The sequence below is a fragment of the Primulina huaijiensis genome, chromosome 18, assembly GCF_012295235.1.
Source record: "Primulina huaijiensis isolate GDHJ02 chromosome 18, ASM1229523v2, whole genome shotgun sequence".
Lineage (NCBI taxonomy): Eukaryota > Viridiplantae > Streptophyta > Magnoliopsida > Lamiales > Gesneriaceae > Primulina > Primulina huaijiensis.
The window spans coordinates 7999826-8071914 of NC_133323.1; the positions used below are offsets into that span (position 1 = coordinate 7999826).

Sequence of the window (72089 nt, forward strand, 5' to 3'; positions counted from 1 at the left end):
ATTACTGTCATCACCCAAAATTTCTCAGTAGTATATGCATCAAATGATCCTACCTTCGCCAGGATTGGCTTAGATACGACATCAGTCAAGAGTTGATATTCCAGTTTTAGCTCTTTCTTCTTCCCAGAAGTTTTGATGGTTTCACCGGTCACAAAGAATTGAAGTTTCATGTTGTCAACTGCTTCTTGAGGAACCAGGGAGAAGTCAGTTAACCTCTTAATCGGTAGTTGAAAGAACGCTAAAAAGTAATTATGTCTAATAAACAGGTTGTCATTACCTAGTGGCAATAGAATTTGCCCAGTATCGGAGATGATTCCTCGACCATAGAAATTCTTGAGCTCTTCGACATAGATATCAATAGACGAGCTGTGAAAAGTCTTGAGTCCAGATGACTCAACAGCCTTGAAGATCTTTTTTATGTCCGCATCTTCCATAGAATAAATGGAATCAAAATCGACTACAAGAGCGTTCATGATGAATGAAGGAGTTGCAGGAGCAGCGATTCTGAGATAAGAACTTTAGAAGAGATTAGATGTTTGTGAAGTGAGAATTTGAAAGCAAGAAATACTTTGAGTAAGAGAATGCAGAGATAAACTGATGAATTTGGGGATTTTGAAATATATCAGGTGTGATTTGATTTGATAACCATTAGAACACGTGTCACGATATTAATGAAATTTGAAAATTTGAATAAATATTAAGTGCAAGACAAAATCATTAGGCCGTTTAATGGCGCAATAAAGAAAATCAAATAATTTGTAAAAACGCTATTAAATGAGGAAGTTAGTTATTCTAAATGAATTTTAAGGATCAATTTAACAAGTCCAACTGATTTCGACATTCAAAGAGTAACTGACTGACAACTATCAGTAAGGTACTATGAATTAGTGACGTACTATGAATCAGTATTTCCTCTGAATACATGCATTATGATAAATCAATAAGTCCTAAGATATTTATGAAAAAAGAAAACTTATTCTTGGAGAATCAGTTTTTCCTCTGAGCACAACAACTTCTCACAGCTAGGTATTTAGCTTCTGCAGTTGAGGTGGCAATAGTAGTTTGCTTCTTACTGAACTATGAGATCAGTCTATCTATGAGAAACTGACAAGATCCACTTGTGATTTTCCTGTCAAGCTTACATTCTGCATAATCTGCATCAGAATATCCAACTAGATTGAAAGATGAGTCATTTGCATACCACAATCCCACAGTTTGCGTCCCTCTAAGATATTTAAGAATTATTTGGCAGTAAAGTAATGAGATTGTTTTGGATTAGACTGAAAACATGCACACATACAAACTTCAAATAAAATATCTGGTCTACTGGCAGTTAAGTAGAATAATGAACTTATCAAACCTCGATACATTTTTACATCTACTGATATTCCCCTTCATCTTTATCAAGCTTGACCGACGAACTCATGGGTTTGTTGCAGTTGAACATGACTCTATTCCAAATTTTTTGAGTAGTTCTTTGGTGTACTTTGTATGACTGACAAAGATTCCAGTATTCAACTACTTGACTTAAAGTCTTAGAAAGAAGTTCAGTTAACCCATTACGCTTATTTTGAAATTTTCTTGCATTAGTTTGGCAAACCTCTTGCACATATCGCAGTTAGTTGATCCAAAAATAATAGCATCAACATATATTTGTACTAATAGTGTATGATCTCCTTTGATAAATTTAAACAGAGTTTTATAAATAATGCCTGTAACGAAGTTATGATTAACTAGAAATTCAGTCAATGTTTCATACCAAGCTCTTGGAGCTTGTTTTAAACAATACAAAACCTTGTTTAATCGATAGACATGATCACGTAATAAATGATTGATAAAACATGATGCTTGTTCAACATAGACTTCTTCTTGCAATAGTCCATTCAAAAATACACTCTTCACATCTATTTGATATACATTGAAATTATTGTAAGAGACATAGACAAGAAACATCTTGATTGTTTCCAGTCTGGCTATTGGTGCATACGTTTCATCATAATCAATTCCTTCTTCTTGTCTAAATTTTTGAGCCACTAGTCTTGATTTATTTCTTACTATTCTTACTACGATTCCATCTTCATTCCGCTTGTTCCTGTAAACCCATCTTGTACTTATAACTTATTGATGAGAAAGTCTTGGAACTAAGTTCCAGACAAGATTTCTAGTAAACTGATTGAACTCCTCTTGCATAGCATCAATCCTGCTACTGTCATTTAAAACTTCATCAATATTTTTGGGTTCGATATTAGAGATAAAGGCATCATGTATAAATTAATTAATCATCTGACATCTTGTTCTTATGGGAGCAAATGAGTTACCTATTACCAAGTCGGGGGGTGATTCTTGTTCCACCTTTAGTATGGTTCATTCGAAGTGTCTTGTGGAACTAAATCAATTGGGTTGACATCCGTTTGGTTGACATCAGTTTGGATTTCATTATCTCTTTGTGTGTCAATTAATCGACGAGTCAGTTCAGTTTTTGACACACATACTTTAATCAATAATAGTTTTTCAGAATTTTGAAAAAAAAAAACTTTACTAATACATTAGAAGTTAGTTATTTTATGAAATTTAACTTTGATTAATAGGATAGATAATATTTTTTTCCTTAAAAAAACAAAAAAGAAAAATCTAGCAAACATTTAACACCCCATTTTCATACGAAAATAAATGGTTAGTTTTTTGTGGTCCAATTTTTATCATCCACACTTCACTTTTAATTTACTAATGATAATGATTTTTTCATAAAATCTATTGTATACAATATAAAACGAAGTAGAATTTAAATAAATAATGCAATTGTTACCCACTTCATATGCTCAATGGATCAACGATTGAATTAACACCAGTGATTAAACATATCTTACGATCAATTAATCATTTTATTATTAATATTGAACCATTGATTACTTAAAAATTGATTTAACTAGTTATAAAAATGACTACGGTAAGAAAAAAAATTACTAGAAATTTATATTTTGGATTATCAACACTATTATCATGTCAAAAGTTACGGCTTGTGGCTTATGGTGAAACTTTTGACTCTTATATTACGACGGGTGGACATGAGGGAAGCTTGGATCCGATAGATAATATTGTCAGGCACATGAGTCTGAAGATGAGTGTACATTGCGGTTGATGTTGTCTCAAATCATACAGTCCAATTTTAACCTCCATTGCTGCTGATTATATCTCAACAATAGATATCAATAATATTCATTAAGATCTTATGTCTCCACACAGCTTCTTTTGCTAGCTTACACAACCAACCATATCTTACAAAAGCATCGACAATTGGACACAACTTACTACGGTCATTTGGTACTTCTCTCCGTGAACACAATTAATCTGACAATTATCTTAATAAAAAATCTAATTAATAAATCCAAGACAACTTTATGAAATAAAAACTATAATTGAATCAATTATTTTAACCATTAAAGTAATTATAATCACATGAATATATGTCCTACATTTATATTATTGCATTTTATTTTATTTATTAAATACGAGATCCTAAGGGTAGAATTTTTTTGGTCTTTAATGCATACTATATTTTTCTAAAATCTCTTGTTGGAAAATTTGATGCTTAATGAATGAAAATTAAGCAAATTAATCAAAAATTTGATGCTTAATGAATGAAAATTAAGCAAATTAATCAATGTGTTTGATTGGAAAAATTCGAAACGAAAAAACGATACTTAATGAACGAATATTAAGTTCGGCGGTTCTGAATAAAACTCGAAAGAGTTTATCATATGTTGAAAGAAACTCAAACGAGTAGTCAGAACATGTAGGGGACAAAAATAGGAAAAAAAAAAAATTCGTGAACAGTGACTGGCGTGCGGCTGCGCGCCCGAGCCTGCCGAGGGCAGGAGCTGGCGCGCGGCTGCGCGAGTTCTGCGCGCAGGCGCGCGCGAGCGCCTGCCGAGGGCAGCAGCAGGCGCGCGCGCGCGCTCCTGCCGAGAGCTCTCGGCAGGTGCTGCCGAGCGCTGCCGAGAGCGCTCGGCAGCGGGCGCCAGCGCGCGCGCGGGGGCGCCTGCACGCGCCCCTTCGTGCTGTTTTCGTGTCCCTTCGATTTTTCTTGTATTTTTTCATTTCCTTGGCATTGTTTGATGATTGTGGTCAGTTACAATGGCCAAGGGACACCCTTATGAATGAAAGCTCATGTCTTTTCACATGAAAATCATTAAATACATGATTATTCAAAATCAAAACATACATTACATCTTTTTGCATCTCCTTCTTCTTTCTTCTAAAAGAGAGAGTTTCCTTCATTTCCTTGTGAAAGAACTTGAATATTTGAGTGCTCATTATTCAAGAGTTGTAGTTGTATCTTGGGAGAAGATTGCCACAAAACTCAAGCACATTGTGAGGGCAAATTCTTCTTAAGGAGAAAGTGTTCAACACTTGCCTCTACAAAGCCATTTCTTTGTTTTCTTCTTGTTTTTCTCTCACATTTTAATACCCCAGTCAAACAATCTTAAGAAGAATTTGGTTTTTGATCATTTGCAAGAAGAATTTTCAATGGCTTCATCATCTACAACACATCATCCAACCATTGCACAAGGAGAGAAACCAGAAAAATTTTCTGGTACGGATTTCAAAAGATGGCAACAAAAGATGCTTTTCTATCTCACAACCTTGAGTTTGTCAAGGTTCTTGAAGGAGGATCCTCCCACCGTTGCTGAAAACGAGACTGACTCCAACATGAGGGCCGCTTTGGATGCATGGAACCAAAGTGATTTTCTTTGCAAAAACTACATCCTCAATGGACTTGACAATGCATTGTACAATGTGTATTGTCAAGTCAAGACCGCCAAGGAACTTTGGGACATGCTTGATAAGAAATACAGAGCGGAGGATGCGGGCTTGAAGAAGTTCATAGTCGGGAGATTTTTGGACTTCAAGATGGTGGATTCAAAGTCCGTAATGAGTCAAGTGCAAGAATTACAACTTATCTTGCACAAGATTCATGCGGAAGGAATGAGTCTAAGCGAGTCCTTCCAAGTTGCTGCGTTGATCGAGAAACTCCCTCCGTTGTGGAAGGATTTCAAGAATTACTTGAAGCACAAAAGAAAGGAGATGGGATTGGAGGATCTCATTGTGAGATTGAGGATAGAAGAGGACAACAAGAGCAACGAGGCCAAGGCAAGTAAGATGGCAGCAAGGGTGAACATTGTTGAATCGAGATTCCAAGGGAAGAAGAGGAAGTTTGAGAAGCAACCACAACAAGGCCAACAACCACCAAACAAGAAGAAGTTCAAGGCACTTGTTATAACTGCGGAAAACCAAATCACATGGCTAAGGATTGTAGGAAGCCAAAGAAGGGAAATCCTCAAGCCAACGTTGTTCAAGAAAGGTTGGTACCATTTGATTTTTCTCAACTTGATTTGTCTGCAGTTATTTTGGAAGCAAATTTGGTTGAAAACTCCAATGAGTGGTGGGTTGATACCGGAGCAACTCGACACATTTGCTCCAACAAGGGGATGTTCTCCACATACACTCCATCGACCGGGAGAAAACTATACATGGGGAACTCCGCTACGTCTGAGGTGGTGGGCACCGGAAATGTGGTATTGAAGATGACATCGGGTTTGGAAGTAACCCTTGTTGATGCACTTCATGTACCAGACATAAGAAAGAACCTCGTGTCGGGGTCTCTGTTGGTCAAACATGGGTTTAGACTAGTATTTGAGTCTAACAAGGTTGTATTGACTAAGAGTGGTCATTTTATTGGAAAAGGATATCTCGATGAGAACCTTTTCAAGTTGAATGTAATGGCTATACGCCAAAATGTTGTTGAAAGTAATAAAGGAAAAAGTTCTATTTACTTGCTTGAGTGTTCTCATTTATGGCATGTTCGTTTAGGACACGTAAATTTTAATACCTTGCAACGTTTAATGAAACTTGAATTATTGCCTAAACACAACGTCGATCCAACACAAAAATGCGAAATATGTGTTGAAGCAAAAATGACCAAAGCGCCTTACCACTCGATTGAAAGATGTACAACTCCTCTAGAACTAATACACACCGATCTTGGTGATTTAAAGTTTGTACAAACTAGAGGAGGGAAAAGATACTACGTGACATTCATTGATGATAATACAAGGTACTGTTACGTATATCTTTTGAGGTCGAAAGATGAAGCTCTTGAAGCATTCAAATGTTATAAGACCGAAGTTGAGAATCAACTAGGCAAACAAATAAAGAGGGTTCGAAGCGATAGAGGGGGTGAATACGGAGCACCGTTTGATGAATTCTGCACATCTGTGGGTATAATTCATGAAACTACTGCACCTTATTCACCACAATCGAATGGCATTGCCGAAAGAAAGAATCGAACTCTAAAAGATATGATGAATGCTATGTTAATAAGTTCAGGACTACCCCAAAACTTGTGGGGGGAAGCAATACTATCGGCTAATTACATCCTGAACAAGATACCCCACAAGAAAAATGACAAGTCACCTTACGAATTGTGGAAAGGTCACAAACCTTCCTACAAGTACCTTAAAGTGTGGGGGTGTCTAGCTAAGGTTGAAATACCAAAGCCTAAACAAGAGCGAATTGGACCAAAGACGGTCGACTGCATATTCATCGGGTATGCACATAATAGTAGTGCCTATAGGTTTATAGTGCACAAATCTGAAAATGCAGAAATGAATACGGGCATGACAATTGAGTCAAGAAATGCAGTATTTTTTGAAAATATATTTCCTTGTAAAGAAAGGAAAGAAAATGGTTCTAGCAAGCGAAAACTTGAGATGGAGCATGCAGGTCAAGTACCTACACATGAACCAACTCTAAATGAAAATGCTACACCATTGGAAAGTTCTTCAAAGGAGCAAGAACCAAGAAGAAGCAAAAGGGCTAGAATCTCAAAGTCCTTTGGTCCAGACTTCCATACTTTTATGTTGGAGAATGAACCAAAAGACATACAAGATGCTCTGGCTAGCCCTGAAGCTCCCTATTGAAAAGAAGCCATCAACTCTGAAATGGATTCCATATTGCAAAACCATACTTGGGAACTAGTGGATCTTCCACCAGGTACCAAGCCATTGGGATGCAAATGGATATTGAAAAAGAAAATGAGAGTTGATGGAAGTATTGAAAAATACAAAGCCAGACTTGTGGCCAAAAGCTATAGACAAAGAGAAGGTCATGATTTCTTTGACACGTATTCACCAGTTTCAAGAATAACATCCATTCGTGTGCTCATTGCTATTGCAGCTTTGCATAACCTTGAGATACATCAAATGGATGTCAAAACAGCATTCTTAAATGGTGAACTTGAAGAAGAAATATTTATGGAGCAACCTGAAGGCTTCATTGTTAAAGGACAAGAAAGAAAAGTTTGTCGTTTAATTAAGTCACTATACGGACTTAAACAAGCGCCCAAGCAGTGGCACGAAAAATTTGACAAAGTAGTATTGTCAAATGGATTTAAGATTAATGAGTGTGACAAATGTGTTTACATTAAAGGCACTCGAGAATCTTATGTGATGGTATGTCTATATGTGGATGACATGCTAATAATGGGGAATAACCAAGAGTTGATTAAGGGTACAAAGAAAATGTTAACAAAACATTTTGATATGAAAGATATGGGTATTGCTGATGTAATTCTAGGGATTAAAATCTTTAGAACTCCAGAAGCAATAGTCCTATCTCAGTCTCATTATGTAGAAACAGTGTTGAAGAAGTTTAACGCTTATGACTCTACCCCAGTAAAAACACCTTTGGACGTGAATGTCCATTTGGCAAAGAATCGTGGAGAACCAGTTTCCCAATTGGAATACTCCAGAATTATTGGAAGCCTTATGTACATCACTAATTGTACTAGACCGGACATCGCTTGTGCGGTTAACAAGTTAAGTCGGTTTACAAGTAATCCTAGTGATGCACATTGGAAGGCGTTGACAAGGGTGCTTAGATATTTAAAGCACACTTTAGAATATGGACTAAATTATTCAAAATATCCTGCAGTACTTGAAGGATATTGTGATGCAAATTGGATTTCTGACACCAATGACTCCAAATCCACCAGTGGCTATGTATTTAGCATTGGTGGAGGAGCAGTCTCATGGAGGTCAACGAAACAAACTTGCATTGCTAGATCTACTATGGAATCGGAGTTCATAGCGTTAGATAAAGCTGCAGAAGAAGCTGAGTGGCTTCGCAACTTTCTAGAGGACATTCCGTGTTGGACAAGTCCAGTGCCAGCAATCATGATACATTGCGACAGTCAGTCGGCAATTGCAAGGGCACAAAACAGTATGTACAATGGAAAGTCTCGACACATTCGTCGAAGACATAATACTGTGCGACAGTTGATCTCTAATGGAGTTATATCTGTTGATTATATTAAATCAAAGGATAACTTAGCGGATCCGCTTACAAAAGCATTAAATAGAGATCAAATGTACTGTCTGTCAAGAGGAATGGGTTTAAAACCTACCAAATAAAGTTTTCATAGTGGCAACCCAACCTTGTTGATTGGAGATCCCAAGATCTTGGTTCAATGGGACAACTAAATTATGAGAACTTGAGAAATCACTCCTCATTCCTATGACGATGAGTGAAGTTGCCTACAAAGGTAGTGAGGTTAAGTATTGTACTTTTAATGATTCCGTAGCTTGCAAAAGCGGGGTAAGTAGGATACCCTTTTACAAGGAGATCACCTCTGTACGTGTGAGGACGGGCCGCCTCGATGAAACACGTATGAAGCCAAGATGTGTTCCATGGCCAAAACGGACACAACCGATAAAACAAATGGAAATGGAAGAAAGGTTATCATGTGGGTATAGTTGTCTGGGTTTATATGAACCGCCAAGAAGTTCAAGACATCACGTTCACTTCGTGGCCTAGTAAATCCGATTGTATTCCACTAAGGAAGGTTCAAAGCCAAAAGCCACCTCTCCTGATGTGATAATTTTTCGTATATACTCTCTCTTATGCATCACGAGCATTCATGCATTAATTTCATTCATGTGGGGGATTGTTGGAAAATTTGATGCTTAATGAATGAAANAAAAAAAAAAAAAATTCGTGAACAGTGACTGGCGCGCGGCTGCGCGCGGGCACGCGCGAGCGCCTGCCGAGGGCAGCAGCAGGCGCGCCTGCCGAGCGCTGCCGAGAGCGCTCGGCAGCGCGCGCGCTCCTGCCGAGAGCTCTCGGCAGGTGCTGCCGAGCGCTGCCGAGAGCTCTCGGCAGCGGGCGCCAGCGCGCGCGCGGGGGCGCCTGCACGCGCCCCTTCGTGCTGTTTTCGTGTCCCTTCGATTTTTCTTGTATTTTTTCATTTCCTTGGCATTGTTTGATGATTGTGGTCAGTTACAATGGCCAATGAACACCCTTATGAATGAAAGCTCATGTCTTTCACATGAAAATCATTAAATACATGATTATTCAAAATCAAAACATACATTACATCTTTTTGCATCTCCTTCTTCCTTCTTCTAAAAGAGAGAGTTTCCTTCATTTCTTTGTGAAAGAACTTGAATATTTGAGTGCTCATTATTCAAGAGTTGTAGTTGTATCTTGGGAGAAGATTGCCATAAAACTCAAGCACATTGTGAGGGCAAATTCTTCTTAAGGAGAAAGTGTTCAACACTTGCCTCTACAAAGCCATTTCTTTGTTTTCTTCTTGTTTTTCTCTCACATTTTAATACCCCAATCAAACATCTCTCTCTTTATAATTATTTTATTTTTACGAAGATAGAAAAAATATAATAAAAAGGTAAATATTTATAAATAACATTTGATTGGGGAAAAATATTTTAATATAATATATTTTATATTTCGATTTTTTTAAAACCGAAATGACTAAACTCTCCCTGAGCTGCCGGCCATTAACCCCGAGCTAAACCCATACCCGCCACACTTCGAATAAAATATGTACTCGCAAGCACCTCCACTTTCCTCCGCCTCGCCGTCGGTTTCGCCGCTTCATCTGGCGGTGGCGGCCTTGTTCGGAGCCTCCGTCATGGCTATCTCTGCGTTCTACATCCACAAGCGCAGCGTTGATCAAGTCCTCGATCGACTCATCAACCTCCGCCGCTGCCACCCCAACTCCCAACCCCTCTCTGATGAAGAAGAATTCGAATCTCCCGATTTCAATGACAATGGTAACAGCTTAAATGATTGTCAACACGACGAGAACGTGTCGAGTTCATTTCATCACGAGGAGGATAATCATAGTCGAGAGTGTAAAGTTTCATCTTCGGTGCCAAATGTGAGTGTTTCGAAGGACGAGTGGATTAATGAGGTATCTGGTGCGTATACGCGACCTGCGGTTTCAAAATCATTGGATAAGATTGGTTCGATTCTTTCCGATTTCCCGCCACCACGGACAGAGCAAAGAGATAGTATGTTACTTTTTCTTTAATACTCAACTTTCAACACCATTTTGCGACCATTCTGGATATTATATCTCACAATGAAGTAAATATTGAAATTAATTGATTTATCCTTTAAACATGTGTCCTTCATCCAGTCAAGTTATGGAAATGCTATTGGTTTCAAGATTAAATTTTTTGATGTATTTCGTTATAATTGAGTAGTCTTTATTTTTCGGTTACTTACTGTTGTTGCTTAAGATTTCTGCTCCTTGTAGTCTTGATGTGTTCTTGTGCTTTGTAGGACGAATCATGTGTTTTAACTGATCTTCCTCTGTGTAGGAGAGGAGCTATATGTCAGTCATTGTGGTCCAATTTTGCGGGTTGGATCGGTTGGTAGGCTGGTGACCCCAAGATCAACCGGTGGTTATGCATTTGAAAGTACTGGAGATTCTGATGATGAAAGAACTGAACTTTCAGAAAGAGAGGATCCTGATCTATCTTATGAAAATGTAAAAGTTGGTCCCAGGTTATATTAAGTTTTGACGATTAATTTCATGTGTTTCAATTTTTCGTTTTTTCTATTACTTTTCTACGGACTTTTTGAAGTATTACAAGATAACACAAATACACAATACATAATGAAATTGTTGTGTGATAGTGGGGTTAAACCTGGTGTTTATTTCTTACTTAGCGAAACTTTGGTGGCATTCCACTCCCACATGGAGTAATGCAATAAAAAATTTCAAATTTCTGGATTGAAGAACGGATTGGTATTCTTTTCTGTGTTTCTCTTCTTTAGCACTAAAACATTATTAATAATCAAGTTGCTTATGAAAATTATCTGTGATTTTCAGGATGTTAATGCAGTTGCTCAAGATCCATCCGTCGTTACAGCAGTAGCAGAAAATCTGAGTCACATTAATGTTCTAGAAACTGATTTATTAGTGACTGAAACAATGGCTGATATGGATCATGGTGCCATAAAGGCTGATACAACTCCAGCAAATATTTTGGGGAATGATACTGTTTCAAGCAGCAACATTCTTCCTTTGCATGGTATTTCACCTTCCTGTTATTCAAGGATTTTCCAGGGAATGTTTTTTAGGACTCTTTGTCAGTAGTAGGTTTCATTTCTAATGCTCATCAAAATGTTCAAAACCAGAATCAGTGAGCGTTGAAGAACTGGAAGTACTGAAGCTGATTTCCGAATGCTTAGAATTACGAAAGAAGTATGTATTTAGAGAAACACTTGCTCCATGGTCAAAAAATGTGGAGGAATCTGTTCCATTTAAAGTCCGAGGGAAACCTTTTCACTTCACCCCTGTTGAAGCAACTTCTGTGAGTTGTCCTAGCTCTCTCAGCTGCAGTAATTAGCATAAAATATATAACTTAGGTTGTGTAGTACTTATTTACGTGACTAAGTTCGGAAACTTGCATACAGCATCACTTCAAAATGGAAGATGGAGTAGTCCACATTTATGCAACCAACAGGGGTAAACTCTTAGGATGCTACTAGCGTATATTGAATAGATTTGCACATGACTCCGTTCGTAATGGTTTTAATAATTCCCTAACTGTATCTTCTTCGAAACATTTCAGATACTGAAGAGCTTTTTCCTGTTCCCAGTTCAACAACTTTCTTCACGGATATGCATTATCTCCTAAAAGTAATGTCCATTGGAAATGTTCGTTCTGCATGCCACCATCGCTTACGATTTCTGGAAGAAGTAATTTTTCTGAATTCCACGCATTTTTGATCATATGAGGGTCATCATCAATTTGGCCAATTTATGAGTCGTATCTATTTACAGAAATTCCGTCTCCACTTGCTGGTGACTGCAGATAGGGAGTTTGTAGCTCAGAAGAGCGCACCTCATCGCGATTTTTACAATATCAGGAAAGTAGATACTCACGTGCACCACTCTGCTTGCATGAACCAGAAGCACCTTCTCCGGTTCATCAAATCAAAGTTAAGAAAAGAACCTGATGAGGTATAAAACTTGTGATATTATCGCTCACATTGTGCCGCACATTTTAGTTGTTTTGTACATTCCTCCCTTTGATGCTCCACTGAATGGTAACTTTATCACGAGGCAGGTAGTTATCTATCGTGATGGACAGTATCTTACTCTGAAGGAAGTCTTTGACAGTTTGGACTTGACTGGGTTTGAATTACATATTTGTCTACATATTTTTTTTACTGTGTAGCTTTTTATTATTTTATTATTAATTGATGTAATGTTGACTCTGTTTCAGGTATGATCTTAATGTCGATTTGTTAGATGTGCATGCTGATAAGAGTACCTTTCACCGATTTGATAAATTCAATCTCAAGTACAACCCTTGTGGACAGAGTCGGCTTAGGGAGATCTTTCTGAAGCAGGATAACCTCATCCAAGGTCTGTTCTGTAGGCAAAGAATATACACGTGTTTTTCAAGCAGTGGTTGATGATATCCAATGTGACTAGTTTGTGGGAGATAATAGTAGGGCGGAAATACTAGTTTTGATGCATTACTTTTTTGAAGCAACTGTTGATATTACGTGGGCTGAAAATTTTGTCTCTTTCTATCAAAAATCTCTTAAAACTTGGCACCTGTTCAACTTAGATATCTTTTGAAGACTAATTGTGTATACCAACTAAACTTTGACCATTGAATGTAGAAAAATAGACACTTATTTCTAAGATAATGGACTTAGGTCTAACTCCAACCCAAAAGATAGCTCAAGGGAGAATGAATGTCCAAGTTCATATATACAACTCCCAAGAACTTAATCCATCCGATGTGTGACATCTAACACAGCCCCTCACGTTCAAGAATGAACATTTGGAACGTGAAGTTTACAACACATTTAGCATGTGGTCCATAAGGGTAATTAAACTCATAACGGTGGGCTTGAGCCTTGAGCTCTGATATCATGTTAAGATCATGGAATCGGGATTGAGTCTAACTCCACCCCAAAAGTTATCTTGAAAGAAGAGGAATGTCCAAGTTCATATATACAACTCCTAAGAACTTAATCCATCATATGTGAGACTTCAATGACTAGTTACAACTATGTGTTTCCTATCACTATAATGACAATGAAATGGCATTGCGAATTCTGTAACTGGATGCTATATCGTTTATATTTCACTGCTTTAAGATGAGACAAAATTTTCAGGCTGATCAGTGGTGGGATAACTAGAATAATCTTCAAAGCTTTTCCTTTTGAGAAACTTGATTGTGAATGCTTAAAACATAAGGATAAAATGTCTTCAAATTGTCTTCTCTTTCCAGGACGCTTCCTGGCTGAAGTGACAAAACAGGTTCTCTCAGATCTGGAAGCAAGCAAGTACCAGGTGAGGCTTCATTTGCGGTTGGCCTTCTTCTTTTCTTTTCTTTTTTTTCCCTGCTTTTAGATGATGCTCCATCAACTAGTGCTCACTTCCAATGCCCTAAAATTTAAATATAATGGTGTCTACTGATGGAATCATATTCATTTACTATATTCTGGATGTTGAAAAATCTAAAAGACAACCAATCGAGACGGCTATTAAATCCATAAAGCTTCACCATCATACTACTATTTCTTGCTTTTGGCACATAATGCTATTTAAATCCCTCGGTGATCATCCTAGGTCCGTGTCAAGGGAGGATGCTTATGTTCTCTATTTGATCGCTTACTGGTCATTACCTCCATCATTATGGTTAAGATGAAAGAATTCTCATTCACTTTTATCCTGAAAGGTCACTGCATAGGCGAACTAAAATGGTGCTCTGGTGACCAATGTAATCACTCACATTTACTTTAGATATGTGGTGTGAGTGTGACTGATGTCTGGAAAATCGATAATTTTGAAGCTTTTCAACCAGCTGTGTTTGTGAGATAATGCTACATTTCTGGGTCTAATGTGACTGACTTGGTGTTTGTCTTTACTGATAATCTCTTGGTCAATGAAGGCAACAAACAAAGTCTTTTGTCCAGATGAGATAGGCACGATATCATCTTTTTAAAGCTGGACGCTTCTTGCCATACATCATCACTCTTAGCTAAGTAAATGCTAGTACTTTTTTTGAGATCCATATAGGAGGTACCAGAAACGTTTTATATAATATTGTCCATTCTTGGAAAAGAACAAACTTACAATTTTGCAACAGAGTTTGACAAGGTCAATTATTTAAGTGGTAGTTGATGAAATTAGATTGTTAAATTTCACCGACTGTACTCAGTTTCCATGAATTCTGATTTCATCATATTCCTTTTAGTTGGCTGAGTATCGGATTTCAATTTATGGGAGGAAGCAGAGTGAATGGGATCAGCTGGCGAGTTGGTTCGTGAACAATTGCATTTATAGTGAAAATGCAGTTTGGTTGATTCAGGTAACTTGAAATAGTGTTTTTGGTCAATAATTGTTTATAATGCCCGACTAGATAAACTAAGGGTGCTTTTGAATCGATATATTTGAAATTGATGATTTCAAATTCATAATAATAAATTCATTGGTTTGTTTGGATAAATTCATTTTACAACAGATTTTTAACCTGAACTAGTTATTTTTTGAATATTTTAGTGGATTTAAATCCTTTCATTTCAAATACTTTCTTCAAATATTCTCAACAATCCAAATGCAACCTTAAACGGTTGTCTGTATAATAGAATACTTGATTTTTGCCTTTTCTTTTTAACGGTTTCACATTTAACCTTTACATGACTGTAATGCTAGTTTATTAACTTTTGAACCAAGGAGTTATAATTAACATGCATATCCATACTAACCATTTTATGCTAGTTGGTTTTGAACTTTTAGTTACTTGAATTTTAGGATCTTGCCTCTTGGCAGAGTACCGATACTCCGGTTGCATGAGTCCCTGTATTTTGAGCTTTTAAACTGACCGTTAAAGCCTCGCCATTACGGTAAAAGTAGCCAAGTGGACTAACAACGGAAAATGTTGGCTGGTTTGGTTGCTTGATCCTGTCCTGTTCATTATTTTATCCTATCTCTGTTGAAAATTTTGAGCTGTTCAGTTATTTGCTCCCTCCGTTCCTCATGTAGTCATCGGCCTTTTTAGTGGTTAGCCCCTTTTCATCACTTGTGGGCTGCGCCTCCCAGTGTCACGTTTCTACAAGTTTGTATCTAACGAAACAAATTTTTTAGAGTTATCTTTGTTTGACATTTATTTGTTTATTGGTTCAATTGTGCAGCTACCAAGGTTATACAATGTCTATAGGAGTATGGGAACTGTCACATCCTTTCAGAATATATTAGACAATATCTTTGTTCCTCTTTTTGAGGTCACAGTGGATCCAAATTCACACCCTCACCTGCATCTTTTCTTATTGCAGGTTTGCATTAGAATTCTCTCTTTAACCGTTATACTTTATGATCTGAGTAATCATCAAAATCTTCTTGTGCAAGCCTTATGCTTTATCAACCAGAGTCTGGATCCAGACACTTTATATTATTTACTTTTACTCGAAGAGATTTATTTGATTAAGCACAGATTTGGAAGCCCATTACAATGATTTTATTGATTTATGATTTACTCGAGCATTAAGTGTTTTTGCTTATTTTCGTCTTTGTGACCATGACTCACGACAGACATGAGGATATTAATTTGACTAAGTTTTTTTTTCATCTCATGCTTACTATTTGCATGCTAGTTTGAAAAATTTCTTGATGTTTTAGCCTGGATGTCTGGTATTTTTTGTTGTTTTTTCATCTTATGCGAGGAATCTACTTGGCATAAATCTTGTTTGGTACGAAGTTTAAAATCAACAGGGTGATATCAGTTGTATGAAAACTTTTCTTCACTTGTTTTGTTAAAGGAATTATAAACCCTTATGCAACTAGCATGAAATAAGCTTGAAAAATATGCGAGTTTTTTCAATTTAATATGCCAACATGCTGTCAAAGTTGCTTTCACCAAATCCAAATAATCAATTTACTCTTATTTACATAATTGTTTTGTTTGACACAACACTGCATGATTTTCTCCTCCTTTTTCTTTGTGCACAGTGAATTTTTTATATTCTTTCTTATGAGATAGATAACTTTGTGCCTAATGTTTCTCAATGAAGGTTGTAGGATTCGACATTGTAGATGATGAAAGTAAACCGGAGAGACGTCCTACGAAACACATGCCACATCCTTCAGAGTGGACGAATGATTTCAATCCTGCCTTTTCTTATTATGCTTACTACTGCTATGCAAACTTGTATACACTTAACAAGGTCATTTTTATTTAAATTACGTCAACTGCAGCAGATGTAAGCTTCGATAAACATCTAATTTTTGTAAATCTTTGCGAGAAGATTGCTTGTTGACTTTGGATTTCAAGTTCTCACCCATTTATTAATTCATTTTTTGATAAATTTCCTTCAGCTCCGTGAAGTAAAAGGATTGCCAACAATAAGATTTAGGCCTCACTGCGGGGAGGTTGTGTTCTGACTCACCTTTTTCTAACATGAAGATGTCTAATAGTTTTTTTTTTTAATTGTAACATTTGTTTATCATCAAGCAGGCTGGTGATGTTGACCATTTAGCCGCTGGGTTTCTTCTGTGCCATAATATATCACATGGTATTAATTTGCGGAAGTCCCCAGTCTTGCAATATCTTTACTATCTTGCTCAGGTTTGTTACTTAACTATTGCCTAATTACTTAGCTGAGACCAAGTATAACTCTTCTATAAATCAGAACATATGAAATGGAATTCTTGTGCACAATTTAGAATTTTTAATTCTGAAAAATCCTATATCACTTGACGTCACAAAAAGCAAGTTATTTAAAATAAAAACTCTTCAATCTAGATGCCACATCTTTTTGTAACATCTCAGCGCATGCTTTTCTGGAAATAAAAGAGAATGCAAGATGGACTGTTAAGATTTAGCATTTCATGGTGGCTGATAATTTGTTGTAAAACATTTCAGTGCTATTCTATATTCGAGTTTGTTCTCTAATTACTCCTTTTTCTTTCTTCCTGTATATTTTGCATTAAGATATCACAAGTCTCAGTAAGCTGATTTGCGTTTCCAGATTGGTTTAGCTATGTCTCCGCTAAGCAACAACTCCCTCTTCTTGGATTACCATCGCAATCCGTTTCCTATATTCTTCCAACGTGGCTTAAAAGTCTCCCTCTCCACTGATGATCCTCTACAAATTCACTTGACAAAAGAGCCTCTTGTGGAAGAATATAGTGTAGCTGCGAAGGTTTCTTTCCTTGTATCTTTCCCATTTTTAATTCCCAACACGTGCATATATCTTAAAAACAATTATCAGGTGTGGAAGCTTAGTTCATGCGATCTCTGTGAAATAGCTCGGAATTCTGTCTACCAGTCTGGTTTTACTCATGCAGCCAAGGTTAGAGTTTTAAGATATGATGATTTTGTTAGCATTATAAATTGACGTGACTGTCGAACTTTGTTTAAACATAAACATGTATTGGCAATGCAGAGAAGGTTTAATGATTTCTATTTAACTTCAGATTAAATAAAAATAATTTTTTTATCCTGAAAGTCTTTACATTGAGATATACTAGAGTTGCTCATAATAATAACCGATATTACCTTAGCTTGTTAAAATTTCATGGTGATTTCTTCAGGTATATCAAAGAAACTAGCTGTTTGGATATTCTTCAACGTGTTGATTGTTAACAGGTATGATTTTGATTGTGCTTTTAGTTACACTGGCTTGGAGAAGAATATTTCAAAAGAGGCCTTTTAGGAAATGAAATACAAAAGACTAATGTACCCAACATACGCATTTCCTTCAGACACGAGGTTAGCCTTGAATAGTGTTTCTTCTTTGCATCACCAATTGTGTTAAATATACTTAATTTTCCGAAAGATGGAGTGTTCTTGGGCTGATTTTAGTTGAGAAAAGCGCATCCGAGTTCATTGTTACATGCTGGTCACTTTCAATTTCGACCTTGGGGGAATTTTGCAGACATGGGTGGCGGAGATGCAGTATGTTTATGGAGGAAAAGCCAGGCTTCCTTTGGAAGTTGAACACTAAGGGAAATTTTCGTGGTAACAGCATTCAGTAGTCTTTCTATAACACAGGTTACAATTTGAACCACCATTCACCGTTCCAAAGCAGCCAAACTATTGAATTCATCATACCGGCTCAATGTTTTTAGCCTTTACGTGCCTATTGCAGCGTTCTCTTGAAAAACTGAAAGCTCTGCCATCACGTTTGTTGGTCAACCATTTATCAGATCGATTGATGCTCGAATTCTGAAGAAGATGTCGTCTCGGCCTAGTTTTGTCTGTTCATGCGGTGAAGAGGATGCAACACGGAAATTCTTCCAAATTTGCAGTTATATTTATATGCTTTAGTTCTCTCATCATAAAGTCTTTCAGCAATAAAATATAAAATTCTGTAATTTGATTTGATATCATAAACTTATGATCAACAATAAGATTTTATGGTAACTTTCTTCGACAAAAAAACATCTATTTCTATATGTAGAAGAATATTTAAAATAAAAGTGATCATGTAAACATTCAATCCTACAGTAGGATAATATTTGAAAATTGAGAAAATCATATTTTCAACGTGAAAATCGTAGATAGTCGTCATTCATCTAACAACATTTTTCCTTGAAAAACACTTATTGTTTGTTAGAAATATAATCCTACTCTACGTGTTTTTTGTTTTGATTTGTAAGATTCCATGATTTTTTTTATGCATGAACTTTTCATATGAAAAAATTTATATAACTCTAGGGACATCGTTTTATTGATTTTATGGATGAAATTATGTTATATATATATATATATATATAGCAGTGATATCCTGCTCACTCTTTAATGAACGACCATGGGCGCTAGCTGTCAGCTGTAAATTTTTTTTTTAAAAGCAAAACAAAATTAAAAAAGAAGAGATCCATTACACGCTTAAGTTTCAAAAAGAAATTGGGCGACTTTTGAACACTCATTTCACGCACCAATACATATTTCGCATTAAATCATTACTCAAGGAATATGGATATGGATAATATGGATCGAGGAATACGCACCAGTACATATTTTGCAATAAACCATTACTCAAAGAATATGGATAATACAGATGGTTAAACTAACACACAAAATATGTAATATTAAAATTTAACTTCAATATAATACTAACCATTTCAGCTGAGCACTATCTTATCAAAATTTAGCACCATACAAGCACCAATAGCATAAATATAAAGACATACATAGCAATAGAATAATGAAAAACTTTACACATTAATTTCAATCATCGAAGCCTATTCCAATTGTCCACATGTTAGAAACTGCAAATATGAAAACAATGATCAGTGAAATATTATCAATGAGACTAAATTTAATGCATAAAATAATTTATGCATTTGAATTACTTGTTAGAATTTTTCTAAAAATCATGTTTTTGCACGTATATAAACATGATAATCAATATGCGGACATAAATCGAGTGTTACCTCCAGCCATTGAAAATTTTGAAACTTTTTTGATTTTCCTCTCATTGAAGCCTTCTAAGCACTCCACGCTCTCTGTAGATGGTGTATAATTTTTTTTCTGAGGTGTGTGCTTAGGGACCTCAATCACCGCTATACCACCGATGAGTGTATCGGAAGCTGAGGGTCAAAAAAAATCGTGTACGCATCTCAATTTTCTAAAGTTGAGGCTGCGTACTCATGTTTTATCAAAAGTTGTAGGTAATGACCGTCGCCATTTTCTACACGTCTGTTCTTCTTCTGATATGTGTCACTTTTTCTTACATTCTCCCACTTGACACATATATCTCATTTACCATAGGAGAAAACAAAATACATGAATCATGGTGATAGGTCAGCTTAAAACAATTATTATCTTCCATGTATTACAATGTATTATATCTCTCAAATAACTTAATGAATAAACCCTATATTTATTCGAGGTCCAAATTTATTGATATTTCTCGAATTAATGAATGTGTGCACAAAAAATATGAGAAAATATCACATCATAGTTTCATTAATTTGTTATTACAACAAAATTACATAAAAGAACCAAGTCTCATTCTTTCTGTATGATCCTTAAATTTCATTGGTGGCATGCCTTTAGTCAAAGGATATGCAATCATCAATTCAGTGCTAATGTGCTCGATAAGTAACTTCTTATCTTTAACACGTTCTCGTATGGCTAAATACTTAATGTTGGTATGCTTGCTTCGACTACCACTTTTTTTATTTTTAGCCATAAAAACAGCAGCTGAATTGTCACAATACTTCCAAATTCTCAGTTCATCTGAAGATAAACATATATTCTTTGGTCCCTTGAAGGTACCTCATTACTTTCTTTGCAGCTTTCCAATGGTCTAAACCTGGATTACTCTGATATCTTCCCAACAATAAATGCAATGTCAGGTCTAGTGCAAACCTGAGCATACATCAAGCTTCCGACACCAGAAGCATAAGGAATGTTTTTCATTTGTTCCCGCTCTAGATCATTCTTTGGGCATTGGCTTAAATTGAATTTATCGCCTTTCACATCGGGAGCTATACTTGGTGAACAATCTTTCATCCGATATCTCTCTAAAACTTTGTTGATATAGGTAGGGGTGTACATCGGTCGGTTCGGTTCGGTTTTCAGTTTTTTATTTCGGTTTTTTCGGTTTTCGATTTTACAAATATATAATCTGATATCCGAACCATTTTTTTCGGTTCGGTTTTCTACCGAAATGGTTCGATTATTTCGGTCGGTTATTTCGATTTTGATACAATTATTTAAATTAATAAGATAAATATATTATAAAATATAATATGTTATCTTTTTACATGATTTCTTAGTAAAACATTTAAATATAAAAACTAAATGAATTACATGAACAACAATCAACTAAATATTACTCAAAATAATTCATCATTCAATGATATCATCTATAAAAATATATAATAAAAATAAAATTATTAATTTAATGAAATTTTGGTTTTTTCGGTCGATTCGGTTTTGACATTTATAATCTGAAATCGAACCAAATAAATTTCGATTTTAACATTTATATCCGAATTATAAAATTCGATTTTCGGTTCGATCCAGTGTTCGGTTTTTTTGGTTTGGATTTTCGGTTTTTTCGATTTTATTCGAAGTTTGAACACCCCTAGATATAGGTTTCTTGAGACAGACCTAGAATACCTCGAATTCTGTCTCTATGTATCTTAATGCCAATGACATAAGATGCATCGCCTATATCCTTCATATCAAAGTTTTTAGAGAAGAATTGTTTCACCTCATATAACAGACCCTTATCATTGATTGCAAGTAATATATAATCCACATATAGAATAAGGAAACAAATCTTGCTCCCACTGACCTTCTGATATATACATTGATCCATGATGTTCTCTACGAATCCAAATGAAGAGATAACATAATAAATTTCAAATACCATTTACGGAAAGTTTGTTTCAATCCATATAAAGATTTCTTTAGCTTACAAACCAATTGCTCATCATTACTAGAGAAGAATCATTCAGGTTGTTTCATATAAACCTCTTCTTCTAATTCTCCATTGAGAAAAGCTGTTTTTACATCCATTTGTTGTAAATCTAAGTCAAAATGTGCAACTAATGCTAGAATGATACGGAGAGAATATTTCTTAGATGCAGGAGAAAAGTCTCCTTATAATCGATTCATTCCTTCTGAGTGAATCATTTAGCAACGAGTCTTGCTTTATACCTTTCAATATTGCCTAATGAATCTTTCTTTGTTTTGAAGATATATTTACATCCAATGACTTTTACACCATCAGACAACTGAACAAGATCCCAGACTCCATTAACTGCCATAGAGTTCATCTATTCTTTCATAGCATTAAACCATAGTTTTGACTCATTACAACTCATGGCTTGTGAAAACGTTTCAGGATCATTTTCGGCTCCGATGTTAAAGTCCGATTCCTGTAAATACACAACATAATAACTAGATATTGTTGATCTTCTTATTCTAGTAGATCTCCTAATGTTGTTTGGTTGATCAACAATTTCTTGTTGTTCTTCATTAACAACTTGATCTATTGGATTTTCATAAGCGATTTGTGGAACTTCAGTAATCGGTTGTCTAACACCCATTTGGTCTTAAGTGTGTGAATAACGACCAATCTATCATTTGAATAAGAGGGTTGTGAATCAATGTGATCTTTCTCAAGAAATATGTCATTTGAATGATCACTCCCACTAATCAAATTATTCTCAAAAAATTTTGCATTTCTTGATTCCACAATTCTAGTGTTGTGAGATGGACAATAGAATCTGTAACATTTGGATTTTTCGGCATACCCAATGAAATATCCAATTATAGTTCTTGGGTCCAGTTTCTTTTCATGTGGATTGTAAACTCTTATTTCATAAGGACAGACCCAAACGCGTATATGTTGCAAACTCGGTTTTCAATCTTTTAATAACTCAAATGACGTCTTTGGGACAGCCTTAGTTGGAACTCGGTTTAATATATACAAAGCTGTCTTAAGAGCTTCAGTCCACAAGGATTTAGGAAGTTTAGAGCTACTAAACATGCTCCTCACAATGTCCAATAATGTTCGGTTTCTCCTCTCAGCTACGCTATTTTGGTCCGGAGAACCAAGCATAGTATATTGGCAAAAACATGTTCTTGGAGAAACTTCGCAAACGGACCAGGTGCTTGTCCATTCTCAGTGTATCTACCGTAATATTCTCCACCTCTATATGTTCTCACGATCTTAATTTGTTTATCACATTGCTTCTCCACTTCTGCCTTAAAAACTTTAAAGGCTTCAAGTGTTTCGTTTTTATTATGAAGCATGTAGATATACATGTATCGTGAATAATCATCAATGAAGGAGATGAAGTATTTCGGACTCTGCATGTCCATATCTGGACAACAAATATCTGAATGTATGATTTCTAATATTTCTCCACTCCTCTTGGCACTCTTTTTAGACTTATTGGTTTGCTTTCCCTTAATACAGTCCACACAAGTCTCAAAATCAGTAAAATCTAAAGTACAGAGTACTCCATCATTTACTAATATTTTAATTCTCTCTATGAAGATGTGTCCCAATTTCTTGTACCACAATATATAGGAATATTCATTTATAACACCTCTTTTAATATCTCATTGAATATTCATAGTGGTGTTATTATTTTGTAAAGAAATAGAGAAAAGACCATCAACCATTGTACCATTTCCAATAAGATTTGATTTATAAAACAAATTTATTGATTTATCCAAAAACTGAAATGAATAACCAAGGGGTACAAGTTTTGAAACTGAAATTAAATTCCTAGAACAACTAGGAACATAAAATGTCTTTTTCAATTTTAAAATAAAACCACTATCCAATATAAGGCAGCAAATCCTAATAGCCTCCACGTGCGAAGACATCTTGTTTCCTGAATAGATGCTCCGTTCATTTTCTATTGGCTTCCTTAGGTTTTGCATACCCTGCAAGATATTTATAACATGGATTGTAGAACCAAAATCAATCCACCATGTGTTATAAATCATATCAACCATATTAGATTCATAACAGACAAATGAAGTATGAATACCTTTTTTTTCAAGCCAGTCCTTAAATTTATTGCAATCCTTCTTCACGTGTCCCGTCTTTTTACAGAAAAAATACTTGGATTCTTTCTTGATGTCAGGTTGAGATGGAATTATTCCTTTCCCTTTTCCCTTGACTTTGGCTTGCTTCTTATAGTTTTCTTGTGTAGTCATAAATACATTATCACTCGTTTCCATTAACAATCTTCCTTCCTCTTGAACACACATAGTCATTAATTCATTGATTGAAAATTTATCCTTATGTGTGTTGTAGGAAATTTTGAAGGGTCCATATTGTTGTGGAAGAGTGCATAAAATGTAGTGCACAAGAAAAGTTTCAGACATTTCCACTTCTAGTATCTTTAGTCGAGCCGCTATGTCCTGCATTTTCATTATGTGCTCTCGCACACCTCTCACACTAGTGAGCCTTAATGAAGAGAATTCCATAATTAGGGTGCTGGCAAGTGCCTTATCTTAAAACTGAAACTGTTCATCAATAACTTTCAGTAATTCTTTAACATAATTATGCTGGTCGACAGAACCACGCATACCAACAGAGATTTTCGTCTTTATGAACATTACGCAAAGTCGATTAGATCGCTCCCATTTTTCATAAAGATCAACATCATCCGGAATGCTGTTTTCAGTAATAGCAGATGGTTCGTCTTTCCGTATAGCATAATCAATATCCATCCACTTCAATTGAAGAAGAATTCTTTCTTTCCATATTTTATAATTATCGCCCTTCAGTTCGGGAATGTCACATTTCATATCTGAAAAACTCGCAAGTTGCATAACTGCACAAAATATCATATGCATAAAATTTTTGAGACAATATCATGTTTTACCAATGCAATTCATGTTTTAAAAATCTAGTGACATAAAATTTGTGTTGGGTGCAATAATTGTCCTTGCTTGGTAGAGCGATCGAACCGTGGTGCTTGTGCTGCTGTGCGGTTTAAAATATTTGAGTTGCACCATTACCACCAGCTATAGCTCTTGGTAAAGCGGTAAGAGCTCGGTCCTACAATTGGTATCAGAGCTAAGGTCACGGGTTCGATTCCCATTGATTGCAAGGAGTGCAATTATTGGGAGGGAGATTGTTGGGTGCAGTAATTGTCCTTACTTGGTAGAGTGATCGAACCGTGATGCTTATGCTGCTGTGCGGTTTAAAAGATTTGAGTTGCACCATTACCACCAACTATAGCTCTTGGTAAAGCGGTAAGCGCTCGGTCCTACAATTTGTATGTGGGCTAAAATTTTAATTCAATAAGATTTTTCTGTAACTTTATTATAAAACTATGAAAATATATTTTTCTTAACTCATGCGTGTAAATTAAGAAAAATATAATTTGATATTTTAACCTAATTAGTTATATAAATATAATAAAAATCCATGTGGGGTAAAATTTATTATGTTTATATAATTAATTACAATTGATGTCCATTATGTGATCCAAATCCACTTAATGCATAGTTTTCCATAATTAAGGATGTTGTGGCTATTCCTCAATTATTTAAAATTATGCAGTTCATCATACAAAATTTTGGCCTTACTTTAATACTTTATATAATAATTATTTAGTAACATAATCAACATTTTCCAAGAGTGCTCCCAGGAAAGATAGGTAGTGCTAAGGCCCTTTAAATACCTAACTCCTAGTCAGAGCAATATTCCTCAGGGAGATCAGTGGCAAGTCAAGGCAATTTAAACCGATCTATGAAGAACTCCCACAAATCATGTTTTTTCATATCACCTTATAATTATTATTCACTTTAATTATCCACATTTATGTGAATCTTTATAAGCAAAATTTTTTTAATTAAATAACTTTATATTCACATTTTTACTTAATATGAACAAATACTTCCCCATCAGTTTTTCTCTTCAATTAGAGTAGTGATAAAGTAAGGATCACATTTACATAAAAATGTGGACTTCTCATCAGTTTTTCTCTTTTATCAGAGTAGTGATAAAGTGATGATTATTTGTTCATTTGTGAACATCTGAAATATTTTATAATATTATATTCACATCTTACTTGATATTTTTATTTCAAATTATAAAAAACTTAATATAATTTAATATGAACACAATGTGAATATTGGTGTACCAATTATTTTTCAATATTATTTACATTTTAAATTTCAAGAATAAATGCAAACATAATATTAAATTTGTATGTACACATCAAAAACTTGTCCATAATATTTGACATTATATCTAACATGCAAAAATAATTTCTAAACATGTATTAAAAATTACGTCGAACTTGAAATTATTTTAATGTGTACAAATTATTTAACCAAATGCTATATGTATAGTGAATCATACATATAACTTAATAACACATTAATCATTATTTATTTATTTATTATTTTATTTATTATTTAAAAAATAAAAAATAAATAAATAAAATTAGTACTTATTGCAAATAAATGAAAATAATATTGAATTTGTATGTACACATCAAATATTTATCCATAATTTTTGATATTATATCTAACATGCAAAAATAATTTCTAAAGATGTATTTGAAAATTACATCGATTTTGGAATTATTTTAATGTGTACAAATTATTTAACCAAATGCTAAATGTATACTAAATTATACATATAACTTAATTACACATTAATTAATTAATTAATTTATTATTATTATTAAAAATAATAAAATAAATAAATTTTTTATTATCGACAATTGCAAGCAATTGTCAAATTGTGTGGGTCCCATATTTTTAAAATAAAATAAAATAAAATAAAAAATTTGAATTGATTGTCGACAATTCTTTGCTGGTATTCAATGAGGTATGTCTTCATAATTGCATGATTTTTTTTCATTTAGCTTACGAATTCAGTTGCCTACAATCACAAATTGCAAACTTTCTTCTTCTTCTTCTTCTTTATTCTTTCGTTCAAAATAAAATTTTCAGAAACTTTCGTAATGAAAATTTATGTTCTCAAATTTTATTTTTTGAAAAATCAGAAACCGAATATTATCATCTTCAAGACTTCAAAGAAGAACTTCAAGGTGCAATCGAGAACAAATTTCTCCGAAGAAATTTTTCAGCTAATTTTTTTTTTAATTTATGATATCCAAAATTCCATTTTTACGTAAACTTTCAGAAATCAATTTCTTAAAGTTTATGATATCCGATCTTCAGCTTCTTAAACAAATTTCAGAAAGAAATTTTTCAAAATTTCATGATATCGGATTTTCAAAAAATGAAAACAAAATTTTAAGACAGATGTATCACGACTCTGATACCAAATGTCATAATTTTTCTAAAAATCATGTTTCTGCACGTATATAAACATGATAATCAATATGCGAAAATAAATCGAGTGTTACCTCCAGCCATTGAAAAATTTGAAACTTTTCTGATTTTCCTCTGATTGAAGCTTTTTAAGCACTCCACGCTCTCTATAGATGGTGTATAATTTTCTTTTCTGAGGTGTGTGCTTAGAGACCTCAATCACCGCTATTTATAGGCATTTCTCATACCATAAAAGAAGAATCGTGTACCCATCTTTTGTCTACTGTTTGAGTATATACTGATCAGGCAAGTGGAACACTTGGTTGATATGAAAAAATACTAACATATGCCTGCACGGAATACCCTCAGATTGAAATTTCATACAACTACATGATATATCGTCTTTTTGTATGTCATGCGTAAGCAACCTAGGTTTGGAAGAAGAAGATCCTTGAAAATTCATGACATTGTAAACCCAAACTCAATTGTCATAGATGCTTGTTGCACATAATAACCATGACTCTGACTAATTTAATTTTGAAACTCCAACCAATTGTTTTCCATGTACACATTCACCATTTGCAATTCCATTGGCCAAATAGATTTTAGCTTTGTCTGCTCGTTCATATCAGTATATTCCGCAACTAACTCATTGTGTCGTTGGTGTCAAAGTGTCTTATTGAAACGAATTATAAAATCCATCAATGAATTCTTACTAGAGACGTACCTCTTGAAAAAGGCATGTGAACTTTCAGATATCTGACTACTTGACATCCCTGCAGAAAATACATGGTTGAAATAAGCCGACACCCACTTATGTCGCAACTCATACATCAATGACAGCCAATAATTTTGTACCAAGTTAGCACAATTCATAACATCTTCCCATGATCTCTCAAATTAAATAGATGTTGTACAATGTACAATGACGTTCTTTATGCTTTGATAGTTGTCACGGAAAGTCCCCGGGTTCAATTTATCTGGGAATTTGTTTAGAATGTGCAACAAGCAATATCGATGTATTGTTTTAAGGAAAACTTGAGCTATGGCTTTCGTCATAGCAGGATCCTAGTCAGTAATGATCAAGTTTGGTGCACCTTTAGACATGACTTCTAGAAACTTATTAAGCAACCGAACAAAAGAATCAGTTTTCTCATCACTCAAAAATCCACTACAAAAAACAATGGTATGATGATAATGATTAACTCCTACAAATGGTGCGAAAATCATGCTATATTTGTTTGTGTTGTACGTTGTATCAAACACCACTACATCACCAAATATATTATACGCCCTCCTTGATGCAAGATATGCCCAAAAACATCGACTAAGTCTATTTTCTGAATCAATCTTGTAATCAAAGAAGAAAGTTGAACTTTTGTCTTTCTCAGACTCAAAGAAATCAATCAATGTTTCGGCATCGATACCCTTATTCTCATCCCTAAGAGTTTTCTCAGAGTTTCTCATATCTCTTTCTGTGCAACCTACATGTTCAGGCCCTTCAGAATCTATTTCAAACAATCGCATTTGTTGACAAGTGGGTACATTTGCTTATGCAAACTGTTGACTCGGTGCTTTTTTTATGCAGAAACAATACGATGTGAGCGTAACAAACGCACCTTTGAAGGAGTTGACAGTTGATGATTATGACTTTCTATGAAGGTACTAACAACCCAACCAAGACCAGTTTGTTCCTTCACAACTGAAATCTTTGACTTACATCCAGTTCTAATCTAACCACGAGCTATAAGTTTTTGTGTGTTGTGCTAACGCCTCTCAGGAAATATCTTTATAAAGAGAGTAGCCACGAAGGCATTGATAGATTCCGGGGCCACACACTCTTTTATCTCGAAGACGTTCGTTAATCATTTGGATGTCAAGTCAATTGGACTCGATGTGAACTATTCAGTGACAGTCCCATCAGGAGTCTTTCCTTTATTGGTTCATCACTTTTTGCTTGTTTACTCCATCTGATTTCATCTGTATGTCCTTCTTTAAAGCATATAAATTTTTTCCAGATAACTTCGTTTGTTTTCTTAATTTTTTTGCTATTACTCATTCTTGCACTAAAACCGGATTCTCGTGCATATTGTTTATAGAACGAAAATGTGTCCTCTAAAGATTCGAATTTCATCCCTATTTTTGGCTTCTGATTGTCTCTAACTTGGGGAATGTATGATTGTTCATCGCCGCTGTTTCCTTCCATTTCTATAAAATATGAAGACAATTAAAATAGATACATACACTACTTATTGCACAAAGGCACAAACAAATAATTGAATTGAGTTACCCTTTGCAATAGACATAGGGCTGGTTCAGCACAGTATACTGATTTTTTTAAAAAAACCGTGTACCGTACCGAAAATTTCAGTACCGGAAAAACAGATACCGATATTGTGCCGAAATTTCGGTATGATATATAATTCATACTGTTCTTACCAATATATTCGGTATACCGATTTTTGGCTACTGTATCGATAAATACCGTCTATATTGAAATTAGCTTGGGTCGACCCATATGTTGGGTAGACCAACCAGTGTGTGCTCTATTTGCTAATGAGTTGATTATATTTCTTGTAAAACGTGAAAATTAAATATTTATGTAAAAATAAAAATCTTGTGCTCTAATTACAATTAATGTCTTTATTTTATTTTTTATAAAACATAAAAATTAAATATTTATTTACAAAAATATTTGGCCGGCCTACAATAATCACACTGATAAATCCCGATAAACCGCTCTCCCCTCTCTCTCTCTCTCTCCACTCTAAACCCCTCAGCCGCCGCTTCTGCCTCCCCAAACCCCCGCTTCAGCCTCCTGATTCAGCCGTTCCGGCGGAAGGAACCCTAGATTATCTCCTATTTCCCCCTCAATTTGAACTCGAAATGGCGGCAGTGACGGCATCCTCCTTGGCCGACTCAACCAACGATGGTCCGGTTCTTAATGTTATCAACAAACGCCTCAGAGCCATGCGAAAGAAGTTGAACCGCATAGCACAGATGGAGGAATCTGTGTCTCAGGGAAAAATCCTAAACAAGGAGCAAGACGAGACCCTGAGGTCCAAACCCTCCGTTCTGGCGGGGATTGACGAGCTTGAGAAGCTTCGTCAACCTCTTTTGGAAGCGCTTGGTCAAGAAATTTCTATGGCCTTGGAGAAGGAGCAAAGTCTGGGGACTGAAGATAGTCGCGAGGAAGAAGTTCTGGAGCCCGATGTGAAGGAAGGGAACGGGGGCGTTTCGGATCTACTCAGATTGCTCTATTTTGGGAGTGTTTTCGATGTTCAGACGCTGATGAGGGCGCACGACAACATGATTACAAGGTCTCATGAGAGGAGCTCCTGCTTGACGTATGATTATGTGACAGATGATGATGCCTCCGGTGTACCCCTCAAAGAATGGGATTTGGATTTGATTTCGATGCTCGGAAGTTCGCTGATTTCACGGCCGTTTAACTCAAATTTGCCGCACAAGAACGCACTGGAAAAATGTGTCGAGCATGCTAAGCTCTGGCTTGCGAATTCGGAACAGCGCATTGAACCCAATGTGGATATCACTTGTATGGACACTACACTAATTTTCTTTTATCATATTTGTTTCCTTCTATCTGCAATCCGTATCTATGTCATTGTACGTGTGTGTAGCTTTCTTTCTTTTCTTTTGATACTTGTGTGGTTGAAAATTTAAAAGTTCATATGTGGTGGATATGCTTGTTCTCAAAAGTAGAAGAGCTCTGGCTTGCAGGCTGCTTGGAGTCTGCCGAATCCCCCTCGTTTTTTATGAAGTCTTTCCTGCATAGAGAGGAGATGCAGTCTTTGTTAATGGTTATACTGCATGGAATGTGGATGCATGGTTCTGTTATTTGTTTAGTATGATTCTGGTCAAGGGTTGTGGTAGAATAGTGTGAGGGGTCGCTGGAATCCCCTCAATTCCGGGGCTTGATGATTTTTTTCCATAAATTTTAGAACATTTGGAAATTATAGCCAAATTCTTTATTGTTGATCCCCTGAAAATGTTCACTTGAGTCCCCATAAAGCTAGGTGCCCTTTTTTGTGCCTTTTGTGCAATTGATAAGATGTATGTCTTATCATTCAATTGTACATTCTACATTTGTTAATTTACTTCATTTCTTATGTTTATAGATAAATGTGTCCTAGGAATAATGTTTATTATGCTTGCAAGTCACTCGTTTGTCTGGTCTGAGACATTTTAGGAACAGAACTCTCGTGTGTTTGAGTACAAATGCTTTTATTGTGCTCCTTCATTGGTTTCTTTGATAATAATAACTCGCATGTTGTATTTGTTATTTTCCCATGATGCTTGAGGGGGTGTGTTTTCTGGAACTTTTAAAGTTGAAGATTTCTTTTGGGAAATAGAATTCCTTTTTTTGTGAAGCCTAGGAAGATCCAGTATTCTGAAATCTCGATAAGCATTAAGTGTGCATGCCTACAGTGAATCTACTTGCATATGGTTGATTACTTCTGTAGCATCTTGTACCCATATCGTGTCTTCCAAGGTGCTATTTTGTGATTTTTTATGATGAAGAAAGGAGTTGGGGTTAACATGTCCACAGTTGTCAGATGCCCCCCAACCCCGGCGCATGTGATCTCAGTTTGTTGGTGATACTTGAAAGGTCTTATTTTTTTAGCATAGTAAATGCCTTGGCATCAAGTATTGACTTAGTCGTATCATTTTCCTTTGAATTTTCTCAACTATGGTTGTCGTTTAGATGCTGGCTTGAGGGAGAAGCTGGATAAAATTATGGCTTCGGAATACTTTACAACTACTCCAGCTATCAAGGCTACTGTTGACGTGGCTGCTGCTGCTGACAATTATATATCTTTTCAGATCCCAGTTCATGGGTCAGTGGTTCCTGTCAGTGTGACTTCCCCCGTGGATGGCTCGGCTTCGGAGTATCAGCTACAGGTAATTTAGATTTAGTTGCATTTGGTTCCTGCTGTTTCGATTTGGTTGGGTTTTGCATGAATTATGCTTGATAAACAATAGGTTTTAATGGATTGTCTTCGAAGTGTGTTTAAACGAACTGTGTTCTGTTATTATAATTGATGCACCACTTTCTAATGACACTTCATTTTTTCGAACCATGATACCTGATCTTCATGTAGCTTTGTGACATAGATCAATTTTTCTGGCTGTTCATACCAGTTCTTGTAGACTTTGCTTCTGAAAGCTTAAATTTTTAGGATTCTTAATAATTGTCAGTTTTATCTGCATTCTGGATATCATGATTAAGTTTTAAGTTCCTTTCTCTACTGTCTTTTTTCCACATCAGTAGACTCTCCAATCAAATATTGATATTGTCATTATTGTGCATACATTCTAAACTGATCAAAAGTGAAAGTGCGATGGAAATAGCTTATTTTGTCTTCCAGTAGATCATGCTGACAAACCTATGCAAAACTGTGATGACTTCAAAACATTATAGGACCTAGAATAGAATCTTCGACACAAATTACTCCTGAGCAATCGGCTTTATATATTCCTACAGTATACACTAGGATTTGTAATTTACTAAAACCCATGTTCAAAAGCACGAAATGGTCATATGATTTGCATTGCCAGACTGCCAGTTGCTAGTTCTATGTGTACCTTAATCATATGATTTGCATTGCCAGTTGCTAGTTCTATGTGAACCTTAATGATTGTGTCTTATATTATTTGGACGTCACTTCACCTGTTCCTTTATTTGTTGTCCTTTGGTATTCTTGTCTCTTCCAGGAAGAGGACTCGTCAAATTCCCATAGCCATGAAATCTACAATGATATAACTGAACCAGTTGAAGAATTTCATCAGGTAGTTTGTTTTTCTCTTGTTAGAAGATTGGAATCACGTGGAGGAAGTCAAAATCCTCCTCTCCCAATAATTTTTGTGAATTCCTTAATGTTATTGTAATAACAATAATAATTCAACTAGAATATTTATCTTGCTTTTAGGGAGGACCAGAGCTTGAAAATGCACCTGAAGTTCAGGTTCAAACAGATGAGGTAATACCAGAAACAGAAGTGGATCAAGACCCTAGTGATCTGGATTTGAACGAGCAGCAGCATGTTACTCACAGGGCTTACAGGAACAATAGAGGTGGTCGCGGCGGCGGGCGCAGAGGGTACACTAATGGTGGTCGTGGTGGACGAGGCAATGGGAGGGGAAGCTATCAGAATGGACGATGCCAATTTTATGATCAACCAGGCAGTTATTACCCGAGGAACCACTACAATCATAGAGGTCGAGGGGGCAGGGGAATGGGCAACAATAACTACAATTACCATGCTTCTGCAGGTCATGCCGGGCACATCCCAGCAGCGTCTTGAGCCTATGTAATGGTTAGTGATGTGGTTTCTTGGCCTTTTGGGTGTTTTTCCTTCTGAGGTCATTTTCTTTATGATTGGATGGTATGAAAGCGGTGTTCTTTGTAGAACTCTTGGCACTTTTGTCATGGCCCAATGAATGGAAAGGATAAATATTTATCTTTCTGTTTAGCATTGTTTGGTTCAGTAGATGGAACGATGAGTGATTATTTATTGAACTTTTATAGAGTAAAAAATTAAATTAAATTTTTAGCAAAACACACACGTAATGCAATCCTCGCCCTCTTCACGAAGATATGAGACAAACCTTTATCATCACATCGATTCGCCTACAAGATTGAGTTTATGCCATATCGTACCAACTACCAAACAAGATATTGATGCTTGTTTTATACAAAAGGTTTCTTTTAAAGTTGGTCCGATTCGGTCTTCGAATAGACTCCACACTTTGAATGGCTAAAATTTAGACTGACTTTGAACTTTTGGGCATCGAATATATGTGATTCTAAAGTGATATTTGGAGTCATGAAAAACTACATCTCTCGTCTCCCGTATTTTGATTTACCCGCATTTTAAAATAGGTTGGACCACAAAAATATTGCCATATTTACCTTCTAGTTTCAAAATTACTATCACTTAGATATTCTGTTCAAGTTTGATGGTCTTTTTAGGAAACCACTGCATCACCAACCAAGTAGGGTCAGATATTTACATGTTACTCACAAAAGTTGCACTTTTAGATTAAAATGTTAAATGATTCTTTAGCTAAAGCTATAAGTGAATACTTTAAAGACACTGTAAGCCAATGTCAACTTTTATATTTATAAAGAGAGGGAATGAAGTTTTGAAAAAGCTTTATTTTATGGCAGTGCCAAATTTGGTTCAGTGAGACCAACCCGCTCCTCTCGTGTCCATTTCATCCCTCCTGAAAAAAGATGAAGCAACTCACACAAGCAAGCTGGTTGTTCTATTGAAATTCTTGGATCTTGAATACAAATGCGTTTTCGCAAATGTCGCGAATTCAAGTAAAGTTGGTATAAAGTAATCGTCTAAGATCCACATTGATTAAGGAGAAGTTGCTGAATTTACATGTTTTCACAACAATCACAAAAAAGTTGTCACCCAGTTGAATTAGCAGCTAAGTTCAGGTCAAAACAATTTTAAATAGTAAAATAAACAACTCAATCTACTTCTACTATGAACAATAAAGAATCTAGTCTGAAAACGTTAAGTATATACACCTAGTTCGACTTCGTTGACTGGAGATTATGATAAGTTACCTTCCAACTGAATCGAGCATTATTCAGCAGTCCTGCCTAACACCCTCCTTAGATCTGATTTTTGGTCCGAACTAAGCCTTGATGGGAACTTGACATCAAATTTGATCCTTAAATTTCCATTCTTAGCAGGTTCTTTAGATATGGGCATTCCTTCATTTTGGATCACAATTTCTTTGCCTGGTTTGATGATATCTGATACTGAAACAGCCAAATCTCGTCCATCTAAAGTTGTTAAGTTGAGAGTGTTGCCTGTTAGAGCATCGAGTAGGGAGATTTTCTTATTGACAAGTAGATCATTGCCATCCCTTTTAAAGATAGAATGCAGCTTTTCGTCTATTACAAAGATGAGGTCTCCAGGGGTGTGACCCGGTTCGTGGTTCCCTTTCTCGGGAAAAGTTATCTTTGTACCCTTCTTCCAACCAGGTTTAATATGAATAGTCAATACTTCTTCAATTGTGCTAGGCTTTCTGCAGTTATGACTCCACATTAGTAATAACCAAAGAAATTCAATAGCAGGATGAGGAAAAAGAGCTTTGATAATTTTGATCTAATCAAGAAGCACTCAAATCTTAACATTTGTTAGGTTGTTGAATGCATTCTTTACATTTCATTTAAAATATATCACTTTTAATTATGTTTAGAAACATGCCTCACAAATCGAGTCATCAAGCATGAGGTATCTAGTAAGTAGTCATGTGAAATAACAGAAAATGAAGTTCAGAACTAACAAAAAGAAATGAAATCTGCTAAAATCATGAAGTTAAAGGCGATTTTTCTTGTTCAAATAGTTAATTCACTTTGACCAACCAGAATAGATGACCAACTTCACGAAAGATAGAACCACACAATCTAAATAACTCACAGAGGGTCTGTGATAAGATAATGTAACAAATCCACCTCGCATCTTGGTTACACAAGAGAGCACTGTGCCATAGCTTGTGTCACATCGCAAAGACTCAGCCTCACTAACCATTTTGCCCGACAAATATGATTGGACATATCCATAATTAACTCTATTTGACAAAGCACAATGCTAAAACATATAGTAAAGATTTTACACAAAATTGCAGGCTAGAGGTCTCTTCTGTTTCAGCGCAACAAAGTAGACACAATTAAACAGTGATACATCTGCATCACCCCTAAATACAACTGCGAATTCGATTACATCAATTAGTCTCTGGATTGTTATGTTAGAGTAGGTGTCCAGCGAGTCAACTTGTGGTTTGTACTTTATTGACTCTTATGTAAAAACAATATTTATTTTAATAATATTTTACAATTTTATCCAATTATTATATTTAATTTTTCTATATACCAATGCAAGCTGCATAGATAAAATACTTGAATATGCGATAGGTACCATGAGGTCTGCCTCTCAACATAATATCATGAAACTCATTAGGAAACGTATTGTTTATTCTAAACTGTTTCTTAGTTGATTCAGCCGCATAAAATAAGGATAAAAGTCGCTTGAGCTTGAGATTAGCATCTGTGATATAAAAGTCATGTTTAATTGATAAAGGCATGAAGATGTCCATTCATACAAATGAATGATAATTTGATGATGTATTGAAAAGCTCTTCCTCAAAATTTCTAAGTGGTTATCACTTATTCAATGGAAAAGTCTGCGGTTATGTTTGTACACCATTAGTCATTTGACCAGAGATAACGTAGAGGCTCTATATACTAGCATGCACTTTGATCCGTTTACCGACTCTGTTGAGGGTTATCAGATGGTGAGGTTGGGTGTAATTTTGAAATACGTATGAATCAATACGTTGTAGTCGGAGATTCACCGCTCATCCACGAGTGAAGATATCATATGTTATTTGATGAGTTAATAGTGCAAAGAATCTCTTGCCAGAGTAAGACATGTGCATTGTGGTAAGGGGTTTCTTCAATTGAGCATATCATGTCACTATTATTACTCAAAGATATATCACGTCGTTATCGAATTCATTTGCAACTCTCAATATACCAATGGTTGCAGATTCGATCGGGTTATGTGAGTTGAAGAGACTGTACTATACAATAACTATACTTAATGTTCTTGCAGGCACTATCAATGATACCTAGAGATCATGGGGCGACGCTACTAGACATGTTTATCATGATCCGATGAATACAATCAGACTTTAGTTATGGCGTTCTTGATCAAGAGATTGATAAAAAGAATGAGGCTAATTAGAGTAAGCCCGAATAAGAACAAATAAGTTCTGAATCATATGAAGTTGTGAACACACGGTTAGCTGTATCCCTAAACCATTGAGGTCACACAAGTATTTGATTAGGTGTTCCTGTTGAGATAGTTAAGTTCAAATAGTTGAATTTGGCGACTAAAGTTTGACGAAGATCAAACAGATTGCTTATAAAGGAGTTTATAAGTTGATTCCATGTAATGTAAATTGTGGAATTTAGCTTAACTGGTAGTTGAGTGAGGAGAGTAGAGCTGCATATTTTGGTGAAGGAGTTCACAAAACTGACAGCTGACAAAAATGGATCAGTAAAATATTTTGTCCTTCGAAATTTTCATTTTTCATTATGTGAACGAGATTTGTACCCTCGATACATCAGTACTGTCTGATTATCAATCGTGGTTATAATGAGTTCACAATTATTTATTTAGCAAATTTAGAATATACTAATTAAATAGCATTAGTAATAGTGACTACTAAGTGCAATATACATATACACACATATATACATATATATTTATTTATATTTTAAATTAAATAACTTTTATTTAATTATGCATGATATTTTCAAGAGTAGAAAAATATATACATGAGAGTTTTTTAATAATGAAAAACAGTATCCTGATTAAATGAGAGTTCTGATTAGATCAGGAATAGACTTTTAATATATGTGTAATCAATAATTGAATAACACACATAACTTTTACAGACAATTTTTTGCCCACAAAATTTTTCCCAATCTCACTCTCGCTCAGGAAATCGGCCACCCCTTTCTTGGAAACACAAGGCTGCTCCTCCACAACGCCGCCGTACCGCCACCGGAATTTCATTCGTTTAGATCTCTAGTGCGATCTATACGAGAAATTCAGTTTTGATGGTGAACCTGATTCAGGTGATTGAGGAAGGTGGTTGATTCCGGTAGATCTTTCGTAGAGATTTACAAGAAGGACAACTCCGCTAATTCTGGACTGGTTTGATGTCCATCATTCTTAAACGCAAAGCTAATTCAAATCCGAGCGTCCTATGAATGATTTAAATAATAGGACGCCTAAAATAGATTTGATAGTCAAAACACAACTTTTTAAACTTCTGCAATTCAACATTATATTCATATCCTCTCGACATACTTAAAATCTCAGCAATACAGTTGAAGAATCCTAAAAAATATTTCGCAATCAATTGCAAGGCAAGCATAACATATGTGATCGGTAAGGATTTTACCAATTATGATGAATATCAGTTTATGCTAAATTCTACATTTAAATTGAGGGAAAAATTAACCAAACAAAGCAAGAAACTCAAATGTACCAACCCATTATCATCAAGAACAATTCTTGAAATCTGCATCTTCCTCTTCGAACCCTTGTACAGCTCCTCCAAACTACACGGCAACTTGCTCTCCATCGCCTCCGCCTTCACCAACTTCCCTCCTCCTCTCCCACCACCAGTATCGCCGCCGCCGCCGACACCAGTACTCTTCCCTGTCCCACCATCCAACCCGCCAAAAAACTCCTCAAAAATATCCTCCGCGTCCCTAGGATTAAACATAAACCCCCTTCCTCCTCCCCCGCCGCAATCTTTCGGCGGCGGATACAACCCAGATTTCAGTCCCTCTTCTCCGTGCAAGTCATAGATCTGCCTCTTCTCTGGATCACTCAACACATCGTAAGCCTCAGATATCTGCTTGAACTTCGCCTCCGCTTCCTGGGTGTTCACGAAATTCTTGTCCGGATGCCATTTCATCGCCAATCTCTTGTAAGATTTCTTGATATCCTCTTCACCAGCGTCTCTTGAAACTTTCAGGATGTTATAGTAATCAACGCCCATTTTCGCGAGTAAAGCTTCGAATTATTGAATGTCAGTACATATAATGAATGGATAAGGGTGGAAGCTGAAATGGGTCGGCGGCGAGAGTCGGCGGGTCGTCAACCTCGCGGATGCAGCTGAATGGCGAACAGGCTTTGGAGATACCCTCTTGAAGAAACTTCTGATCCAGCAGTGAACTTTACTATCAAATTTTCAACTTTAAAAAAACCAGTAAACAAAAGTATATAATTTTTATTCATTAAAGTATAGTTTGGTACATGGGATAAGAGAGATTGACGTTTGGTACATTTTTAGAAAGCCCATGATATTTTAGTACCTTTTTAGAATTATCATGGGCCCGTGATAAATAGTTTCATACAAGGATAATGTATCCCTTTTATGACATGTGATAATTTTAACTTAATGATAAAAAACACCACAAATGACTTAATTGCCCTCAATATATAAAAATCTTAAACTCTATCGTTCTCTCATTTTACCGCCTCATCAAATAAATATTTTTATTTATTATATAATATGATAATTATATAAATGAACTCGAGATAATTATATAAATGATTTTTATAAATCTCAATAAAATTATTAGTATCACTCGATTAACCTTAAAAATTCATATTTGATTTGACTCAAAAAATCAAGGGCTCAATTATCATATTATATAATATATAAAATTAGGTAAAAATAAATAAATCATGCAAGCACTGTCGGCGCATGAACAGATAAGAAATATGAACTCGAGCAACAACTTTGAAATTATAAAATTTATTATGATAAGGTTCATTTTGTAATTACAATCTAATATATAAATTTAATCACTCTTATTAAAATCATACCAAATATTAAATATAATATCCTACATCTTATATATCCTTAACGTATCCTTATATTATATATCACACGTTTATCCTATCATGTACACCAAACTATGCCTAAATATTTAATAATCCATGATTAAAAAAAATCAATTGGAATTCATATTTTATTTTATTAAAGGAGTATATAATTTACTTCAAGAAATTGATTGAATTAATTTCTTTTTTATCATGTTTTTTTTAAAAATTTAGTTATAAGATTGAATATCACGAACTAAGAATGATATTCTTTTTACGTGACGTGATCGTTCCAAACATGAAATGTTGATGTCAGATTACCAAGAATGATATTCTTTTTAAGTAGGTGACGGGATTGTTCCAAACATGGAACTTTGATGTCAGATTAGTTGTAAGTAAATTAGTAGAGTGATTTTTTTGGCACGATTTGATGTCTCAAACAAGGACAATATGAGTTAATAAATTTCTCAACCATCCCTTTGGTTTATTTACTGTGAAACCTATTCCAAATAGAAATTTCCATGATCAATGTAATCTCAACATTGGATTTTTTAGTTGGACAATGTATTTATTCAGGTATTTTAACTTCTGATATATTTGATTATACATCCCTCACTCAAACATACTCATAATAGAATTTCAAGAAAACAAAATTCAATTTACTTAACCTGAGACCTATGATCCATCTGGTACAAAAGGAAAGGAAATCATTGAATGTTTCTATAGTCATATTTCATCAAGAATTTGACTCGAATTTTTGAAACAAATTGTGCATTAACTACTTTTTTATTTTAAAAAAAATATATAAAATATACTTTTTTCCTCCAAAATACCTCTCTCCATAACACACTATTTTATTGAAATAATTTTTCAAATGAGCTTAATGCATTTTTGTTACATTTATTTTTGGGAGAGTTTTTTTGATACTCGAGTGTTAAACCAAAAATTCGTTCTAAATCCGAGATCGTGATGTCAAATAGATTATAAGCACTATATATATATACAATTTTGATTTTCTATTCATCAGTCGTGCTCAACGTCTATGTCAACCTCTGATGTGAACTCATCTATTGAACGTGATAAAACATATCAATATATATATATATATATATATAATTAATGAGATAAGTGACAGCCAAATGTACAAAGAAAGGAAGCAGGGGGTGGGGGCCTCAACAAAAAGCGGGTGGGGTTCGGAGAGAACATGCAACCACATTAATACTAGGCCCACCATCCCTCAGTATCTTTGTGTCATACATTAAAAAAAAGGAAGAATCGAATCTCTTTGGCGTCTAAACTAATACGACGCCGTCTTCACGGCATCGGATATTTCGTTTTGCCACGTCTTCGACCACGTGATGAGATAATGGGACGGGCCCTTAAAATCAACGTTTTGGGCTCTGGCCCGGAAATTAATTTAGGCCCATAGATTTTTTCTTGAACATTGAAGATTTAATAAAATAAAGATGAATTTGATATCGAAAAAAATTACACACTGTTGAAAAATAATATTTAAAATGTGTGTATTGAATATTTGAATGTTGAATATTTGAATGTTAAAAATTAGGTAAAATTAGGTGTTGAATATTGAAATTTGTGTGTGATGATGAAGGTAATGATGTAATTTATTTTTGGATTATTTATAAAAACTTTCAATAAATAGATCTCTCATTTGTGAAGAAAATTACAATTGAGTTGAGAGAAAAATATTATAAAGTGTGTAGTGTGATAATTTTGAGAGTTTGAGATTTTTACTTTTTACCGTAAATTTTTATTTTTTCACAACACGTTATCAGCACGAATCTCTAAAAGTTCTCAATATTTTTCCAAGCTCCAAAACAGAAGAAAAAGGTAACAAAAGTAATAATATTTATTTTATTGTTTATTTATTTATTGTTTATATATTTACTATATAATATAATGTTATTATAAATAATAAAAATAAATTTTTCAAAAAACTTGTTATAAATCCTGGGAGGATGTTAAGACGACATCCCACACTCCCGGTAAGGGATACGACAAGTATAAAAGTCTATAAGGTTTTTAAACAAAATATCTTATGACACCTCATTATAATATTGTGATATGATATACATAATTATTTAAGACATTACTAATATCATATACACCATATTATTACCATAAAATTATACAAATACATACATTTATTTTTTGTACACCAACGGTCATAAACGGTAACAAAACGGCTAGTTTTTGCCCTATAAATATGATCTCACAAACATATTCAATCACTCCAACTTTCTCTTCTTCTCTAAAATTATTCTTCATCAAATTTTTGAAGAAAAAAGAAGATGGCTTTCACAAAGTTATTTTTAATTATTTGGTTATAATACTCACGAATCTTGTTCTTATCGGAGAATATCCTCCTCATGTGTTTTCTTTATTTTTACAATTAATGCTTGTATTTGTTGTTTATCCATTACTTTGTATTGCAATATTCATTAACTAATAAAATGCATCATAATTTTTTTAGTACCACCATGTCAAACTTGACAAAGCTCGAATTTGTTGCACTCGACATTACGGGGAAAAATTATATGCCATGGACTCTCGATGTAGAAATGCATCTTGAGTCATTAGGTCTAAGCAAGACCATTAAAGAAAATGGTATATCTTCATCACAAGAAAAAGCAAAAGCTATAATATTTTTGCGTCGACATCTCGATGAAGGTTTAAAATGTGAATATCTCATCGAAAAAGATCTCATGGCTCTGTGGAAAGGATTGAAAGAAAGATTTGAACATATAAGGGAAGTTATACTTCCGACCGCCCGTGATGAATGGAATATGTTAAGATTCCAAGATTTTAAGAAAGTCAGTGATTACAATTCAGCGATGTATCGAATAATCTCGCAGCTAAAATTTTGTGGACATTAGGTCACAGAATTGGAAATGCTTGAAAAAACATTTTCAACGTTTCACGCATCAAATATAACTTTACAGCAACAATATAGAGTGCGAGGATTTGCGAGATATTCTGAGCTCATCGCCTGTCTTCTTGTGGCAGAAAAAAACAACAAGCTACTAATGAGAAATCATCAGTCCCGACCCACTGGATCATCAGCATTTCCAGAAGTAAATGCTGTAAGTAAAAAGGAATTTAAACCTGGAAACCAAAATCAAATTCAAAGACAAGGTTTTGGTCGAGGTCGAGGTCGAGGTCGAGGTCGTGGACGTGGACGTGGACGAGGAAGTGGTCGTGGTCGTGGACGCGGCCGTGGTTTTGAAAATAATCGAGATAGTTATTTCTATAACTCATCTCAAAATAACGTCCCAAACCATCCACAGAAAAGGCATCAAGAAAACATGAGTGTTAATGAAAATCACTCGAAAAGATTTGAAAGTTCTTGTTTCAGATGCGGTACTCCAGGACATTGGTCTCGTATTTGTCGAGCCCCTGAGCATCTTTGCAAACTTTATAAAGAATCGATAAAGGGGAAAGAAAAGGAGACCAACTTCACTGAGCGAAGTGACCGTTTGAGTGATTCAACTCATTTTGATGCTGCTGATTTTATGAATGATTTCTCTGGAAATGATCAATATGTTGGTGGGATAGAAATGAACAATATTGATGCTGCAGATTTTCTCAATGATTTCTCTGAAAATGAACAATATAGTGGTAGAATATAAATGTACAATAATTTATTTTTCATGTATTTATATGATAATGTTTTATTGTACAATTATGATATGTGTTATATTTAAATATGTATTGTCATTAATTTTTTTTCATTGCATATTTTTTGAAGTTCAAATATGGAAAATGCTATGAGCAAAGCTGAAGTTTGCATACCCGATAGTGGTACAACGCACACTATCCTCCGAGATAAAAGATATTTCTTGGAACTAAAACCAACAAAAACAACGGTGAATACAATATCAGGTCCTGTAGACTTGATTAAAGGATGTGGTAAAGCACAATTTTTGTTACCTAATGGTACAAAATTTTTGATCAATGATGCTTTATATTCACCACAATCGAAAAGAAATTTGTTGAGTTTTAATGATATATATTCCCATGGGTATGATACTCAAACAATGAATGAAGGGAATGAGAAATATATGTGTCTTACCACATATAAATCAGGAAAGAAATATGTGATTGAAAAACTACCAATGCTCCCTACTGGATTGCATTATACACATATACGTCCCATTGAATCAAACATGGTAATTGATAATTCTTCAATATTAACCAATTGGCATGATCGATTAGGACATCCTGGTTCAACAATGATGCGAAGAATTATAGAAAATACACATGGTCATCCATTGAAAGACCAGAAGATCTTTCAGAATAATAAGTTTCAATGTAAAGCATGTTCTCTTGGAAAACTTATTATAAGACCATCACCAGCCAAAATCCAAACTGAATCACCAATGTTTCTTGAACGTATTCAGGGTGATATTTGTGGACCAATCCATCCACCATGTGGACCATTCAGATACTTTATGGTATTGATTGATGCCTCCAGCAGATGGTCACATGTATGTTTATTGTCAACTCGAAATGTTGCATTTGCAAGATTACTTGCTCAAATAATAAAATTGAGGAATCAATTTCCCGATTATACAATCAAGAAAATTAGACTTGATAATGCTGGTGAATTTACTTCCCAGACTTTCAATGATTATTGTATGTCTATGGGAATCATTGTTGAGCATCCTGTTGCTCATGTACATACTCAAAATGGATTGGCTGAATCATTGATTAAACGTCTGCAAATGATTGCTAGACCAATGATTATGAAAACAAAGCTCCCTATTTCTATATGGGGACATGCAATTTTACATGCTGCTTCATTAATTCGCATCAGACCAAGTGCATATCATAAATACTCCCCATTGCAGCTTGCATTTGGTAAAGAACCAGACATTTCTCATCTGAGAATTTTTGGATGTATGGTGTATGTGCCTATTGCACCACCTCAACGAAAGAAAATGGGACCTCAAAGAAAGATTGGAATTTATATTGGTTATGATAGTCCATCGATCATTCGATATCTTGAACCACAGACAGGCGACGTGTTCACAGCACGTTTTGCTGATTGTCATTTTAATGAGGAAATCTTCCCAATGTTAGGGGGAGAACAGAAACATACCGAAAAAGAAATTACATGGTATGTATCATCATTGTTACATCTGGATCCAAGAACAAAACAATGTGAAAAAGATGTACAGCAAATTGTGCACTTGCAAAGAATAGCAAATCAAATACCAGATGCATTTGCAGACACAAAAGGGGTAACTAAATCATATATACATGCTGCAAATGCCCCTGCTCGAATTGAAATTCCGAAGAAACAAATTGAAGATAGTCATGATGTCATTAAACGCCTGAAGCGTGGAAGGCCAGTTGGTTCCAAGGATAAAAATCCTCGAAAAAGAAAATTCATAGAGAAACACAATGATCACAAAATAGAGAATGATGTTCCTGAAGAAACACATAATGATCACAAAATAGAGAATGATGTTCCTGAAGAAACACATGATGATGAAAATGTTTTGTCAGAACCACAAACTGACGAGAATCATGAAATCTCTATCAATTATATTAATACTGGAAAAATATGGAACCGAAAAGATATAGAAGAAATTGATGATATATTTTCTTATAATGTGGCAATCGACATCATAAATGATAATGAAGATCATGAACCAAAATCTTTTGGTGAATGTAAAAATCGGCAGGATTGGATAAAATGGAAAGATGCCATCCAGGTTGAATTGGATTCGCTAAATAAACGTAATGTTTTTGGACCTATAGTCCTTACACCTGAAGGTGTAAAACCTGTTGGATACAAATGGGTTTTTATTCGAAAGCGAAATGAGAAAAATGAAATAGTAAGATATAAAGCTCGACTTGTTGCACAAGGTTTTTCTCAAAGGCCTGGAATTGATTATGAAGAAACGTATTCTCCTGTGATGGATGCAATTACGTTTCGGTATTTGATTAGCTTGGCAGTATCTGAAAATTTAGAAATGCGTCTTATGGATGTTGTTACAGCCTACTTATATGGATCACTTGATAGTAATATATATATGAAAATCCCTGAAGGATTTAAGATGCCTGAAGCACAAAGTTCAAAACCCAGAGAATGTTATTCTGTGAAATTACTAAGATCATTATATGGGTTGAAGCAATCCGGCAGAATGTGGTATAATAGGCTAAGTGATCACTTGATGAAAAAGGGATATGTAAATAATTCAATATGCCCTTGTGTTTTCATTAAGAAAACAACATCCGGATGCGTAATTATTGCTGTATATGTTGATGATTTAAACATCATTGGAACAAATAAGGAAATTCAAGAAGTTGTGTCATACTTGAAAGAAGAATTTGAAATGAAGGATCTTGGAAAAACCAAGTATTGTCTGGGTTTACAAATTGAACAAAAAGAATGTGGAATATTTGTTCACCAGACAAATTATACAGAAAAGATCCTTAAACGTTTTAATATGGACAAATCAAATCCTTTAAGTACTCCAATGGTTGTTAGATCATTAAACATAGAAAAGGATCCATTCCGTCCATGTGAAGATGATGAAGATATTCTTGGTCCAGAAGTACCATATCTAAGTGCTATCGGTGCCCTTATGTATCTTACAAATTGTACAAGGCCTGATATATCTTTTGCCGTAAATTTATTGGCAAGATTTAGCACATATCCAACAAAGAGACATTGGAACGGAATTAAACATATATTCCGTTATCTACGAGGAACGACAGACTTGGGACTTTTGTATTCAAAAGATGCTAATCCAAGTATAATTGGTTATGCCGATGCTGGATACTTATCTGATCCACACAAAGCACGTTCTCAAACTGGATATGTATTTACTCGTGGAGGCACTGCAATTTCTTGGCGTTCACAGAAACAAACACTTGTAACAACTTCATCAAATCATGCCGAGATTATTGCACTACATGAAGCAAGCCGTGAATGTGTGTGGTTAAAATCAATGACCCAACATATCCAAATCTCATGCGGATTATCATTCGACGAGAAGCCTGTGATACTATATGAAGATAATGCTGCATGTGTTGCTCAAATGAAAGAAGGATACATAAAAAGCGACAGAACTAAACATATTCCTCCTAAGTTCTTCGCATTCACCAAAGAGCTTGAGAAGAATAAATGTATTGATGTTCGTCACATTCAATCAAGTGAAAACTCATCAGATCTCTTCACAAAGGCACTTCCTACGACAATATTCAGAAAGCATATATATAATATTGGGATGCGCAATCTACGAAATCTGTGAAGAATTGTTCGTGTCAACATGAGGGGGAGTTTACGTGACTGCACTCTTTTTCCCTTACTATGGTTTTTATCCCAATGAGTTTTTCCTAGTAAGGTTTTTAACGAGGCAGTATAAAAACACGTAATGAAGACAGTCATTATGATCATCATCACAAGGGGGAGTATTGAAAAATAACCTGGAAACTGTGTGTATTGAATATTTGAATGTTGAATATTTGAATGTTGAAAATTAGGTAAAATTAGGTGTTGAATATTGAAATTTGTGTGTGATGATGAATGTAATGATGTAATTTATTTTTAGATTATTTGTAAAAATTTTCTATAAATAGATCTCTCATTTGTGAAGAAAATTACAATTGAGTTGAGAGAAAAATATTATAATGTGTGTATTGTGATAATTTTGAGAGTTTGAGATTTTTACTTTTTATCGTAAATTTTTACTTTTTCACAACACACATTATTATCAGTAAATTCACTGACATCTGAGGTACGTTCTTATTCTTCTTCAAATTATTATTATTAAATTAATAAAAACATTCGATAACACTTATTTAGACAGACTTAAATGTACGTGAACATAATCTACAATCGTTATCTAAGTGAAATATGCAGCTTCTAGTTCCCTGGCTTTCTTGCCACATCCTTCAGCTTCTTCTCCCTTTCCCAACATTAAAAAAGCTTTCTCCTGTATCATGAATTCGACGACGATAGGAGCTAGAACGTGTTTAAAGGAACAAAAATGCGAAATCGTCAAAGAAACACATACCAAGAGGCACCACAAGAATGGCGCGCCTTCCCGCTGCTTCAACTGTTTTTCAATAGCTTGGATTGCTACAAGGAACACAAGTAAACTACTCAGGGGCGTAACCAGGAGTTTAGAAACGGATGAGGAAGAAGGTTGAAATAATATTTCAAGTACATGTTATTTCTTTTATGGAGTCAAGCTCTTAACTCGTACCTTTCGTGGGTTCCCCGGTATTAAGAAGCAAACTGATATATACTTCAGTGAATACCTCAAGCTGCTCATCAGACGCCCCGATTATCTAGCACAACAATGATCGTTTGATATCTTCCCAACCGGGATACATTAGAATATGGCGAAAAATAAGAACTCAGATGCATTTGTCATGCTACCTTAAAGTTCACAGCATCGAATTCATGTCCAAGGGATTCCCGTGCCTGCTCATAGTCTCCCTTCCCATACTTAAAGAGACATTCTGCAAGCTAAAAAGGGGTGTTTATATCATCAAGACTCTCCATTTAAGACGAGTATTCAAAGTTCAAAGCTAAATCAAGATGTCTAAACAATCGTTTATCAAGTCAATGTCGGATTAAAAATAGATAGTTAGCAAGAAACAACTACTGATTGCAATTTTCAGGGCGGTGCAGAATTGGACGCGTTTCAAATGCACAAAAAAAAAAAGAGAAACGAACCGAGAGTCCCCTCAGCATTAATTGTCGTTTCTTCTCGCTCATCACAGAAATTCTACACAAAGAAATGCACATCAAATCGGATACTAGATTTCTGTGCAACAAATACCATGGGAGAGAACAATAAGATCCCGCACCTCGAATTCAGGCCCTTGAGAAGATCTTCAGCTTTGGTGAATTCTCCAGTAAATGATAGAGCCCACAGTGCCAAGATATCGAAGTGCCACTCCAGAAACCAAAATGCCTAAACCGAGCGGTTCATGTTCGAATAATCAGACTATCAGAGTACCATATCCGACATACTTATATGATGAAGTCTCAAATACAAAGCATGATTAGCAACTTTTGTCAAAAAAGTGCAGGGGACAAACCTATTTTGTTACACCCTTCTCTTCCATTGATGCCTATTATTTTTTCCCCCAATGAAAAACAAACTAATTTGAACATTTTTTTTAAATGAAAGAGAGAGAACGAGAGACGAAGATAATGGCAAGTGGTTACTCACTTGATTTGTTAGATTATTGGCTAAAACCCTTAGGCGGTCACCAAATGCATCAAGCTCACCACGGACATATACACGCAGTAAAAGACCAACAGCGTTTAAGTAGACCTGCAACAATCGAACACAACTGTATATTCTAAACGACGAAAAAATAAACTGCGATGAAAGAAAAGCATGATGTATACCTCAGCAGGCACGGCATCACTTCTTTCCAGTTCTTTCAAGATACAATGATCATAAACATCTCGTACTTTAGTCATAGGAGCCTTGCCTTCTAAATAGCATAGAGCAACATGCCACCAGTTGTGTGTCAACCTAATAAAAATGCATCTTTAAATCTGAATGGAAGAAATAGAAAGTAACAATGCTGTTTTTTGTGAATATCTACAAACATAAAAGACGATAAAGAACTCCATGATCTTGCACAGTCCTCCATGAATTCCACCGCTTCCTTGAAGCGACAATCAAACTGGTAAACATGGCAAAGCTGCATAAAGAAAATACCACGATCATGTAAGAGTCCATCAAAGTACAAAGCTTTTATTGGACAATCAAGCAATTATTTACTTCTTGCCACCAGTAAAATTTATCAATGTACGAATGTCACACTCCACATACAAAAGGTAATAACGCTTCAAGTTGAGCTACAAAGTATGAAAACTGGTGCATTAGGAAAGCCAAAAGAATTTTCAATGACCATGATTAAATAATGTATCCAAAGAAAATTGGAATCTCATGTTAAAATGAAAAAATCATTCTATACTAAATGTCTTTTTTTTTAAAAAAAGTCGAAACGAAGATAAGCGATGATGCATTCTAAATTTAGTGTTATAAACTGAATAAAAGAAGATGAATCCAGGCAAACTTACGGCATGTTGTGACCAAGGGTCATCCTTGTTGATCTCATATCCCTTCTTTCCAGCTTTCTCTGCTTCTTCCATTCTGCCAAGCTCTAATAAAGGAAAGGCAAGCATGCTATATATATAATTTTCATTCCCATTAATTGGCAGGACCTGTTCCAAGAACAGATTTTTCAATCTAGGAGGTTTGATTTTCATCTCTTATTTATCTGTTTCTGAACAGTTGTCATTATACACAAGAAGATAATCTTTGAAATACTGTCACGGAAATGTAAAAGCCATTTCAAAATCACAACTGGCAAGGAAGACACACGAGATTTGTTCAACCACAACTTCAGTAAGTACCTGTTCTACAAGTTTCAAAGATAGATCCGGTTGGCCCATATAAAAGCATAGAATTTGAGCTCTCTTAAGTGATACAAGATCTCTAGGGAAATCTTGTAAGAGCTGTAACAAAGCCAATAAAAAGAACCTTAAATCATGATCACGGAGTACATGCCAGATATTTAAAATTTTGAATTTCACCATCTATAGGTGTCTGAAAACTTCAATAATGTTCCCACCATACTAATAATAAATTGAAAAAAATATCAACAAAGGAAAAACAAGATATAAACTAGATCAAGAAAAGGAAACAGACTAAATTGGGATTTTGACCTAACTCAGCCCCAAAATTAGCTCAAGGGGAGGATTGTCCAAGTTCATATATGTAACTCCCAGTGATTTTTATTCAACCGATTTGGCACAACTAACACCCCCCTCAAGTGGTATAATGAACATCTAGAGGATGAAGTATACTGGTGACTCAACTATTGGCAGAAGAGGTGGTCCACCTATGGACAGTCCAACATAAAACCGTGGAACTTGAGCTCTGATACCATGTTAAGATAGGGACTTGAACCTAACTCAATCCAAAAGGTCTCAAAGGTGGAGGATTGTCCAAGTCCATATATACAACTAGATTTTTATCCAACCAACGTGTGACAACTAACCCAGAGTGATCAATATTCAGTAGTAACCTTGGAATGCAACTCCACAGCTAGATCATCATCTCTATCAGGAGAAATGAAATACAGCACAACATCAAACACGGCCTTCTCATACGAACTAGCATGATTCTGTCCAAATTCAAAAAATCCATCCATTATGAAGAAGATAAAAGAAAGAATAGGCACCAGAAAGAAAGAGATGCCGAATCATAAGACCCTAAAACCGAACCCATTAATAATATTGAATCAACAAAATATATACGAGACAAGACTTGGCCGCATCAATGAACGGCGAAGCACGAGATGAATCCCCGGAGCAGAGAAAATGAGCAGCCAAAATGTTTCCAAGAACACATTGTGGATCGCTTCTTGGAGCATCCAATATTACAGACCTTTTTCTCCCATAACTAAGCACCTAAGAAAACCGCAAATTCAAGAACTCATTCATTTCAAGAACAGCAAAATGGGCAGAAATCTATCAAGCAATCAAAGAACCACACAATAAATAACATTTCAAAAAGTGAATTTAGAGGAATCCAAGAACTACACCACGAGTAACATCTAGAAACCATCTTTCAAGAAACCAAAGAACTAAACAATAAAGAAGAACCATAAAATATCTTTCAAGAAATCAAAGAACTATACATCAAACAACACTTAGAAAATAACCCTCAAGTAATCAAAGAACCATACAACAAATAAAACATCATGAAAACATCTTTCAAGAAATAAAAGAAGCTACACTAACATTTTACCTGTTGATAGTATGAATCGATGGCAGACATACAAGCATCTGAACAAGTTCTAACTTCGTAACCCCACCTGTCTAATTTCATTTCACCTTCCATCTCTCTCTCTTCTTGAGAAATTAAATAATGGGTTTCGGCGAATGTGACTTCTGGAAACCTGGAATTTGAGGGTTAACTTTTAGATAGTTGGAGCTTGAAAATGCTACATTCTTTCCCTTTCACGGGTTTAATAAAAACAAGGTATGGTCGTTTACTCCAATTATCCACTTGACATAATTTACTCGAAGTCCAAATGACACGTGGCCCATAATAAAATATATCATCGCTTATGTCCTATGTCCCACAATTTTTTAAAAAAGATATAAAAAATTTTATATAAGAGAAAGTAAAGTAAGTTAACGTTTTTCGTTTTACTAAAAATTATAATTAATCATATTAATAAAATTTAATATAGTAGTCGAAATATCATGTTTCAATTATTTTACTCAATAAAGATAATTATTGTATTCAACTGTCTCTCAATAATTATATTTCTTGATATCAATGAAAATCGAATCCGTGACATTGACTATGATATCAATTGTAAGTTCAAACACTTGTCATTTTACCAAAAGAGGCGGTGACAACAAAACAAATCAAATATATTTTAAATCGTATAACAACTTAATCATCACGTTTCAATTATTATACTCAACATGAGTAAAATTATTTCACCCAAAAATTTGATTTTTGATCTTATCAATCGATTGGGCTAATTTAAGTTAATATTTTGATTGCTTATTATGATAACTCGGTTACTATTTTTAAACATATTTCTCAGTTAATCTCGATTATTTATTTATTTATTTTAAATTTTTGGATATCTGAACATGCTAAATTAATTGAATTTTTGATAAAATATTTCATTTACTAATTATTGAATTTTTCGATTACTTGAATTAACTTCTATGTAATAACAAATCAATTATCTAATCATAAGATTAATTTGATTATATTAATTTAGTCGATTGAAAACAATTAGTATCATTTTAATCTAAATATTAAAAATTATAATATTTAAAAAATAATTTAATATAAAAAAGAAACATGTAATTTCGTTTTTGTGTGACATTAATAAGAAAAGTAAATATTTTTATTATTTTGATGTGTAATAGGGAAATGACATGCAAGATATATCATTCATCAAAATTCGCTATCGAACAATATCACCATTAATAAAATTAAATCATGTTTTTTTTTTTTATAATTGCAAGGTCTTGATAAATTTTTAGTTCGAAAATATCCTAAGTTTTAATGATAACAAATAATATCGAGCTGTTTTAAGATTTAACTGTTATTTGTATATATTTACAGGTATCTAGTTGGATTCTATGAAGTCAACCCGGACAGCGTTCTCATCTAGTTCAAGATTGAACTGCCTTAGTCAAGCTGCAATATAACTCTAACTGAACCGCATCAGAAACTCAAGCCACAGACTGATCCAAGCTAATCATATCTATATAAAATACATTTGACAGATCATGTACTGTATTCAACAACTCCCGATAGAAGAATGTTCCCTAAAAGTCAAAGACCAATCAAAATTTTAGAAGCCAAAACCTTCTGTTATAAGGTGAATTTAAATGTGAAAGAAGAGAAGATGTAAAAGATATTCAAACTTTGATAAATACTTCGTGTCATTTACTTTAAGCTTTATTCTTTTTATATCTTGATTTATTCCTCTAGCCGTTGCGTTAAAAGATTGTTTACATTAAATGTATGTCATCACTAATCTAGTCGGACTGTTTTCGTATTTGTAAAACAATTTACGTGGTCTAACTATTTCTAACTGTTTAAGAAAAGACATTAACATCTAATAACCGTTAATGTCAGCTTAGGTTTTTGATGGAAAAAAATATAATTTTATAATTTTGAATTAATTAATCCGATGCATTTTGTTCGACAATCATCGAAGGAATGGATTATTCAAATCGAAGGAATGGATTCTTAGACTTTTTGTCAACTAGGAAATTATGTGTGACGGATCCGGATTGTATATATATATATTTTTGAACAATATCGAAATCATATCAAACCAGATCCATAATAATTATACTAGAAATGAGAGTAGGCGAAGGAATGGCTCGACCTACTAGATCAGATAGAAATGAGAGTAGGCGAAGGAATTGATATAGCACATTGATAGCCATATCTATACAATAGATACAAATTTCTCTACAGAAATAAGAATTCTTCTTCTTCTTCTTCAATATGCAAATTTTTCTCTAAATTTAACAGCGCTATTGAAATTGGCCCGATCTTCACATGTTTTTTTTTCTTCCAAAAATCTCAATTAAGCTGATAATAATATAAAATTGCAACGTAAAATATAATATCGCAGCATAAAATATAATGCGCGCGCACACAAACATATGTATAATCATATAATAAACCATGCAAGATTTTACAACTTAATTATAGTAAGAAAATGCATGCATGTACGCCATGAATTATATTAATATAAGTTTATATTTTCTTTTTTTTAGTTGATATTTCTTTTTTGAATGAATATAAATCTTTATTTGCTATATTTATTATTTGTTAATATACGTCAACATTTTGGAAATATGATTGTGTAAGAAAATAAAGGTATTTGTATCTTTTCATTTTTGGTCTTATATTATCAAATGTCAGTCTTAAATTTTTTTTTTTTGGTAATGTTACTCATTTAATCGATGCGACGTTTATTTTGGCACTGATGACCACCTCAATCTCATCTCTAGTGTTGATAATTGAGTTCATTTAGCTTTATACCAAGATTAAATTTTCCTTAAAATTTCAAACTAAAGCATATAACTTTCACTTCAATCATCGACACCTCTTACCTTGCTAGATCTTAGAGTGATAATGGAGTCATGGATTTTAGATAAAAGGACTAGATAAAAAAAATTGAAAACTTAGGAAGAAAAGAATCATAATTTTGTATACTAACACATAAACATAAATAATTTCATAAACAAATTTTGGAGAAAAGGGTAAAAATATTGGGTATATCAGTGTGTAGATAATACATACATACCTTATCATCGATATACGCCGCACAGAAAAGGGCCATCGCACGATCATACATATCTGAAGGGAGAATAGACGGACCTTCACTCCAAGCACAAGTTTACAATTTTTAGTTTCGACGTTCTAAAATGACTTGAGTGTCATGATATGATTTAAATCCCAATGATAGGATGTTTAGAAGATTTTTCTCTAGTGATCTAATCATTTGGTTCCAACTGTTCTGATGTTTAGACAAAGATAACTCTTGTTGTAATTTATTACGAACAAGCAGTTGGATCGTACATCGTTCTTCAACCGCCCTATCAAATCTATAATTGAAGACTATGTTCTTTGCTTAGATTGCACTAGAATTCTGAATGAGTTTGCGTTGAGAATCAATTGTCGGAATTGACTAGGCGTAGGCGGCGGCGGCGGCAGCAAAGCGACAGCCGTGGCGGAAAAGAGAGCATGACAGAGGCTTGTGAAGGTGTTGGTCGGCCATGTATTTCAACAAAAAAAAGGCTGGTCGACTTCAGTGTTTTGGAGGGAGAGAGAAAATGCACTAGATTTTCTTGATTGGGTGTTATCAACTCTTGATAACTACTATTTATGTTCTCTATTAATCCATGAATCTTGATCTTACTAGAATACTCCATCGTCTAGTGTTTTTACATTTGTCAAAATATACTCCATCGTCTAGTGTTTTTACATTTGTCAAAATCCCCATGTGTTAATGCAAGTGGTGAAAAATCTCCTTGGATATTCTCACACTTTATCTTGTCGACTTTTGGCAACACTTATATAATTAAATAAATGTTAATTAATTAATTTATTCTAGATCTTTCTAGAATATTCTTTGGTTGTTTGACTTGTTGAAAATTCACTAAGAATATTGGACTAAATTTTCCATGATTAAACAATTTAGGATTGAAGATTTGTTATAATCATAATCGATGATCCGACATCACCAATGTAACGAGGTACAAAACTCGTAAATATAATGAAAAATGAAAATCTCGAAGATCAAAGTTTTCCACTGATTCATTTTGACAGCTACCTATTTTGGAACTCTTTCAATAAATTAAGAAGTTGCACTCTCCTCACAAAATTAGCAATCAAGTTAACTTCCATGATTTAAAATATGGAATCCACTTATAAAACTCTTTATGAGCAATATGTTTGATCTCATCAAATTTAATCATCAAATTCGAATCCTTGAATCTTACTATCTCAACGGGAACACATAATCCAATACTTGTGTGACCCTCAATGATTCAAAAATATAGCTAGTCGTGGATTGAAAACTCATGTGATTCGAGACAACATTTTTTTCTTATACGAGATTATCATAATTATATCCATTACATTTATCAGCCCCATGATTGAAAAAACGTTATAACTCAATTCTAATTGCATTCGTCAGATCATGAAAAGAACATCTATTAGCATTGTCCCATGATCTCCTATGTATCACTGATAGTGTCAGTACAATACAGTCCCTTCAACTCACATGTCCCGATTAATTTGCAATCATTGATAAATCGAGAGTTGCAAATGAATTTGATAAAGATGTGATATATGTTTGAATAATCATAGTGCATTCATATGTGTAATTTGGGAAACACATTTCCTTAAAGTATATGTCTTACTTTGGCAAGTGATTTCTTGCATCCTTAAAGCACTTGTTTTACTATGGCCAATTATTTTGTGCACTATTAATTCATCAGATCATATAGGATAACCACACTCGTAGGTGAGCGGTCAATCTCCGACTACAATGCATCGGCTCCTAAGTATGTCGAAACTACACCCAACCTTGTCACTGATGACCCCTGTAGAGTAGGTAAACGAATCAAAGTGCAACACTAGTATGCAGAGCCTCCATGTTTTATTGGGTCAAAAGATTAATTATGTACAACCATAACCGTGGACATATATGTTCGACAAGTGATAATCAATTGGAAAGTACGAGGGAGAGTTGTTCAACACAATCATCATATGATCACCCGTCTATATGATTTGACATTTCCATGCCATATCAATGAAACATTATTTTAACATCACATATGTTATTCTCGAGCTCGAGCGGATTTTAACCTTATTTTAGGCGGCTAAATTGACTAAAAACGAGCTTAGAATATACAGTACACATCTAATGAATTTCATGATATAAGTGACTTGTGGTATTATAGTATATTCATGAACTTTATTTATGCGCGCATGGATAATTAGACAAAGTAAATACCATAATTTGTATTAATGCATAAAAAATTATAAAAATAAAGATTTTTTTTATACAAGAGTCAATAAAGCTCAAACAATAAATTGGCTTCCTGGGCACCTACTATAACAATCTTCCACTTTCCCTATATCCTACAACCCATGATTCCAAACGCATTTCTTCACGATGTTTTTCAAATAATGGTCCTGACAAGGGCTTCATTAGTAGATCAACAATATTATCTGCAGAGGGGTCTTTCTCAACCGATATATCTCATCTTCTCAAAATCTCCCGGATGATGTGGAACTTTCTCAATATATGCTTGGATCATTGATGAGACCTAGGCTTTTTTCCTTTCGCAAAGGCACCGATGTTGTCGCATTACATCGAGACTGGATCAAATTCATTGGGAATGATGCCCCAACTCTTGAACGAAATTCCTCGCCCAAACAACTTTATTTGTTGTAGCTGATGCATCTATGTATTCTGACTTAGTGATAGAATTTGCTATGGAATCTTTCTTTGAACTCTTCCAAGAGACACCACCACCATTGAGGAAGAATACAAATCCATAATTTGATTTGAATCATCAACATCTGATTGAAAGCTAAAATTAGTGTAGCTTTCCACTTTTAATTATCCACCCTCATATACCATTGACAAATGTTTTGTCCTCCTTAAGTACCTAAGAGTATCCCTCACGGATTTTCAACGAAATGGACTGGGGTTTGACAAATACCTGCTTGCAGCACTCAGTGCAAAGGCTATATTAGATATTGTAGATATCATACCACACATTATACAACCAGTGACAGACACATAAGGAATTCGTGTCATGGTTTCTATCTCCTCATCAGTCTTAGGACACATAGACTCAGATAGAGTTACAACATGATACATTGGTAGAATTCCTCACTTGAACTGCTCTATAGAGAATTTTCTTAATATTGTATCGATATAAGTGACTCATGTGAGCCCTAACATCCTCTTTAATCTTTCCTAATAGATCTGCATATCTTAATACATATTACGCTTCATTCATGTCCTTTATGAAAAATTTATTTGCTAATCATACTTAAGTTGATTACAACAATCTTACATAATTTTCAATAAGTAATATATAATCAATATAAAACACTAGGAATGTCGTTGCACACCAACTAACTTTCTTGTATACATGTGAATCATCAGGATTCTTAACAAAATCAAATTCTTTGACGGTGTTATCAAATATGAGGTCTGAACTCCTAGATATCTATTTGAGACCATAAATCGATCTATTAAGTTTGCATACCTTACATTTACTTCCAACTGATATGAATCCTTTAAGTTGAAACATGTAAATCTCTACTTTAATTTCACTATTAAGGAATGTTGTCTTCACATCCATTTTCTTTGAATATATTTTTTTTTATTATCAATCTAACTTTGAAGGTCACCACATTCCCATCCGCCCCAAGCTTTCTTTTATAAATTCATATTCATTATATCCCTCGGATGGATCTAGTAAGGACCATACTTGATTCGAATACATTAAGTCCATCCCAGAGTACATGTTTTCAATCCATTTGAATGAATCGACATCAGATAATACTTCTTTGAATTTTCTTGAATCACATCCAGGATTGAGCTCATCTTGGACCTCTTCAAAAAGCATGCTCATTCTCATAGGCGACCTTGAGTTTCTTTCAGATCACCTAGGAGCGTGTATCTATTGGACTGGCTATTGGGATATGGGTTCTACAATTTGAGGTGTAGATGTTTTTCGAATCTCCTCGAGATCTATCATCCTATATTTTCTATCTAACATAAACTCAATCTCCAAGAAGGTATCATTCCTAGAAACAAATATTTTTGTTTCTTTGAGAAATGTCCAACGAAATCTTTATATATCCCACAAAGTAGTGCAAAATGGATATAATATCCAATTTATCTCTCATTGTGTGCTTCACATAAGCAGGACAATCCCATAATCTTAGATAAGATATCTGAGAGGTTTTCTCATTCATATTTCATATGGTGTTTTATCAACTACCTTTGTGTAGATTTTATTCAACAACATTATAGCGGCCTAAGGGAAAATCCTTAAAAGGATGACGAGAATTCAGTTTCGTTGTTTTTGTTGATTTCAAAACTCGATATTGTATAATTAAAATAAGAAATTTATATTTTAAAACTTTTTGAAAGGCGACACAACAACTTGCAACATATTTCCATATTTTTTTGAAGAATTTATCTTTAAATATTACTAGAAATATTTATATTTTCTAGAAAGGATAAGGAGAAGTGTGAACAATTTGTCCCTGGTACAAATCAAATGTTGGAGTTTTACTAAAAATCATTAACTCATGTGCGAGCACTTGTTAGCATTATTTCATGTAGCAGCTTCTAGTTTCATGGCCTGGAATTTCTTGAAAATCTCCAACAATGTCTTAGGATTTAACATTCAAAGTAATATAATTTATTCCTTAATTATATTACTCTTTTTGATAATAATGTGCATATTTGTATATAGTTTTGACTTCCTAGACTATTGAGATATTTGATAAACTCTAAATTTGATAAATTTATTTACAAGAGTTTATTTTCTAATGAAAATCTTGTTCTGATATCTTGTAGAATTATATTCAATGAATAAACTTTAGGACAAAAGAAGCTTATAAATAATCAAATATAGATATTGTGATTGACTGAGGAATATAGACGTCGCAGGAGAGCAAGCACGAGAGTTGGTGATTTATTTAGAAGATATCAAGTGATCAAGATAAGGCATATTGTTATATTGTCGTTAAGTGTTGAAGATAAACATACACAACACCTTGTCCATCAAACAAAATTTCGGCTTCACAAACATTTCATTTAAAGTTTTGGTTATTTGGTTTGACATGTTTTGGATGTACTTGAGCATCATTTTGTTAAGAAAGTTAATTTTTCTTTATTCACTAGTATTGATATTGTAAACTGACAAGTTTTTCTAGTGAATCTTTTGCCATGAGGCAACGTACAAGTGCGTAAACTTGTGCATTATTAATTATGTTTTATTTTATTAATCAAAGTTTAATTGTGTGATAAACTATATTATTCCGCTGCATGTTGTGTTAAGGTGTTAGAACACAACACTCAACACCTACATCTGATTCATACAATCTCCATCTATTTAGTACTTTTATGTGAAACAACTCTTTCAAACATAACATCCTTAACCAAATTCTCCGAATAAATCTTATCGATTCATCCCATCAAAAGCGAAGCCTCTACTTTGTCGAATATAATTTATCCGATCAAAGTTTCTGCGACCTTAACCCATCCGACCATCCCACTTTGCTCTCTGATGCAATATTCAAATATCCCACATTTTCTCCTCCGAAGAAAGGTTTTCCTCCAATCCTGGAATGCTTTCTCCAACTGTTGACGTGCCGTTTTCTCGCACCCAGACGCAAACGAAAGTTTCAAAATTTTTGTTTTGAAGTTCAAAATGTTCTTGGGCGTCATATGCTTTAAATATACATTTATAGGATGATTAGTTTAATTACCATTGTGTATATAACGCCGACTCAACTATTTCCGTTTTTAAGCAGATATAATCCTTCTTAAAGCCAATATCTTGCTTTGTTCTATCATCTAAGCAGGTCCATGACCGGAGACTGGATTCCTCGTATAGATGTCACTAGAGATATAAACGAAATTTGCGTCAAGATTAGATCGTCGGGATTTCAGAAATTCAAGGACGGTGCAGTGTCGTGGTGGAAAGATGGTGGTCGAATTTTTTTACCCCAAAATATGGGGTGGGCGAAATTTTGTGAGAAGGAGATAAGAGAATTTTTGGTGTAAAAGTTGTGTTATGTAAAAGTTATGTTATTTCATATAGCCATTAATGAAATATTTATAAGTTTTAATTTCTGATCAAATCAGGAATCTTTCTTGAATCAGGGTACTGCAATTCCATTATTCAAAATCTATCATGTATGTATTTTCTACTTTTGAAACTATCATGCATAATTTAATTATTATCAACTTTTGATAATATAATATATATCCATCCATACACATACACACAAGCACACATGCATATATATTTATTTATGCTTTAAATTAAATAAATTTTATTTAATTATTCAATTAATATATTCTAGACTCTTTTAGAATATTTCAATAATTTTGCACCTAGTAGACACAACTACTAATATTAATTGTTATTTAATTAATAGATTCTAAATCTATTAAATAAATAATTGTGAACTAATTATAACCTCGATCGACGATCAAATAACATCGATGTATCGATGGTACAAATCTCGTTCATATAATGAAAATTCAAAATTCAAAATTTTACACCGACCAATTTTTTGCGTCTGTCAGTTTTGTAAACTCTTTCATTAAAACAAGGAGTTCCACTTTTCTAACTTAATTAGCTATTAAGAAAACTTCCACATATTTTATTATATCGAATCAACTTATAAACTCTTTTATAAGCAATATATTTGATCTTCATCAAACTACAATCGTCAAATTAATCTCTTTCAATTTGACTATCTCAACAGAAACACAGAATCCAATACTTGTGTGATTCTCAATAGTTTAGAGATACAACTAACCGTGTGTTCACAACTTCATGTGATTCAAAATAACATTTATTCTTATTTGAGCTTACCCTAATTAGCCTCATTCTTTTCATTAACCATTTGATCAAGGACGTCATAACCCAAGTCTGATTGCACCCATCGGATCATGTCAAGAGCGTCTAGTAGCATCGCCCAATGATCCCTTAGGTATCACTGGTAGTACTTGCAAGAATCTTAAATTATGGTTAGCAAATAGTACGGTATCTTCAACTCAAATATCTCGATCAAATCTGCAACCATTGGTATTTCGAGAGTTGCAAATGAATTCGATAACAATGTCATATATAGTTGAGTAGTAACAATGACATTTTATGTGCAACTAGGAAAACACTTTTTTCTAAAGAACATGTCTTGATCTGTCTAGAGATTCCTTACATTATTAACTCATCAAATCACATAAGATATATTCAACCATAGGCCAACAGTGAATACCCGACTACAATACATTAGCTCCTATTTATTTCGAAACTACACCCAACCTCGCTACTTGAAGACCCTCAGTGGAGTCAATAACGGATCAAAATGCATGCTAATTCGTTGAGCCTACACGTTATACCGGGTAAAAAGACTAATGGTGTACAACTATAACCGTTGAATTTTTCACTCGATAAGTTATAACCTCGTGGAAAGTTCGAGTAAGGGTTGTTCGGTACATCATCAAATGATCACTTATCTGCATGCATGGACATCTCTATGCACTTACCAATGAAAACGACGTTTACATCACAAATGTTAGTCTCAAGATCAAATGACCTTTATCTTTATTTAAGTGACTGAATCGACTAAGAACCTATTTAAAATATAAGGTACGCTTCCTAATGAGTTTCATGATCTTACGTCGAGAACCAGACCTCATGACACCTATTGTATATTCAAAGACTTTATCTATGCAGCTTGAATGAGTATATAGATGAAATAAATGCCATAATTGAATAAAATCGTAAAATGTTATTAAAATAAATTTTTTTTTACATAATAGTCAATAAGTCTCAAGTCATAAGTTAGCTCACCGAGCACCTACTATAACAATCTCTCACTTACCCTATGGTCAACTACCCACAGATTTTAAACTCATTGCTTCACAATGCTTCCAAAAAATGGCCTGGGACAGGGGCTTCGTTAGTGGATCAGTAATATTATCTGCAAAGGCGACCCTCTCCACCTATATGTCTTTTTTCCCACAAACTCCTGGATTATTTGGAACTTTCTCAGTATATACTTGGATCGCTGATGAGATCTCCGTTCTTTTGCTTGCACAACGGCACCAATGTTGTCGCAGTAGACCGAGACTGGATAAACTCATGAACGGAATTCATCATCCAAATAGCCTCCTTTGTTGCAGCTGATGTAGCTATGTATTCGGCCTCAGTGGTTGAATACGCTGTGGTGTCTTGCTTGGAACTCTTCCAAGAGACAACACCACCATTGAACTTTAATTCAAATCCATTTGTTGATTTCGAATCATCTACATCTGATTGGAAGCTAGAAATCAGTATAGCATTCCAATTTGAATTCTCCACTCCCCTAAACTATGAAAAATTCTTAGTTCTTCAAGTACTTAAGAATATCCTTCACGGCTTTCCAATGCAACGCACCCGGATTCGATTGATATCTTATTGTAACACTTAGTGAAGACAATATCTGGTCGAGTAGATATCATACCATACATTATAATGTCTATAGCAGAAGTATATGGGATGCAGATCATGGTTTTATCTTATCATCAGTCTTAGGTCACATAAACTTAGATAGAGTCACAGCATGACACATTGAGAGATATCATCTCTTGGACTCCTTCATAGAGAATATCTTCGATATGGTATTGATATATTCCTAATATATAGGATGATTCACTCATATCCTTCGTGGAGAATTTTCTAGCTAACCATGCTTTAATTGATTGCAGCATCCCTACATCATTCCTCATGAGTAATATCATCAACATAAAGTACTAGGAATGCTATTGCACTCTCACTAACCTTCTTGTATAAACATGGTGTTAGAGTAGGTGCACGTCGAGCCAAGTGTTGGACGAGTGTTCACAATGAAACTCTATGTATAAACAGTCTTTATTTTAATAATATTTGAAACTATTTTTTTGCACTTCTTTATCTGTATACACATGCTAGTTGCATAGATAAAGTCCTTGAATATACAAATAGTAGAAAGAATATGAGATGCTCATATGATGAGTATCATGAAACTCATATTTGGAATACTGTATATTATAAACAGTTCTTAGTCGATTCAGCCGCCGCTAAGAAGGATATAGGCCGCTCGAGTTCGAGACTAGTATCTGCGATGTGAGTACCATGTTTCATTGGTAGGGGACATTGTGATATCCGAGCATGCAGATAGGTGCTCCTGGTAGAGTGCACTGAACAACCCTCCATAAAGGACTTTCCAAGTGGTTCTCACTTATCGAGTGGGAACGTCCTAGTTTATGGTTGTACACCATTAGTCCTTATGACCCGGGACAACATTGAGACTCTATATGCTAGCATTACACTTTGACTTGTTTACCAACTCATATGGGGTCATCATGTGGCAAGGTTGGGTGTTCTGTCGAAACATATAGGAGTCGATGCATTGTAGTCGGGGATTCACCGCTTACCTTCGGGTATGGATATCCTATGTAATCTCATGTGTATGTAGTTTGAAATCTCTGATCAGAGTATGGTGGTAATTAAGAAAGGGGTTTCTTAGATTACACCATCGATGCAACTACGACATGACACATAATATCAATTCATTGACAACTCTCGATATACCAATGATTGTCGAATCGGTCGGGATATATGAGATGAAGGGACCGTACCGTACGCTAACCATAATATAATGGTTCTTGCCGGCACTATCATTTGATACCTAGGAAATCATGTAAGCGATGCTGTTAGGCGTTTAACATGATTGGTTGGGTACTATCAGACTTGAGTTCTGACGTTCTTATTATCAATGAGTTGATAATTAAGAATGGAGCAATTAGGGTATGCTCGTATAAGGATATGTTCAGTCCGAATCACATGGAGATGTGAACCCACGGCTAGTTGTATCAATGAACCATTGAGGGCCACACAAGTACTAGCTTTCTAGATCCCATTGAGAAGTAAAATAGTTCAATGGGTTAAACGACTTATAAATGAGTTTATAAGCGTAAGGAATAATAGAAGTATGACTTCTATAAGGGAAATGTAACTTTTAATTTGTGGAAGTGTTCTTAAATTAAAAGTTGGCCAAATAAATAATGTATTTGAAAATTGTGATTTTCATAAACATTATTATGGACTAAATTAAATTAATTCAAGTGTTGAATTAATTAAACACTAGTGGGCCTATTAGAATCCAAATAATTAAATTAATTCAAGTGTTGAATTAATAAATAATATTAGGTCTTGTAGAGCCCAATAGGAAATAATTATTCAACTAGTGGGCTTGAGTAAAGTCAAGTAAATTTTAAATGGTCTCAAATGGGTTTGAGATATTTAAATAAAGTCCATGGGCTTTGTAATTGTTACAAGCCCAAATAATTTGCATGCTTGGGAGGTGAAAAGTTGGAGATAACTTTTTCAATAAACAAGGCATGACATGCACATGCTACTTTTCACTTTTTCACACACCAAGAAAATTTCCTCATTCTCTCCACACCCCCCCTTTGGCCGAAACTTCAAGCTAATTTTCCCTTCAAAATTTTGTTCTTCAATTGTTGAGGAAACATTATACTTCTCAAAGAAAAATACCTTACATTTTCTAGTGCAAGTATAAGGTGGTTCTAGCTAGTTGGTGGTGGGCTTGATATTGAGCAAGGTGTGCTCTTGAAAGCTTGAAGATTTGTCTTGCCATTCAAGAGCTTAGTCGTATATCAACTAAGTTGGAGCCAAGATCAATCTTTTAAGATTGAAAAGTATATTTCTAAACACACTATGAATGTCATTTTCGTGTTTTTGTATTTGCTACACACTAGTACACGAGGTGCTCGATTTTTGCCTTGAAAAACAAATTTTAAACTTCCGATGCGCATACGGGCACCTTAATCGATCCTCTTTCAAGTGGTATCATGAGCTAAGTATACTATTTTGTGTAGCATATACATAATATTATATTGAGGTCGATTTCTAACCGCTTGAGATGTATTTTTGCAACAAAATCAAGGCCAAGACAAAGGGGATTTTCGGGCAGCATGTTGCTGCCCATTTCGGGCAGCTCGAGCTGCCCGAGGGACAGCCCATTTTGGGCAGCAAGGGCAGCCCATTTCGGGCAGCTGCCAAGGGGCTGCCCGAACCCCTCTATTAAAAATAAAAAAAAATTTTGTTGGCCGGAATCCGACGACGGAGCTCCGGCGACGGCGATGACGACTAAGGTTTCCAAAAGTGTTTTGGATTATCTAAGTGTCATGGGCCTTGAAGTTGTTGGGCCATTAGATGGCTAACATATTTGTGAAATTTAAATGGGTCAAAATGTTTTTTGTGAAAAATGATTTCTTGGTCCCTTAAGTTTAAATTTACAAAAGTCGCAAATATTTTCTCATGAAATATTTAATTGAAGTTTGACTTGAATTATTTATAGTAAATTGTGATTTACAAGAAATTCGGTCATAAATAAATAAATTAGAAAGTAGACAAAGGAGTTTGTATACTTTGTTAATTTAGTTTATAATCGTGGCGGTTAGTGATTGAATCAAGATATATAATATTGGATCAATTGATTATTGTGATAATTAATTGATGGTGTATGATATGTGATATTATGTATGAAGGATGATCAAAAGACCAAAGCCCAATTTGCTAGGTGTATGCTAGGATATTTTGTGTTGAATTATTGTAATAATTATCAAATTTAAAGTGGGCTTGGTTTATGGCCCGTTCCCACCCCCATGAGATGTATCCCTATTTGCCATGGATATTTATTTGTAAATATTTGTATAGTTGAATATCAAGATTGGAAGATGGTGGCCTTGATGATTATGAAGATCGAAGACATGTAAATATTGGAAGCTTCTGTAAAAGTTGCATTTGCATCCCATGCATTTCCCTAGGATTGGACCTAGGCCGAAAAGGAGAATGATAAAGGTGTTTATAATTTCCATGTCTTTCATCGACAATGGGTGCATGATGAACGCTACCCCGTGTTTGGGGCTTGGCTCATATTATTGGGGGGGCCTTGGACACCGGAAAGCTGTGATATCCATTGACATGATGATCTGAACTACGTGGAACTCCCATGATTTCGACTCATATTATTGAGGGAACTCATGGCGACCATCCACTAAGGTTCAACATCGATGGGTAAGGCTTGACACGTAAATATGAACGACGTCATATTATTGGGTCCTAATCAAACGTGAGACAAAAGTTTACGTAGAGGGTTGCATGGAGATGCAATTGGAAACTATCTTTTTGGAATTGTGATTGGCTGATATTATTCGGGATTATAATTCGCTAATTGAACCTTGCGTACCTACTGAGGAAAGGAGTTTCCCGTTTTGACTAGAGGGTAGTGAAAGATGTCAAAACAGTGGGAGTAAATATTGATAAAGTAAAAGTCCATACTTTATATCTTACTAAATATTTTAAAATAGTCATTAACATTTATCTGTTTTACTTTTCAGTACAAATTTTGACAATGTCTTCGATTCGCAATCCGCTATCTGCAATACTCGAAAAACACATATTAACTGGACCTAACTACCTCACTTGGCTAAGAAACCTGAAAATCATCTTGAATTCGGAAAGGATGGCATATACACTTACTGAGTCGCCCCCCTGTTGAGGCTCCGACTAGCTGCACTCCTGAGGAATTGCAGACTTACAAAGATTGGTGTGACCATGACTTGAAAGCCAAGTGTTATATGCAGGCTTCTATGAATGATGAGCTGCAGAGGCGTTTTGAGGATGCAAAGAATGCTGCTGACATTCATTTGCATCTCAAGGAGCTCTTTGGAGAGCAAACACGTCCGCTTAGGCATGCTACCGTCAAGGAGCTGATCACTTTACGCATGCGAAATGGGGCCTCGGTCCATGATCATGGCCTAAAGATGATTGGGATCATGGACAAGCTCGTTGGCATGGAACTTACGTTGCCTTGGGAGTTGACCACCGACGTGTTGCTCTTATCGCTGTCTAGCTCATTTGATCCTTTTGTGGTGAATTTCAACATGAACAAGATGGAACTGACCCTTGAGAAGTTGGTAAACATGCTTGTTACCTTTGAGTCCGCCATCAAGAAAGAGAAATCGGTTCTTTATTTGGGCTCTTCATCTGGTACGAAGACCGGTCCACCTGGAAAGGGAAAGAAGCGTTCTTTCCAACGTCAGAAGAAGAACGTGCCCTTGAAGAGGCAAGCTCCGAGTCCCACTGTGGCAGCTACACCAGTGAAGGCTGACAAGACTGTTGACATCTGTCATCACTGCAAGAAGTCTGGACATTGGAGGCGTAACTGCAGGGAATATCTTGCCCAGAAGAGTTCTTGAAACAGTATGTTCTATGTTGAAGTAAACATTTCAATTAACTCTAATTCTTGGGTATTGGATACCGGCTGTGACTCACATCTCTGTAATGATTTGCAGGTGATGGGAAGAAGTAGAAGGCTTAGGGAATGTGAGACCTTCTTGAGGATGGGCAATGGAGCAAGAGTTGCTGCCAAGGCCATAGGAGATGTTTACTTGCTTTTGAACAATGATTTTAAGCTAATTTTAAGATATGTTTTGTTTGTGCCTGATTTGGTGAAAAACATTGTTTCCATTTCTATGCTTAATAAATATGGATTTTCTTGTTTATTTAGCAAAGGTGTTTGCAACATTTACAAGAACGAATTTTTAATTGGTACTGGAGAACTTTAAAACGATCTCTACACCTTAAAATTGAAAGATATTCCACTAAACAATGTCCAAGCAATAACAACAACAAACAAGCGAAAACAAGATACTCTAAATTGGCACAATTGTGGCATGCTCGATTAGGGCATATTTCCCTAAGAAGGATGAACAAGCTAATGGGAGTGGGCATGTTTAATATGTCTGATATTAATGCTCTCACGACTTGTGAATCATGTCTAAAAGGAAATATGACCAAAATTCCCTTTAAGGGCCACGTGGAGCGAGCCAAAGGGTTATTGGATTTGATCCATACCGATGTGTGCGGTCCGTTTAGCCTCACCACTAAGCATGGATATGCCTACTTCATCACCTTTACTGATGACTTTTCGAGGTATGGGTATGTGTATTTGATGAAATACAAGTCTGAAGCCTTTGAAAGGTTCAAAGAATTCAGATGTGAAGTAGAGAAGCAGTTGGGACGAAGCATCAAGACACTTCGATCGGATCGAGGTGGTGAATACTTTAGTGCCGAGTTCCAAGAGTATCTTAGGGAGAATGGGATTCTCTCGCAGTGGACTCTGCCCGCTACACCACAGTTGAATGGTGTTTCGGAGCATCGTAACGGGACTTTGATGGACACGGTTCAGTCTATGATGGGGTTCACGGAATTGCCGCCATCCTTTTGGGGATATGCGCTTGAGACAGCGGCACTGTTGTTATACAATGTCCATTCAAAGGCAGTTGATAAGACACCATATGAGATATGGATGGGTAAGCCTCTCAAATATTCTTATCTTAGAATATGGGGGTGCCCTGCTTATGTGAAACAGGTAGTGGGAGATAAATTGAATAGTCGATCCATTTTATGTTACTTTGTGGGATATCCAAAGAATTCAATTGGATACTATTTCTATCATCCCCAAGAAAGAATGCAACCTTTTTGGAAAAGGAATTTCTATTGGATAGAAAAGAGGAGGTGATAGAACTCGAAGAGGTTCGAGAGACACCCACAATTGAAGAACCCACACCCGAAGAGCCAAGAAAGAGATACAAGCTCCTAGAAGATCCGAGAGAGGCTCGAGACCACCTATGAGATATGGTCTGCTTCTTGAAGAGGGCCATGATGAGCCTAGCCATGGATGTGATCCAAGGACCTTCAAGGAAGCATTATCTGATGCCGATTCATCCAACTGGCTTGAAGCAATGGAATCTGGGATGAATTCCATGCATTCGAACCAAGTGTGGAATCTTGTGGATCCACCTGAGGGAACTGCCTCCATAGGGTGTAAATGGATTTACAAAAGAAAACTTGGGGCTGATGGGAAGGTATTGACCTTCAAAGCGCGACTGGTGGCAAAAGGGTATACTCAAAGACAAGGAGTTGACTTTGAGGAAATCTTTTCTCCAGTTGCAATGTTCAAGTCTATAAGGATATTGCTAGCCATAGATGCATGGTATGACTATGAGATATGGCAGATGGATGTCAAGACAGCCTTTCTTAATGGGGACATTAAGGAAGAGATTTACATGTCTCAACCTGAAGGGTTTACATATGTCGGAAGTAAGCATATGTTATGCAAACTTCAGAGATCTATTTATGGTCTAAAGCAGACATCTAGGAGTTGGAACCTCAAATTTGATAGTACAATCAAAGAGTTTGGTTTTACTAAGAAATAAGAATCCTGAGGAACCCTGTGAGTATAAGAAGGTCAGTTGGAGTGCTGTGACATTCCTGGTGCTTTACGTTGATGACATTCTACTCATTGAGAATGATGTAGGAATGTTGCAATCAACTAAAATATGGTTAGCGAGTAAGTTCTCGATGCAGGACTTGGGTGAAGCATCTTTTGTATTGAGAATACAGATCTATAGAGATAGATCAAGAAGATTTCTTGGTCTCACCCAGTCCACATACATTGATACCATCGTGAAGCGGTTCTCGATAGATGAGTCCAATAGAGGACATCTACCAATGTGTCATGGCATGTCCCTATCCAAGTCTATGTCTCCCAAGACTGATGCAGAGATAGCGGCGATGACAAGCATTCTTTATGCATCTGCGATTGGTAGCATCATGTATGGGATGATATCTACACGTCCCGACGTGGCTTTCGCACTAAGTGTAGTGAGTAGATATCAATCAAACCTTGGTCTTCCACATTGGAAAGCTGTGAAAGACATCCTCAAGTATTTGAGAAGGACCAATAAGTTGTTCTTGGTCTATGGGGGTGGAGAACTGAAATTGGAAGGCTATACCGACTCTAGCTTCCAAAGCGATATCGATGACTCGAAGTCAACCTCTGGATTCATATTCATGCTCAATGGTGCTGCTGTCTCTTGGAAGAGTTCCAAGCAAGACAGTATTGCGGATTCCACCACTGAGGCCGAATATATTGCTGCATCAGCTGCAGCAAAGGAGGCTGTTTGGATTAGGAATTTCGTCCAAGAGTTGGGCGTCATTCCTAATGGAGTTGCTCCTATCCCGGTGATGTGTGACAACACGGGAGCCATAGCTCAGGCGAAGGAGCCAAGGTCTCATCAGAAGTCCAAACATGTATTGAGAAAGTACCACATCCTCCGAGAGATTGTGGAAAGAGGAGAAGTGTCGATCGACAAAGTCGGCTCCGCAGATAATGTTGCTGATCCACTAACTAAGCCTTTACCGGGACCATTATTCGAGNTAAGAAGGATATAGGCCGCTCGAGTTCGAGACTAGTATCTGCGATGTGAGTACCATGTTTCATTGGTAGGGGACATTGTGATGTCCGAGCATGCAGATAGGTGCTCCTGGTAGAGTGCACTGAACAACCCTCCATAAAGGACTTTCCAAGTGGTTCTAACTTATCGAGTGGAAACGTCCTAGTTTATGGTTGTACACCATTAGTCCTTATGACCCGGGACAACATTGAGACTCTACATGCTAGCATTACACTTTGACTTGTTTACCAACTCATATGGGGTCATCATGTGGCAAGGTTGGGTGTTCTGTCGAAACATATAGGAGTCGATGCATTGTAGTCGGGGATTCACCGCTTACCTTCGGGTATGGATATCCTATGTAATCTCATGTGTATGTAGTTTGAAATCTCTGATCAGAGTATGGTGGTAATTAAGAAAGGGGTTTCTTAGATTACACCATCGATGCAACTACGACATGACACATAATATCAATTCATTGACAACTCTCGATATACCAATGATTGTCGAATCGGTCGGGATATATGAGATGAAGGGACCGTACCGTACGCTAACCATAATATAATGGTTCTTGCCGGCACTATCATTTGATACCTAGGGAATCATGTAAGCGATGCTGCTAGACGTTTAATATGATTGGTTGGGTACTATCAGACTTGAGTTCTGACGTTCTTATTATCAATGAGTTGATAATTAAGAATGGAGCAATTGGGGTATGCTCGTATAAGGACATGTTTAGTCCGAATCACATGGAGATGTGAACCCATGGCTAGTTGTATCAATGAACCATTGAGGGCCACACAAATACTAGCTTTCTAGATCCCGTTGAGAAGTAAAATAGTTCAATGAGTTGAACGGCTTTTAAATGAGTTTATAAGCGTAAGGAATAATAGAAGTATGACTTTTATAAGGGAAATGTAACTTTTAATTTGTGGAAGTGTTCCTAAATTAAAAGTTGGTCAAATAAATAATGTATTTGAAAATTGTGATTTTCATAAACATTATTATGGACTAAATTAAATTAATTCAAGTGTTGAATTAATTAAACACTAGTGGGCCTATTAGAGTCCAAATAATTAAATTAATTCAAGTGTTGAATTAATAAATAATATTAGGTCTTGTAGAGCCCAATAAGAAATAATTATTCAACTAGTGGGCTTGAGTAAAATCTAGTAAATTTTAAATGGTTTCAAATGGGTTTGAGATATTTAAATAAAAGTCCATGGGCTTTGTAATTTTTACAAGCCCAAGTGATTTGCAAGCTTGGGAGGTGAAAGGTTGGAGATAACTTTTTCAATAAACAAGGCATGACATGTACATGCTA

General features: G+C 35.2%; 4 protein-coding genes across 10 annotated transcripts; 2 read left to right on the plus strand and 2 right to left on the minus strand.

The window, feature by feature from the left end:
• Positions 1 to 9867: 9867 nt before the first annotated feature.
• On the plus strand, positions 9868 to 18761 carry LOC140964406 (probable AMP deaminase). 5 transcript variants are annotated; one of them, XM_073424164.1, is made up of 20 exons: positions 9870 to 10370; positions 10683 to 10858; positions 11198 to 11399; positions 11506 to 11681; positions 11785 to 11836; positions 11943 to 12070; positions 12155 to 12334; positions 12441 to 12508; positions 12600 to 12742; positions 13623 to 13684; positions 14592 to 14705; positions 15529 to 15669; positions 16405 to 16557; positions 16709 to 16762; positions 16848 to 16958; positions 17362 to 17535; positions 17605 to 17685; positions 18006 to 18104; positions 18271 to 18353; positions 18484 to 18761. In XM_073424164.1, exons 1-19 carry the CDS (start codon positions 9899 to 9901, stop codon positions 18337 to 18339), a joined length of 2655 nt encoding a protein of 884 aa, XP_073280265.1. In that variant the 5' UTR covers positions 9870 to 9898; the 3' UTR covers positions 18340 to 18353; positions 18484 to 18761. The 5 variants fall into 5 exon arrangements, with proteins under 5 accessions (XP_073280268.1, XP_073280265.1, XP_073280264.1 ...); XM_073424163.1 differs by lacking the exon at positions 18484 to 18761 and having other exon boundaries at positions 18271 to 18386; XM_073424165.1 differs by lacking the exon at positions 18484 to 18761 and having other exon boundaries at positions 10683 to 10852; positions 18271 to 18386.
• Positions 18762 to 29832: 11071 nt separating this feature from the next.
• On the plus strand, positions 29833 to 33607 carry LOC140964478 (uncharacterized). Its single transcript, XM_073424306.1, has 4 exons — positions 29833 to 30669; positions 31840 to 32036; positions 32850 to 32924; positions 33065 to 33607. Exons 1-4 carry the CDS (start codon positions 30000 to 30002, stop codon positions 33437 to 33439), a joined length of 1317 nt encoding a protein of 438 aa, XP_073280407.1. The 5' UTR covers positions 29833 to 29999; the 3' UTR covers positions 33440 to 33607.
• Positions 33608 to 34714: 1107 nt separating this feature from the next.
• On the minus strand, positions 34715 to 38885 carry LOC140963767 (uncharacterized). Its single transcript, XM_073423156.1, has 2 exons — positions 38224 to 38885; positions 34715 to 35183 (listed from the first exon to the last, which is right to left on the minus strand). The coding sequence occupies exons 1-2, from the start codon at positions 38736 to 38738 to the stop codon at positions 34736 to 34738; spliced, it is 963 nt and encodes a 320-aa protein (XP_073279257.1). The 5' UTR covers positions 38739 to 38885; the 3' UTR covers positions 34715 to 34735.
• Positions 38886 to 47324: 8439 nt separating this feature from the next.
• Positions 47325 to 51615, minus strand: LOC140964773 (uncharacterized). Of its 3 annotated transcripts, none has more exons than XM_073424701.1 (14): positions 51391 to 51615; positions 50898 to 51050; positions 50666 to 50764; positions 49992 to 50093; positions 49656 to 49799; positions 49179 to 49273; positions 48972 to 49101; positions 48790 to 48894; positions 48422 to 48528; positions 48288 to 48339; positions 47988 to 48077; positions 47812 to 47896; positions 47620 to 47684; positions 47325 to 47538 (listed from the first exon to the last, which is right to left on the minus strand). In XM_073424701.1, the coding sequence occupies exons 1-14, from the start codon at positions 51481 to 51483 to the stop codon at positions 47449 to 47451; spliced, it is 1410 nt and encodes a 469-aa protein (XP_073280802.1). In that variant the 5' UTR covers positions 51484 to 51615; the 3' UTR covers positions 47325 to 47448. The 3 variants fall into 3 exon arrangements, with proteins under 3 accessions (XP_073280802.1, XP_073280803.1, XP_073280804.1); XM_073424702.1 differs by having other exon boundaries at positions 50898 to 51042; positions 51391 to 51603; XM_073424703.1 differs by lacking the exons at positions 47325 to 47538; positions 47620 to 47684 and having other exon boundaries at positions 47988 to 48070.
• Between the last annotated feature and the right edge of the window lie 20474 nt (positions 51616 to 72089).

Coding starts and splice junctions, on each gene's coding strand:
- LOC140964406 (XM_073424164.1), top strand. CDS start 9,899: ATGTACTCGCAAGCACCTCCACTTTCCTCCGCCTCGCCGTCGGTTTCG. Junction 12,743..13,622: donor GCAGGATAACCTCATCCAAG/GTCTGTTCTGTA, acceptor TTCTCTTTCCAG/GACGCTTCCTGGCTGAAGTG. Junction 14,706..15,528: donor ATGCAGTTTGGTTGATTCAG/GTAACTTGAAAT, acceptor TCAATTGTGCAG/CTACCAAGGTTATACAATGT.
- LOC140964478 (XM_073424306.1), top strand. CDS start 30,000: ATGGCGGCAGTGACGGCATCCTCCTTGGCCGACTCAACCAACGATGGT. Junction 30,670..31,839: donor ACCCAATGTGGATATCACTT/GTATGGACACTA, acceptor GTTGTCGTTTAG/ATGCTGGCTTGAGGGAGAAG. Junction 32,037..32,849: donor CTTCGGAGTATCAGCTACAG/GTAATTTAGATT, acceptor TGTCTCTTCCAG/GAAGAGGACTCGTCAAATTC.
- LOC140963767 (XM_073423156.1), bottom strand. CDS start 38,738: ATGGGCGTTGATTACTATAACATCCTGAAAGTTTCAAGAGACGCTGGT. Junction 35,184..38,223: donor ATTGTTCTTGATGATAATGG/GTTGGTACATTT, acceptor TCATAACTGCAG/AAAGCCTAGCACAATTGAAG.
- LOC140964773 (XM_073424701.1), bottom strand. CDS start 51,483: ATGGAAGGTGAAATGAAATTAGACAGGTGGGGTTACGAAGTTAGAACT. Junction 48,340..48,421: donor CTCAAGGGCCTGAATTCGAG/GTGCGGGATCTT, acceptor TTCTTTGTGTAG/AATTTCTGTGATGAGCGAGA. Junction 47,539..47,619: donor CATTCTTGTGGTGCCTCTTG/GTATGTGTTTCT, acceptor TTCATGATACAG/GAGAAAGCTTTTTTAATGTT.